Source organism: Leptosomus discolor, chromosome 2 (assembly GCF_034619465.1).
Source record: "Leptosomus discolor isolate bLepDis1 chromosome 2, bLepDis1.hap2, whole genome shotgun sequence".
NCBI classification, from domain to species: domain Eukaryota; kingdom Metazoa; phylum Chordata; class Aves; order Leptosomiformes; family Leptosomidae; genus Leptosomus; species Leptosomus discolor.
Window position 1 is genome coordinate 70,258,930 of NC_141392.1, and position 71,816 is coordinate 70,330,745.

Consider the following 71,816-nt stretch of genomic DNA (forward strand, 5'->3'; position numbering starts at 1 on the left):
TTGATCGTTACTACCAAAAATTACAGAAACACTTGTAACAAATATGATTGTACATAAATCTCTGGCATAGCCCGCTGGGTGAAAAGTTCAGTAAAAGTCACATTCAATTAACAAATGACTGTCACTGCCAGATGTGTATATCCTGAGGTACAGTTTAATATCTGCCAGACACAGCCAAAATGACAGGATAAATTATGATTAATGCTTAGCTGACTGTTTCACAAAGCATCACACTAAGTAAAGGAATACCTCTTAAATAAACACCCTAACTCTCATAACTTAAGCTAGCTGAGGTGAAAATATGAAATAAGGGAAAAAAGATGAGGTCCAAAAATACAGAGAATTGGCATGTGTTCACAGTCATTCCCCAGGATATGTTTCCGTATTTCACCCAGCTGAGGAGGAGACATCTGCTTTTCAGTTCAATAAACAGACAACTTTTTTGTTCAGAAGTGACAAAATAGAGCTCCAGGTCCATTCCCAAAAAGACAGCAAGGGCAAGGTAGAATCATAAAACAATTTCAGTTGGAAGAGACCTTCAAGATCATCAAGTCCAACCTTTGTCCTAGCTCTATCAACACCACTAAACCACGTCCTTAAGTACAACATCTACCCATCTCTTAAACACCTCCAGGGTTGGTGACTCCATCACGTCCCTGGGCAGGCTGTTCCAGTGCCTGACAACCCTTTCAGTAAAGAAATTCTTCCTAATATCCAGCCTGAACCTCTGCAGTGCAGCTCAAACATGACTCAAACATGATTTCCTGGACTTCTGAAGAAAAGCAGCACCGTGTACAGGCTCAGAAGACCCTCTGTGGTGGTGCTCACAAGCCTTTCCAGAGCTTTGTGGAACGTCTTCCAGGCATAACACATATCACTGCGATGTTACAACTGAAAAACAGGCGGCTGAGACTGTGTTTTCATTATGTGAGCACACTAACAGCAACGTCAAGTTAGGGAGTTGTTCTGCCGTCCACGTCTACTTCACAGACAGTCAGTTTTAGCTTGATGAAATGGTGCGTCATCTCCTCAGTTGTTCTGTACAACTGACTGTGGGGTCATGCTGTAAACTAGAGCAGCAAATGGGGGGTAGGTGGGCCACAGGCACTAATGAGTATTGCCAGAGTGGTATCATGAAAGCTTGGTCTCCGCTCAAGCTCTGCTATTCTGCAGCCATCTGCATGTGCTTAATTGTCAGGTGGGTCCTTGAGAACTGGGGCTGACTATGCGGAGCTATGCATTAGCAGATGGACTGTGCTCAAACATTGCCCTTTGCTGGGGTGAAATGTCCGGTTCATGCGTTAGCATTTAAAGAGAAGACACTGATTCCTTTCATCATACAACTCTTAAGTTCCTAGTGCAACAGAAGCAGTGCAGAAAAGATGCCAGGCCACTACCTGTCTCCTAATAGTTGAGTTTTGCAGCAGGAGGCACAGGAAAGGTACCATGCAGGCACCAGCAAATTGCCACCTGCTGCTTTAGAACAGTGAGAAAAACAGTGCAAATTGCTTTTGTGTTGTGAAAGAGTTTCTTAACACTCTTTGGTCTTCATGATTTCATCTTGTCTACTCGGCTACCCCAGGCCCTCTGTTGATAGAAATTACTTAGCAAGCTAGCTCAGTTGGAAGATTTGCACTGTTCCTGATTTCTGTGGAATCAGATTTTGGTCCAAATGCACCTTCAACGCATTCGTTCCTTTTAAATGTATCTTTTTATTCATTTTCCCTCATTCTATTGGAAAGGCACAAGGAGGTTGGATGATATTTACTTGTAGGGCTGTCTGCAAGGTTTTTCTTTGTGACTGAAGTCAGTTCATTCTTCCAGAGCTATAACACTGGCTGCTGCAGTAACGTCACATCCTGCATGAACTCCTGGGCTGAACTTTTTTACTTTTTCTGAGCTAGCTGTCCTCTGCACGCCATAGCAGTTAGACAAAATGATCATATGGGATGAGGATAACAACCAGTCCCAGCTGGAAATGTTGGGAAATTGTCCTACCAGGAGCAACATTGTCAGATGTCCAGAATAATAAGCTGTAATTACTGAGGAAAGGTGCTAAAAAGGCAGAGACCGGGGGAGTGTGTGTGTGTGTGTGTGCGTGTTGGAATACGAAGAATAATCTCCAGTATTCTCACTCCAAAAGGGACAGGCTAACAGCATCCCCCTTGTCCCCTTCCACATTTCCCTCTTCCAAGGGTGTTTGACCTGTCCCTCAAACCTGGCATATACCTGTCACAAGCACACATTGCTCAAACCACAGAAAGGCAAGTAGCGGCGGGACATGCCTTCTGCCGGCACAGGAAGCACAGAAGTGATACAGCGCAAGATACAGCATATGCAGTCTAACAGCAACCACAGCCGGCCAGTGCTCCTGGCGTCGGGTTAACTCCACCAGCAGTAAGGACCACTTGTATAGCATCCTACGGAGAGCCACTTGCAAGAAACAAGGCTGTAAGAGTTATGGCACCTGATTCTCTCCTATAATCTCAAAATAACCCATTTCTTTATTTCCTCATCAAATGACTGGACAGTGTGGTCATTCGTTTATGTTACAGCTACACAGGTTACAGTGACATCTCTGTTTGGTCTTACTTCTCATGCAATTTATAATGTATGTGATACTTCTGTAACTGCTTTACAACATTATTCTCTCCATTTTCCTTTTTTTTTTTTTTTTAAACCAAAGCAACTTCTCTTTCAGCTATAAATTCCCAGGACTTTGGAGAACTGCTCTTTTCAGAGTGCCAGTCCCAGATAAATGAATGCCACATTAAGGTTCCCACCTTACCTTTGTCATCTCCAAAAATCCAGGTTCCTTCTCAGACTTTTGTTAACTGGGGAGCACTTAACTTTAGTTATAGCTGTACAAAAGATCTTATAAAAGGATATAAACTGGCCTCTCAGTGGCTGCAACAGCCAGAAGAGCAAACAAACCCTGAGATGCATTAATGAGGAATGAAACAGAAGTCAGTAGAAAGGCAAAAGACAAGAGAAATAACATTGTGGGGAATTATCTGCAAGTCATCTCAAGGTGATCAGAGAACTAAAATTATTACAGGCATCCAAGCACATCACTATATATTAATTTAGCCTTAGTTGTCATTTTCATTTGCTATCTGAGTAACGTGGACTAAAAAGTTCCAAATAGAGGTGACACAATGCAAGGCATTTGGAATAAAAAAATCAGAGAATAGAATGGACTTGAATCTGAGTTCCCACTTCAGATGTAGAGATCATTAAGTCAGGGATGATGTAAGCAGTAATAAACTTGAACTGTGTGTTTCTGGGGGGTACTCATTTCATGGCTGGCGCAGAGAAGTCTCCAGGGAGAGAGCACATGGATACTGAAAAGCAGCAAAAAACAGTTCTGAAGAGGGGTGAAAGGATATTTTGTCTTAAAAAAAAAAAAGACAAGAGAAGATATTTCATGAAAGAACCTCTCAGAATGAATCAGCTCTTTGGAGTGCGTCAAGTTTGGTTTACAAAACAGACTGTTTCTATGTATTCACCATTCAAAAACTTTCAGTGAATCAGTGAATTAATTTCTTTTGGGAAGTTTCTCAAAAGCGCCTCGCCAATATTACTGGAGAATTAATCTTTATCATTGAGCTGTCAAGCAGTGTGACTGATCACCTATAGTCTTATTCTCGCTCCCTCATTAAATGGCCTCTGCTTTAAAAAGACTTTTTCCCCTAAAAAAAGAATCCTCACCCAGTCACAAAATCAATCTCAAATTTAAGCAGCCTTGAAGATCTAAGTTCTTAACTTCGTGTTTATTAGTCTCAGCCAGAATTATAATTGTCTGAAAATACTAGGAAAGCAAAAGGTTTTGTTCCTTAGAAAGCTCGGGGGGAGAACAAAACTAGGGCATAGACAATGGATTTAAAGATACAGGATGATCCTCTTAAATAACCTTGTACAAGACTCTCTTTGCTTCTGTAAAATGGGAATATTAATAATTCAGAAAAGCATTAAGAGAACGATCACTGTGGATTTGGAGGTCCAAAACATTATACCAGGTAATGAGACTGTAGGGGAAGAGATTAAGGACGGACATATCTGAGTTGATCAGTTCTAAGGCAGGCATTTTGAGCAAGAATCTAGCCGACAGAAAGACCGTCGGTGAAGGGTTGGGAAGAGAGACAACCTTTTAGGAAGGAGAACTGTAATATTTCTCCCTCAATGGTAATTAAAATGTGGAACGTCCAACCAAAACTACCAAAACAGTTGCTACAAAAATCATATTCATATATGTATGTAGTTCATGAATGTAGTCAGATGGTACCAATTAGAAATCGTATCTTCATACAGAACCAATGAATGGGTGTATCTACAATTTATTGATACGTGATTAGGATGACATGGCAGCGCCTCTGTTCGCAGACTTGCCATGAACATGAAAATAGCTGTAATGATTCACACAAAAGTTCGATGACTACAGAAATGGTGCATGTGATCTTGCCATAATTCAAACTTACTGTGAAGTTCCTGCCATGACAATTAAGCAACAGTTAAGAGCTCGGTTATTGTAGAATGCAAAATTTTCAAATCATCACTATGTAGAAGACGCACAGCCTGAGTTTTTTTCCATTCTTATAATCACTGAAAGATAATGTTTCCTCTAACTGTCCACTAGAAAACATTATTTCCTCTTCAGAGTTCTAGACATATCACAGGACACTTCACAATATGCAGAGATGGCTGATCTAAATTCATAACCAAATGATTCGGGAGTTGTCACTGGAAAGTTTGTTTGCTATGCTATTTAGAGTTTATGCAATGTTTACTCACTTGAATGTGCTTCTGAATTTAATAAGGCTGCTCCTGTAAGTAAATCTCCACCTAGAGGACAGACAAAGTAGTCCTTGTTATATAGGAAGTGCCAAACATTGACTTACGCTGTTTTGGTTTTGTGCAACACAACAGAATGTGAGTTTCCTCTACTACGCTACAGATGTGAAATACAGAAATATACAGCAAAAATATGTTTGCCAATCAGAAAACCTGATTTTTTGAATTATTATTATTTTAGTTTCTTTAAGTCAATTCAACTTGATCATGAGGGAATAATATTTGGAACCAGAAAGTGACAAGAGCAAAACCCATGAGCCTGGTACTGTATTGCTGAAATATGGTTTTGGGTGTTAACTAATGCTAGCGCACCACTCACAGAATCGCAGAACAGCCCAGATTCTCAAAAGATGATCTGGTCCAGCCTTTTGTGGAAAAGGCAATTCATCCATTACAACCAGTTGCATGATGAATCCTTTTCTAATTTTCCATGAATATAAATTTAGTGAGTCCCGCGGAGTATAAATGGTAATGCTGGCAATATTAAATACATAAACAAAGCACACAAAAGCAGAGATTTCAACCATCGCATCTTATGCTTTTTGTCTTTTCAGCTTTCATGAGCTAAACAATACGACACCCTTCGCCCACACCTTTACTTCCATTGAAAATGTAGTTTCATTGAAAAATTGCAAATGATGCAAAAAATGTAAGTTTTGGGATATTCTGTTGGTTTTTTTTTTTTTTTTTTTTAATAGTAGCCGAAAGGCAAAAAAAGTCTGGTAGAAAGAAAAAAAATACTTTTTTTGGAGACACTAAAACATAGGGGAAAAATATTTTCCAAACTTTTTAGTTTTGGTTAGCACCCTTTACAATACAGCTTCATAACTAAGGCAAAAGTATGACAGTATCTTATTCAGGAAAAAAAATATGCAAATGGCAAGATATAGCTTTCACAGGGTTTTCCTCCATTTTAAAGAACTTCTAAGGATGCTTAAGTGTGTATGAACCTTTTAATTATTTTGCTTTTAAGCATTAACTGGTTACCCAGGTAATGCTACAAATATCAGAAACCAAAAATAAAACATATGGTACCAAACACTAAAAACTAGGTGAAACTAGCTTAGGCTGGGTTGTTCCAATACACATTTTTGTTGTAGGCGGTTCTCCTCCATATTATACGTTCTTATTTCATCTAGGTTTTCTTTCCCTCCTAGATCACACAATGCAAATTAAGGAGGCATTGGTGCCCTAAGACTCCCTTCCACAAAATCCCCATGAGATGGTCATTGATGTGCCAGTGTAGGAGTACAAAGGATTCATAGTTTGCCCCCTTCTTTTCATTCAGCAGGGCATGAAAGTTTCCGGGACTGACCTTTTTCCTTTCCTGCAGTCAGCTTTAAAAAGTCTGTTTCTGCTAAGGGCATATCAAGTCTTCACATGACGATGCCAGAGTGATCTATAAAATGGTTCCCAGTCTCCTAAGCAGGACTTACCTGTGGCCCTGTCTTTGTAATGCTGTGTGTGAACACTTGTATAAACATGAGTTTCAGAAAGAATCAGCATTTATAGTGCTTGGCTATGAAAATACCTGCTACTAAACGGAATGCTAGGGATGTAACCTGGGGTCCAGAATGGCATCTGTCACTAGCTAAGCCAGTAAGTCTAAAAACATAACACTGTAAATTCAATTTATAAGCATGGTACAAAAATATTCACCACAGGCTTAATGTATTTCTTTTGCACTAATGTCTATGTTTCATATATAAAGATATGCTGCACATTTATAGACCCAAACCACGTCACACATGCTGGGACACCAGAATGCTCCTGCTTGGATGCGCAAGTCCGGATTCACCCCAACTGATCGCGCTCTCGCAGGCTGTTCTCCACTTTCATTCTCCATCACCTGGGTTAGGATATACATGCAGGAAGGAGCTTGTTCACCTCCTGAAACACGTCTCCAGTCCTGAGGCTTGCAGTCCTGTCACCGATATGCCAGAGGCCAAAGCCCTCTTCCCCCAGACTCCATGCTTAAATCAGTGAGAAAAATACCAGCGGGTTAACTATCATCTGCTTGCTGACTATGTAGGGGAGCTCGGGGAACCAGATGTTTATCTAGGGCACATAATTTAAGACAGCATTAAGAAAGCTTTAGAGTGGCCTTCAATTGGGCATGTTGCAAGAGATAGATGAGGGCATTTTTGGGCCTCTAATTTACCCGGTATGACGGACACTGGATAGTGAACTTTAATCCACCCCCTGCACCACTTGGACCAGCATCACTTCAATCTTTCTCTTTCACCATCCACATCGCCCTGAAACCACCACTGACCTCCTTCAGACCTGTTATATCGCCTCACTTGACACACTGCTGTCACAGATTTTACTACCCCGGAAAGAAGACATACTACATTTAATTCTTTTTCTTGGAGCATTGAAATTGAAATCTGCCTCTGTTGTTGAGTAGCCTGGAGCTGGCTCTTCTTACCTGGATATCAGGTGGGTAGCCAAGAACAACATTTTTGTCCCCAAGCTCTGATTCACTGCTCAGAGCTGGCAGAAAATCTCATTGCCTTTTTTTTATGAGACCTTGCATGCCCACCTGAAATAGATGTGTCACATGGAGACAGGCAAATGGTATTTGCAACTTGGTCATATTTTGCCAAATTACTTTGCCCACAAACAAAGCTGGTCTGGGGGCCTTACAGAAATGGTGGGAGGCTGCTGAAAACCGTAGTGCCAACCCCCACCAGGAGACAGCACAACCCAGGCATGACTTAGCTTTAGCCCTAGAGACAAAATAGCAGTTGATCCAGTTCAGCACTGAAAGGTTCGTGCCAGGGTAGGTGTGAAACAGTATGGCTGCTTGGGACAAGCTGTGGTAAGATGTAAGGTGGGAGTGCAATAAGGAACTGTCAGAAGCTGCCCTGATCATGCTGCTGACTACTGCAGGTTCTGGAGAGCCAGAGGAGCTGGGGGTTGCCACAGGCTAGAACCCTGGCAGCCCAGAGAAGGAGGGAGGTCAGGTGGTATTTCCTTTCGGTGAAGACTTTTTCTCTACGGTTGCCACACATTGCCACTGGCACGTGTTGTCATTGAAGACAGATGCTTTCTAGGATAAAAGTTAAGCTGCAATGAAAGTCAAGAGGCAAGATAAGAAAAACACTTTTCAGTCTGGATCTGAAAGGATATCCATCTAAAATAAGTTATTTATATAAAATATAGAGAACATATCAAGCAAATTTGCCATAATGATATGGTGGGAAAGCCTGGAAAAACTAAGAAAGCAAATCTAGACCAGATATTATTTCTATAATAGATCATCAATGACTTATAAAATCAATGTTTGTAATCCACTTATGTGAGACAGATGAAACAGCAAAAATCCTGTTGCACTAGTATGAAAAAAGTAAAAAATCTTGCACTGATAGAGAAACAATAGTTACAGTGATTCATTTTCCTGCCTTAGGTTAAAATAAACCAATCTGCAACTGGGATCAGGAAGAAATCAAGAAGCTGCTAGCAATGAATACGATGTACTGCCACATTCGTGGTAGTACACTCAGCAGACCCGTCCTAAACTCTTGCATGATTAAATAACCCCCTCTCTTGTTTTCAGACATCGGAATTTTTATACACAGGAAATGGATCCTACAGGGGACATGTTGAATTCGCAGCAGACTACGTAAGCATTTCCTGCTACCATTATCATTGGTATCCCTCCTTGTCATAAAGGCTTCAAGAAAAAAAATAACTATTTGTCATAGTTAGAGAAACAAATACAGGTAAAATGCAGCCTAAAGACAGAACAGTTAAAATAAATGGGAAAGAGAAGTGTTGGTACCCCCAGACAAAAGCCTCCTTGTTGCTAAGCTGTATCTGCGAAGCCATGTAGATTGGCCAGAATATTATCCAGTAGACCTCAGCCAAGAAATAGTTTATTTGTATCGAAGTAAATACCTCAAATACCTTTACTTTTAATACTGCTAGTACTTACATCTTTCTTGATAATCTCTTGTGGGTCAGTGCTTGACCATCAAAGGTGGTTATAGGTCATGACTCAGTACCTGAGACACCATCACCTTGTGAGCTTGCTTGTTGGATGAGTGGGAGCCAGGCATGCCATCCAGATCCAGGCTGCACAGAGCAGTCAGGTTCTCTGCCAGTCCCACCCACCCATCAACTGGGCTTTTGTTATCTGCAAACTAAAAAGGGTTCTGCTCTGGTCCCTCAACAGCACTTAAAGACTTTGAAGTTGTGACTCTGTTGACAGAAAGTGTCTATTAAATCAATAAAGAAAATTACTGAGATTCCCGTGTTCCACATGCAGTGTACTGAACCGGATGTATGCAACAAAACCTTGCTGTGCTTGGGTAATTTCATACGCCTAAAGAGGAAATCAGTGCTGAACATATTCCAAAGCAGTCACAGAAATACCAGTGCTTCTGAACGCTTCCTCTAGCCCATGGCTCTTCCATCATTACTACAAAGTGCCTGTTCCAGTACCATTACTCCAGTGCAGAATACCAAGAGTGATAAAACTCAGATTTAGCAGTGAAAAAACCACCGTTCTTCAAACCAACCTGGCAAGCCAGAGAAGAAAAATGGCAGAAGGATGTTCTTGTTGTTCAGTGTAGTTTTTTTCTTTCATGGTATCAAATCAGTTTAACTTTGGTTTCTCCAAAGTAAGTTGCCCATCATCACAACTAAGCAATCATTAAAAATTACTTCTGGCTCTCAGCATTCTCTCAAGGGTTTTTTTTTTGTAAATAGGGACCTAAAATGAGGCATGATTTCTGGGTGGCCTGAACGGTCTGCTAACTGGAGGTCCAGAGAATCAGCAAGTTTAGCTGAAGTTAATGGGGCTTATTTATGTATCAATTTAGGCATTAATCTCTGAAAACATTGATTCTTTTTCTCTCTGTTTAAAAAATGGTTCCATATGAAGTCAAAGGATTCTGAAAATAAACATTGATTTAGTTCCTTATGCATTGATCGGTATATCCGTGGTGTCTTTTACTATTAGGCTATACTTGCACACAGGCAATTTGTTCCACTCTGAAAAATAGCAGCGAACTGTTCTAGCTTGCCAAGAGATCATACTGACAGCTTAACAGACTGAGAGAGCAATTTGTCCGTTTAGTACACAGACATAAATCTTTTCTCCTAACAGCTTTGATTTGAGGGACTGGACTGCTTGCTTCTACACCTGAACCTGCCACTAACATATATATGGTCGCCCTGGGAAAGAAGCTGTAGTGAGGGAGAATGTTTACATTTAAAAAGTTGACCTGAACAGTGTTGCTCTCTCTTACGGGAGTTTATACAGATGCAGAGTTCATGTTGCAGTTTGAACTATTCCTCGTGTTCAGTACTTCAGTGCAAGTTACTAAGGCACACGCGTACACGCTGCTTTCCCTGCACAAATGCAGCTCTTGGGTAGAAGGATTTCGGCTGCCTTGTGTCCCTGCTGGTCTCCCAGGGCTTTGCAGAGGAGGTCTCTCGTTACAAGTTCTCAAACTGAAGGAACCGTGTTCCCTTCTCCAAAATCTTCTAAAACCGAGAGGAATGATAGATTTCTGCATTGCCCGCTACACTGTACTGCAGCATTTAAAAAAACCCACGACAACAAGGGCTCAAATTTTGGAAGTTTGGTATCCTCCATATAAGAAGCTATTGATGTGGAAATTTTGCTCTATTTTTAAACAAAATTATTAAGTTATGTAAGGAAGAGTCCTTTTTATCATTAAAAAGAGGAAAATAGTTGTTATTACTCAGTGCATAATATGACACTCAGACAAGAATATCGGAAAGGATGCAGTAGGTCACGGTAAAAGTCTTCTTGCCCAGCATTATGTCCTTGACAGAGGCCAATTGCAAATACTTCAGGAAAGGGTGCAAGTCAAGGACAAGCAGGTGGTGATAGCTTTGCCATCCCGGTTCCAGCAATTACCATTTTAAGGATTTCCTGAATTGAGGTTGCAACTGGACAATTATGTTTAATAGCCCTTGATGGATCTTGCTAGTAGCTATTTATCGAAAAGGGAGCCTCTTTTGTCATTTCATGACTGATTAGTTGCTTTGAAAGCTCTTAGTGAGGAGATTTTGTAAGGCTTTTTAGAAATCCAGGTACACCGCAGAAGCCAAATCACCCTTATTCATACACTCACTAACTTTTTGAAAGAATGCTATTAGGTTTGTGAAGCGTGTGTTCCTGGGAGGCTAAGCTGTGCAGGTGCCTCCGGAGGGTTTGGAAAAATTGGCATCACATTTGTTGCCCTCTGGCTTCTGGGACCACTGCCAGAGCCAGTTAAATAACAGCTAGTGGTTCAGCAATTTTATATTTTAATTTGTTTAAAATAGCCAGTGAACAGCATCTGATCCCACCAATGTTATTAATTTCTTCAAAATAATATCAGCCCTAACAGCCCTAGCTGTTGCTTTCTTGTTGCTGCAACAGGTACGTGCTTTCATGGAGCAAACACTAAAATCCTACAGCTTTACCTCCTCATGATTACATTTTAAGAAGGTTAGAACACCTGTATCGCCACTCCTGACTGGCAAACTTTATGTTTAGACAAAACTCATAATTGAGGGAAATACGTCCTCATTGCCTTTGAAAATGAAAGGAAGGTCATTAAAAATACAGAGCAGTAACAGCTGATGTATGTCAGCACAGCTCAAATAACATCCCTGCAGATATAAAAAATAATAATAATAAAAAATTAAATTGTCTTCTCTAAAAATGTATCAACTTTCTGTAACAGTTTTGCTTTTTGTGTGTATGTATGGTAAGAGTTATTCTAAAAATCTTATTTCAATGATCAACTGGCTCCAGATACTGCTATCTAGAAGAGATTGAGCAGATACCAGCTAGAACACTATCTTCTAATCTAGGCCTTAACTATGAGGAGCAAACTCTGAGGCCACTTAGAATTAAGCTGTCTAATTTAAAACTTGCTTACTAATCCTGAGAGAAAAATGTCTACGTTTCTTGGTCTATTTTTAGATGAGACAGTAGTTACACGTATTTGTCAAAAGAAATGCAATTAACAAAAATGTTACAGCTCAAATAATTATATGTGCTGCCTACTATATATATGAAAATCACCACCTTTTTAGTTAATGTTGGAGCACATGCACCTCAACCAAATTCAGTGGAGAGAGGTGATTGATGCTGTGCCAGTTCAGGTTCTGTCCCAGAGGTACATTTCACCTAGAAGTTAAGAAGCATTTATAAAAATTCAGGAAAAGGATTTGACTCCCAATTAGCCATTACTAATAAAAAGAAATTGGTAAAAGCCAAATGTCTGTGTATCTGTAGTGTTGAAAAGAAGAGTGAAGTGCCAGCAAATTCACTGGAAGTGCTGTTACAGCATGAAGATCCATGGCAGTTCGTTTCAAGTAACATATTAACGCATACGAGTACATATGTGAAGGTGTTTGTGTGCACAGATACGTACATCAGTGTGCAACATGCAGGTAGGTAGTTACACACATACATATTTATCTATATACACACATCTACATGAAACATGAGGAACCACAAATAGTCTGTGTGCATCTGTACCTATGAGGATAACTTATACATATATAATGAGATGGTGATAGCATGGCTTTCAGTTCTGAACTGTTTTTTGCTAAATCTGCTCTGAGTAAAAGCCAAGGAAACCAGGCCTGTCTGCAAAAGATTAAAAAAAAAACCAACCCCAGTGAAGAGAGGCAGGTTATCCTTTAACACTGAACAGGAGTGAGGGATGTGCAGGGGCAGCTTTCACAGCATTTTCTCTCTCTGTTCTCGTTAGGCTGTTGATCGGTGTTCACTCACGGGCAGGGCAACAGCCGGCCAGCGTGCACCCAGGGAACCCTCAGCACAAGCTTCCTTCCAAACCTGTGCTGAAAAGCTGCCTTTCGCAAAGCCACTGCCACCAGGGCACTGAGGCTGGAGGCAGCCTCACACAATGCCGGCCGTTATGTGCCCTCGGGTCCTCTCGGACACCAGGGTGAGCCCTCCAGTACACAAGAGAGGATGGTTTTGAGGAACACAGATGGACCCAGGTCTTCTAAAATCTCACTGGCTGACAAATGGGCCCAGGTCTTCGAAAATCTTACTGGCTGATGAAAATAAGGGGGGGGGAATAATTCCTTGATGAATTCCACAAGTTTCTTATCCCCAGGATGAATAATACAAACACAAAGCTTCTGATGGTTGGACCGCTAGGCAAGATGGGAATAGACTGAACGTTGTCAGTATTGGGTTTTAGAGGCATCCATCACACACTGGTACGAGGCTAGCAGCAGTCTCCAAAATGCCAATTATTTAGAAACACTGAACAATACTATGCTATACAAATTGAAGGGATTTGATTTTATTACAAATATTTCTATCTTTTCCTGTTAAAAACATAGAGCATTATGTAGAGATGTGGAACTGTCTTGTTAATTTATCGTTGGAGAGCATTTTTTTCCAAGCAAAAAATAACAGAAACAGAGGTAGAAATTAGTTTTCCTTTCTCACTTGCAATGACTGTGATGGAGCTTAATAGGAACATTAATTACAATCCTGACCCAATCTGCATTTAATCTTCTGTTTCCATGAATGGAGTGACAGCAATTTGTACAATCTAATGATTTTTTGTTCTTTGCTTCATGACTGTAGCTGTATGAAAGTTTCAGATTATTCACTCTGTTCTAAAGAAGGATTAAAGCCATACCTATTTACAATAAGTATGTATGTTGTTAATCAGTTTCTACTCAGTAATGTATTTTTCGAGATGACAAAACACAATATAATAACAATAACAATAATAATGCTTTACCATTTAAACGCATTTCATCATTTTATTTTGATCTACATAAACGGGTATTGTTAGAACAAAAAAAAAAAACTTGCAAAAGGGAGATAAAGAGAAGCATTTATTCTGTAGTCCTATCTATTTATTTGAATCAGTATTAGATTTACATCTAGGTCAGTCCTTTAAAAATATGGCCTCTGAATTCCATTTAGTTTCAGATATCTCTATTACGAGTCTTTGCATAGTCCATCAGAAACAAGAATTTTATTCTTTCATGCTCTGCTTCTCTCTCACAATAGAGACATAACCCTGGATATCATAACCTGTTATCACAGACATTATTTCAATATTACTTTTCATTTAGAGGATCAAGGGGGGAAAAAAAAAGGGGGAATTTTTGTAGTTTCACTTAAATGAGACTTAAAGTGAGTGAAATGTAGAGTCGTACTGTGTACACAGATTTATTCCAGAAAATACATCCCTGTAGGCTATTTTTCTGTTAACATTGTTGAGATAAAAAACCACATCTTCAAATTGCCGATTTCCATTTAAAAGCTGCCAGGGCGACATTTCCATTCTTTAAGTTGTACTGCCCTCTGGGGGAGATGTTCTTCAGATATATCTCCACATCCATGTCGAGAGAACAAAAGCCTTCCTGGGTTTTCTCCTTCAGTTTTAAAGGCTGAACATTTTGCTTCCTCCAATTTTTATGCTGATGCTTGGTATGATTTTGGCATCATAGCACTAAGATAAGAGAGGCCCCATTACAGCCACCTTCTGTTTGCTCTTTTATTCCCTTACATGCTCTCTTTTTTTTTTTTTTCTGTGTGTGCTTGGAAATCTTGTCTGGGAAGGCCTGGAGGTGCTTTCATATTTTTCTGAGATGTGTGGGTGTCAGGTAGCCTATCCATGGTGAAAGCTCTGATGCTGCTGTGCCGTCGCGCTGAATGCTTCACGAAGCAATGCCCTCGGTCCCAGAGAAACGTGCTCACAGCTTCTGCACCACTGGAAGTGGACAGAAAACACACCAGTTCTCACAAATGTTTTAACTTCTTTTCACAAAGTTTTCACAAAACGTTTGACGTTTTCACAAAAAAAAACTTCTGCTTAGGCAGTGCACATTCCTAACACACACGTGGGCACTGCCTAACGCTATGGAGAGCTGCTGGGCTTATGGTGCAGAGGCTACATGCACGGTCATCGTACGTATAGCTGGTGTTTCCTGCAGGCCGTAGGGTTTATTCTGTGTACGCCAGGCAGTACAGCATTTGCATTGTGTTCCCAGCCTCCTACTTGCTTGTTTCTTCAAACAACAAATGCAACGAATGGTAACTCAAATACTGAGGGCAGGAATTCAGGGCAAGAGGTGCAGCCTCCCTCAGCGCGAGGCAGGCAGGCAAGTTGTCCACGTCCCATCCAGAGCGATTTTCAGGATTCTCCCTCTCATGCTGTTTACCGGGGTGTTGAACCACTAACAGAAAACTGTGGATTTGGAAAAGCCTTGCCTAAAGCGTAAGCCTGTTTAGTGTAGCTTGTTCTGTCTCACTTGCCTTTGCTCTCAGTGGTCTGAGGACACGAACTCAAGAGACAAAATGGTCAGCAGCCTGCAAAATGGGCTTTTCTGCTGCAGGTTAAAGTGTGTGCGGCTGTGTTTGGGATCCCCCACAATGCAGCTCTGGGCTCTCTGCAGACCTGGTGTTCACTGAAGGAGCTGATGGAAGTTGCTTGTGCAGACCATGGAACCAGCAGGTGGTCTCTAGTCTGGAAAAAGCCTCCAATAAGCATCTGACAAAAGGGCAGGTTTTAGCAAGAAGCTCCTTAACACAAAGGAGAAAAAAACCCAAAAAATTACTTCAGCTGTTTGAGTCCTGTCATTTTCTAAAAATTCAGAGCGCTACTCGAACAACGGACAAGTACGATTTTCATATCCATACGAACTCAAGAGGCTCACAGGGAAGCCCAAGAGGATCACACTGGGGAAGCCATCCGAGACAGATTATCTGGGTATGAAGGATTCCACTCCCCTTCAAATTGAATAAAACTGAAGCACTGCAATGAAAATAAAATTAAAAAAAAGGACTCAAACCTAGCAATGCTGCAAGAGGCTTTTCCAGTGGCAAGTGGACTGGTGGCAACTAGTTAAAAGAAACTCCAGTACAAAGGAAAGTATTTGCCACCACTGATGAAGGCAAGCAAAGTCCTAAGCATTTCTGTAGCCGTCTATGAACAGCCAAAATAGACCTCCAAATTCCTGAAGAACAATTTTGAGAAACTGCTAGTTTCTAGACGACCGAGACTTCACAATATGATTTGAAGCTGTCAGGCAAGCTGTATGACTTGAAAGTGAAATAAGGCTTAAGGAGAGAAACTCCTGTAGGAGATTATCTCTTACAAATTCTTAGAAAAGATGTGTGATGAAGGAGGAGAAGGGCTTGGTTCAGTAAAGTGTGCGTAATGCTTCAGTACCTTTCCACAGTAGGTGCTCCAAATAAGAGAGCAGGGAGAATGAAAGAATCAGAGAACAAGGATGCGATTTAATATTTTGGAAGAAAAGAGATCAGGCTGGTCTGGACAGAAATAGTCTGCCTTGGCTATCAGAGGCTTTTGCAAGGAAAAAAAGAGCTCACTGTGAAGATCACAGGAATACTGAAGCAGAAAAAATCAGTAACTGATGAAAACTTGTCTTTGGAAAAGATGAAGGGCTTCATAAAGGAGAGGGAATGGACTCCTGGTTTAAGAGATTATGAATTCTCACACAAAGCAAGCCATGGTGTTAGCCGTGAGCTGATGTTGAGCCTGCAGGACCTATCATGGTGATGCTACGTAGAAGATGAACACAACACACCTTGCTGGCTCAAATTAGTGCACAAACAAAAGTGATCGTTACTGTTGTGGATCTACCGGCTGAAATTTCCCCAATCCCTGCCCTCCCGTTGCCCTTCTGAGGAGATGCGGGACAGGTACCAAATCCTCATTCACTGCCAGCCCCAGCCTTGTGCCCCAGGGATAGGGAGCGGGAGAGAGGAGCACTCCCCACCTTCCTCTCTCCGTGTCTTTTCTCCTCCTTGCTGCAGCGGCAAATCCACCTCCATGACCCTGCTAAGACGGGTGGGACACACATCCCACATCCCGTTACACTACAGCGAGTCTTGTGGGGGAAGGTGGCTCAGGGTCAGGCCCAACCCTCAGCTCAGAGCTCATCCACACCTCGGCTGCTGTCTCAGAGCAGGACTAAGAGGTGCTTACCAGCACCAGACCACGGAGAGCCTGGTGGCCCCGGGGGAGCAGGCTGCACCCTCACTAACTGTTGCTCTCATCTCCCACTCCCACATACTTCCACTTTAGCAACATTTTTACTTTATTTATAGAGACTTTCCAAAGCTTTTTTAACCTTTTGGTAAGGACAGGTGTGCTGCATTTTATTTCTGTTCCATGTCCACTAATTCTGTGTACGTACCTTTCAAACTAATACCTATAACCATTTTGTTAATTATTGCCATTCCCTCTTTTATCACTGGGCAACAATCGCAGCCTTAAACCTCCAGCCGGTAAAGGTTCCTTCTTAGCTTTTTCAAGTTTGATTTTGGAAACAGATTGACTTTAAACTAAATTATAAATTATAGATCTAGAAGCACTTGTACACAAGTCCAATCTGAGCACTAGCTCAGTATGTAGTACCATAATCACTGTGTATGTTGGTAAAAAGATAAACTTGTGAGAGTCAAAATGTTTCTTAATTTCTAAAATTATATAGAACTCTGTATGAAATGTTTTGCCTCATGCTGCTATTTTACTTAAAAATTCAATTTAATTATCCTTCTTAAGTGCCTACTTTTGTCTATTAAAACACATTTGGCAAATTAAATAGCTGTATTTTTCAGCTGTGACAGTATCCTCGGTATTATTATGCTTATATTATTAAAATGTATTTTCTGTTCCTTGATTGTCCAATTATTTTATATAGATTTTTGAGGAATACTTTTTCTTTTTGGACTATTTTGTGTTTTGGACTATGCTCATCTTCTACATAGCACAACCTCAACAGCCAGAAGGTCCCGCAGGCTCAACACTCTCATTAGTACTTGTAAGAAATGTGTTCCCTAATGTGATTTGGTGAAAATTTTATATGGTTTTATACGGTTTTTATGGGATGAAGCCTACCCCTTAGTATTGCTCAGGTAAGGGAGACTACAGCCACCCAGCTCCAACCCGCTGGCAAATTTCGGGAGGTGTTGGGAAGCAGCACAGCGAGCACCGGCAGCCGCTGCGGGGAGGCCGGCCTGCGGCTCCGGGCGACATCTTCCCCGCTCCCCGGCTTAGGTACGCCTCGGGAGGGAACGAAGAACCACAGGCCAGCCCTTAACCGCCCTGCAGCCTTTCAGCACACCGGGGGAGCTGGCCAAGGCGCGGTGGCAGCCACGCCAGGGCGGCCGCTCTTCCCGGGGCAGCCGCCGCTCGCAGCGCTACGCGGGGGCAGCCAGGCCGCTCCGGGCCGACCAGGCCCTTCCTCAGTCACAGCCTCAGGGACGACGAGCCCGGGCCCGCACTAGCGGGGCGCTGGGAGCCCACACCCCGCAGAGCCGCCACCGACCCCCCCCAGCCGCACGCATCCATCCCTCCGGAAGTGACGCTACCTCTGCCGTCACAGAGGCCGGAAGCGCTGGTGGGAGCAGTAAACAAGCCAGTCGGGAGCCCGCGGTCGCCCCGCGTCCATCTTTGAGGCGCCGGAGCCCGAGCCGGAGCTGCCGCGCACCATGGGCGGCGTCCTGGGCCTCTGCTCCATGGCGAGCTGGGTAAGAGAAGGGGGGCGGGAGGCGCGGTGGGTCCCTGCCCCTCCTTGTCCCTCGCAGGCCCGGAGCCGGAGGCCCGTGCCTCTACACCCACCCCCACCCGGGCCTCGCCGGGCGACTCCCCGGGCCTTTGTCTCCTAGGGTCGAGGGCGTCTGTGGCGCTGCCTTCCCGCCTCCTCAAGCGCAGGGAGGCGGCGGCGGGCCCCCTCCCCGCTCCCACCCGAGCTTCCTCCGCCCCGAGCGGCCGCGGCTCCGCGGCAGGGCTTTCTCCCCGGCAGGCTGGAGGAGGCGGGCCCTGGGGCGCACCCCCGCGGCCGTCCCCCCGCTCGGGCTTCTCCGGGGATCCGCAGGGATCCGGCGCTGGGGAGCTTCGTACTTACAGGCCGGCCTGTCGCGCTGCTGGTCGCTGCTTCATCGGTGTTACTGTGTGGGAGGTGTTGCTGTGTCCTCTGAAATTCCCCCTCCCCAAATCTGTAAAGGAGTCGAAATCTAGTTAAATGCTCTGAAGTTAGGCATTTCTTTCGGAAAAAGTGAAACTCGCCTGTTTCCCTGGTCATAATGATTGTGTTTAGTTTCTCTTTCTTACGGCTTTGTCTTGAGCAGCTCCACCCTCTGTAGCATCTTTGTCTTATCGAGCCATCGTTTTCTCACTGCACAGCGGTTTGTGGTGAAGTGTCACCACCATGCTGAGCGTCGTCAAGAGATTTTTCTTAATGGGAAACAGTAGTTTGCGATGGCTTTAAAACTATTGGCACTGTGCAGAAAAACAGAGAAGTTGGTAGAGGTCCTGCATGGCAGCCCTCTTCTCGGTTGAGGGGTTGCTGTCTTACCTGTAAGTGATGATAGATCTTTCTAAGTCTAGTCCCTATCAAATAGAGACAATCAGGTGAATTGTGAATCTTCAGATATTTGGGTTAAAAATGTCAGTGGGATTGTGAAAACCTGAACTCTCCATATGAAAAATACTGTACCATGCTGGCATTAAATGGAATTATGTGTATTTGAACAGTTCATACACACAACTTAGTGGTCTAACAAAACCTCATATTGATTCAAGCTCCTGGTTTTTGTGCTGTCAAAATACATGGACTTTGGTTCCCCTAGTACATAGGGATACTTCATTAGAGAGATGATACTTAACTCCTTAGTCTCCTGTACAAATTGTATGAAACGATCCTAGAATTGGTAAATTTTTATGAGCTAAGTTTCCAGGCTGATAGGCATGTAAATACACAACTAGAACACTGATAATAGTCTGTTGACAGACTGCTGTTAGTGTTCATTTTGATTTAATTAACAGTTTAAAAACTACTTAATGGATTAGCCGTTTAGGCTTTAATTAGTAGCTGAATATAGTTAATGTTGATATTTTAAAATATTGTCAAATACTAAGTGACTGTATAACTATGGGTTTTAATTCAAATACTTAGTATATACTGCATTTTCAAGTGCATAAACAGCCTTTCTGATAACTAGCTGGTGTTTGTAGCACATGAAGAATCCCTGCATACTTGGTCTTGGTTTCGAGTGTTTTTTTCTGTATAGAGAAATTCAGCTAATGTTCTTTTCGATAAAATTATTTATAAAATTATTTATATGAGCATGTAATCTTGATTAAGACAGATTTACTGTGGGTAACTAGCCCCATCCCTTCCTTTAAAGCCCCCGAACAAATCAGGGGGTTTTGGTGGGGTTTGTGTGGTTTTGGTTTTTTTTTTCCATCGTGTCCCGTCCCGTCCCCCCCGCCTTGTTGGCTTTAAAGTGTTCATTTTCTTTCCCTATTAAAGCCACAGCTAATCAGCCCTTACAGCCTATACGATAGTTTTCAGGAGAAATCTGTCTGTGCTGGTATCTAAGAATATGTCAGTATAAACACCGTTTGTGGCTCTGAAAGAGAAACAAACTGTGAGGGTGAGGTAGCAGATGTGCTAGTGCAGACCGTGCCGCCGCCGGGAAAACTGCTTCTCTTTCATTTGGGAAGGTGGTGCTGCCGGCGTTGCTTCAGCTGAGTAGCTTCTCTGCAAGGCCGCGTGTTGCACCGTGCAGAGCGGCTCTGCGTAACTGACCTCGGCGTCTGGCCTCACACTTCCATTTCTTTTGGAATTTCTGTGTGGTGTTACTGCTGGTTGTAGCTCTGCCCTACTGTGCGCTGATCAGGCAGCGTTTCAGTTTAGCGTTTTTTAAGAGCAAAGGTGAGCCTGTCAGAGATGGGGGGTGGGATGGGGGGAAGGCCGTAAGAGCATAGTCTTCTCACCGAAAGTCTTCTGATCCTGACGACCTAGATTGGTCAGGCAGTGCTGTTCTCGCTCAGCTGGGTCTTGCCTCTATTGCAGTGTTCTCTGAAATAGCTCAGCTGCTGTTTTGCTCACTTTAATGCTCTCTACCAAGGCAAAGATCTTGATTGAATCGGTTCCTTTAAGCGTATGAGTAGGGATGATGTAGCTAAAACCTGACTAGGCCCAGTGGGGGCCTTAGTGTTTTTGTGAATACTTACTTCAGTATATAATAATTTAGTCATTACCCTAAGAAGAAGATTACGTTTGACATTAAAAACTTGTTCTGTGTGCACCAGGGGCAGTGATGCTTGACTTTCAGTGGTTTTGTGGGGGTTTCTGTCTCTTTTTCTCTCCTGCAATATTCATCTTGTTACATATTCCTCCTTCAATTTCCACCGCCCTGGAGAATGAAGTGGCTGGTTTAGCAGGCATGAATTAACTTGTCTGCCCAGCTGGCTGCTCCCAGAATAGGTGTGTGGGTCATCTTTTCTTGTTTTGCCTCGGTGACCACCACTGAGCTGCTTGTTTTTCTCAAACGCGCAGGGATGCGAGTTGGTTGGTAGATCCAAAAGTTACTGGATGGCAATAGGTTTGTGCAGTTGTGACTTGGTGACTGTTGTCCAAGCTTCCTTAAGGAAGCGAGTTCAAAACTAATTGCAGAGTAACTCTTTGCATCTCTGACTAAGCTGGGCTTCACCTGGGGAGTTAATATTAAGCTTTGATCTGTGTAGTACTGTCGTTCTGTTTGTACCATAGTATTTTGTAGGAGGCGTGCTCTGAATTTAGGAAGAAAGTGGCACAAACTGTGCTTGTCTCCTCTGCTGATAAACCCAATTCCATGGGCCAAATGTTCTTTGCTCTGTTCTTTTTGAAGTTTGTTACTTGTTAGGAGTGGTTTTGCCAGTAGTACCATAATATTTTGTTGGAGTGGTATAGATCTTATTCTGTCTTGCTAAAAGAAAGAGGGACTTGGACTGTGATTCCTTGTAGAAGTGGATAACTTGTATAAATAGTGTCAGTTATCAGTAGGTCTGTTGTTCACATCATGTGCGTGATCACAGCTTGTCGGGGCAAAATGTTTTAAAAGCTGGTGTTGGAGCTCAGCCACTGAAAGGAGGAATATTGCCTGGTCTGAGGCACATTGTTTCCCAGTGAGGGGAAGAGTCATCTTTATTTCCGCTACTGCAAGCCTCCCATGTCTCTAGAAACATGCATTCCTCTCTGTTCCCCTTGATTCACTCAGGAGGAAGTTGCTTGAATTACTTAGCTATTTAACAAGCAATTTAACACTGGGATTCTCCAGAGAAGTGACTTTTATGCCAGGCAGTCCTTGCACCAATGTTTCTGCAGCTGATGAGCCTACACTTATACGCTACTCTGCTAAATTCAACCTTTTGTTCAACAGTGTCTTTAAAAATGTTAATGTAGTCTGAATTAGTTGAAGAAACCAATTTTTTGAACAGAGAATAGAAGTATTCTTCACTAGAAAGGTTATTAGTGTATGTGGGGGAAATAGTGTAATCCTGATGCATCCTAGCCAATATTTGCTGTATGTTTCCTGCTTGCTAAGTGTAGATGCCCCTAATGCAGTGGCTTGCAGTCATAGAACAGCCTCGAAGGATCGTCTGGTCCAACTTTTTGTCAGAAAGGGAGCCTAGATGAGACAATCCAGCACCCTGTCCTGTCGCATCTTGAAAACCTCTGCTGATGGGGACTCTACCGTGTCCTTGGGGAGGTTGTTGCAGTGACTTAGTTGTTCTCACTGTAAAAAAAAATCTTTCTTATATCAAGGTGAAACCTCTTCTGGAAGCAACACCTTCATACTCTTTGTGCTATAATGATACTGAGTGGAGGAGGAAGTAAAAAAGGGCAGTGTAATTCCTTTCGCATACAGAAATAGTTAGAATGAGGATCTACCTAGTTTCACTTTTTTAGCGAGACAAATTTAATAGTGAAGTTTGCTGATTTAAAAATGATTCTGTAGCATAGTGGAGTGAAAATTCTTGGCTCCTCCGTCCTCAGAAAGGAACACAAGTACAAAAGGAATACAAGGAAATTATTTAAAAGATCAAGTTTGTGGGTTGGGTGTGTGGGTCTGGTTCAGCGTGTAAGAACAGGCAATCTGAGCCTTTTCCCAAAGGCTCCTCAGGAGGCTGCTGAGAGTGTTGTGGCAGTCTGTCCGCTCTTCCCTGCGAGCCCTGGAGCCTTCCTGGTGGCAGCAGACTGCTGGCATTTTTGTTTGTCACATGACTAAACTTTTAAGAACTCTGACACGTGCCAGTCATACTGGATGATTGACATGCACCGGTCATGTGGCTGTGTAACTAGTCATGTTCTTGTGCGACTGACTGGGTGTCTTTGATGCCGTGGTTAACACCTGTGGCTTTTTGGCGGAGGTGTCCCTGCCTGTGTGCTGGGGGAGAAGCTGGGTTTTACCGCCCTTCAGCGTCTCTGCCAGAGGCTGCATGGTCTGTTGTAGTAGCTCAGGCAGGGCAGCGCTCCCGTGGTAACTTTACCTTACCTGAAAAATGCCCTAGCTCCAAAACTCAGCGGTTCACTGCTCACGGGGATTTCCCGTGTCTTCTAGGCAAAATAATGTATTTATAAATTTAAAAACCAAAAAAAGAGAAAGCCCAAAAAATTTTGATTGTGCCTTTCTTCTTTTGGCTTATATTTACTTGTGGAACTTTGCCCTTCTTTTGCTTCCTGAATTGTCACTCAGCAAGTGCAAGAAAATGGCAAGGGATGAAGTACGTTTCCTGCTCGCCCCAAGTGAAATAGCACTATCTGCTCCCTTTCCTTCTTCCCACAATTTTCTGTTTAAGAATTAAGTACAGGTAAATTTTGTCCTTTTTTTTTTTTTTTTTTTTTTTTTCCCTTGTAGTATTACAACTGTAGGGCATTCCTGTCCACTTCTGATGTTGATGTTTGGTAGCGATGATAATATGTCTGCTGCGTGTTTGCTTTGTGCTTGGGGTTTGTAACTTTTACCCTGCATAGGTTAGTTCTGCCACCTGACAGAGTTATGTGATGCGTGAGTAGCTGCGAAGCACGCAGTGTTTTGCAGCCTAGGCTTTAGGCTAGTTTACCTGTTTGTTGTGCTCCAGTAATGTTTGTGGCCCCTGTGAGGATTGTGGCGCAACTCTGCCAGGCGCTGAAAGCCTACCTAGATGGCAGTTGTGCTGCAGGGTTTTTTTTTCTGTGGTGTATTTGTTTAATCTCTGCAGCTGTGAAAGGGAGGATGTAGTTGTTAACTAAAAGCAGTCCTTGCATCTCATTTAGCTGAAATGAAATAAAATTCAAGAGAACAAATGAGCCTGAACCCAGTCTTTATTTCCTCTGAACGAATAAATGGTTACTTTTGACGTAGCACCACTTTCACTGTACAGTGGTGCATTAGGAAGCGCTGCTGAGATTGTGAGGGGGCTCTATAAGCCACTGGGGCTACACTAGTGATGAGATGCGTCACATGAGTCATTTTCCCATCCTAACTTCTGGTGATCTCTACAGCCTGATGAAATATTGAAATCTAGCAATGCAAAACACTTTATGTTCTGTCTCTCTCTCTCAGATACCATGCTTATGTGGAAGTGCCCCGTGCCTGCTCTGCCGATGCTGCCCCAGCGGAAACAACTCCACCATAACTCGGCTGATTTATGCTTTCTTTTTGCTTCTTGGTGTGAGCGTTGCCTGTGTGATGTTAATACCAGGCATGGAAGAGCAGCTGAAGAAGGTTGGGTTACTGCTTTGCTGACACACTTGATAGAACAAATGTCACAGATAATTGTAAACAATGTCTTGAATGCAGGGGTTTCATTTGGAAATATGTAAGTGTGCTGCCACCTGTGCTTCACAGTCACCATTGATTTGACTGCAGATCAAATAAAGGAAGAACTTGTGGGACAGTCACTGCATAGATGAAAAGCACTATTTAGAAATAAAGTTGCACCTCTTCTTTAATAGCTCAGCATAAAAAATAAAATCTTCTGTCAAACAAGAAAATGTAATTTATGTATATGGAGTTTTCTGTATTACTGAGATGTTTATATTTGTGGCACTTGATTGATTTTGATTTAAAAGAAATCTGAGATGTCTTCTAGTTTGTGCTGTACTAGTTAAAATTACCTTTTAAAGTCTGCAAATGCATAACATTTTTCGCTAATGATAGTAGCATAGTTTTCGCTAAGGAAATTAGGAAGTGGTTATAGAATTTTACAGTTTATTAGTAATAGAAATAGTGCATGTAAAATTACAGAATGATAATTTGATTTATGGGAGAGCTTATATGTTCACTGAACTTGAATTGTGTGTGCTTTGGTTCTGTTAGTCTTCCTTTTGCTGTCTGTAATTTTTCTCTAGCAGGTAGTAACTTCTGTTAGGCATGCCTTTATTTTCTTCCCCCCAGATGACTGATCTGTAAATGTTTATTTGTGTGATGTAGTAACCACATTAGAGCTACAGTGAGAGGCACGTTAGTCACCTAGCAAAGACAATTGCAGCCTTCTGGGGTATGATTTGGCTTCAAAAAGATGTTGCTCATGTCCTGGTAGTGGCTGGAAAGGATATTCTCAGCTGTTTCATATGGAAGTTACAGATTCTTCTAATTGATAGTGATGTTACTTTTTTGGGGGAGGCTGTTTCTGTTTTAAAGAGATGTAACCAGGCTGCCTGCTCCTGCCTGTGTCATGAACCTGGTAGTAACTGTTAAGTCAAATCCCAGATCTTTTATTTACCTTCCGATTCAGATCAACAAGTGAAAACTGCATTTCTTTGGGAAGTTCTGAAACTGCTAATAACAAAAAAAATCCCACTGTTAATATTTATTTTTTGTTTTGTTTAGAATTTGCCTGTGCAGGATTTTTTTCCTTGAACGTGTTTAATATTCTGGTTGGACTCTAACTAGTAGTACAGCCCTCCAGTATCATATTTTCTAGCAGTGTTAATAGTTGCAGAATGAACGGTATATTAATAAATTGCTAATAGATATTTACTTACAGGATGTCTTTTACACATCACTGAAGTATCTTGTGTTTATCACAGATTCCTGGCTTTTGTGATGGAGGGATGGGAACAACTATTCCTGGTGTGCGTGGCCACGTGAATTGCGATGTACTAGTTGGTTACAAAGCCGTGTACCGTGTGTGCTTTGGTATGGCCATGTTCTTCCTTCTCTTCTCCTTACTGATGATCAAAGTGAAGAGCAGCAACGACCCAAGAGCAGCAGTGCACAATGGGTAAGAGACAGAAGTGAGAACTGAGATGAGCAGTGCGTGCGTACGGGGTACAGCTGCTGTGAAAATGAAGCCTGTGGCTGAGCGTGCTGGTCAACTCTGCTGTTCCACAAACAAAGAATTTCATAGTAGCTTGAGGAGTGTTGTTGCAGTAGAGGGCATTCAGAGTTATTAGAGTTCTTAGACATGGCAGGTTTGTTTTTGTAAGAGGAAATGATACACGTGGCTGTCGCTTCTGAGCGCCTGAACTATGACAATGGATAATCTATCCAGAAGTTGCCCGAGATCAGATTCTGCTTTTGTCCAAAGATGGCAGAATTCAGAGATGAGTAACGGTACTGAGTTTCATTCCACTGAGATTTTTTTCAAAAAATAAAAAGGTTAAAAATCCTCATCAGTCATCTAGGAATTACGTTTCTCTGAACTTTGATGTTTGTAAGGGCTTGCTCTTTTTCTGAACAGTTTTATTTTAAAGATTGTAACAGTTATGTATATGTCTCTGTAGATACGTTACATATCTGTTCTGCCTCTGCTATCTGTTCTTCAGTCTCCTCTCTGCGTAAAGAAGAGTGAATTACACATGTAGTTTCTGAGCTTCCCAGTAAATTTTTGTTTTGTACTTCATTATAGTTAGGGTTGTCAGATGGAAGATAATAGTGCAGTTTCAGCTTGCGGGGTTGACACAAGTGGTAGTTTTCATCCAGGATCAGCCTATGTGTAATGCAGCTTCTTGAACCAAGGAGATGTAAACATTTGTGATAGGGCTTGGTGCTAAAAAGCATAAAACCATTTATGGTGCCTGGTCTCTCTGGTCACAGTGATTGCTTAGACTACTGCTTTTTCAAGATGATTATTTTTAATGGAAGCTGTGAACAGCTAAGCCATAAAAATGAAGAAGTCATTTGCTTTTATATTCCGTATAATAAGGTTAAACGTTTCTAGCATAAACTGAGAAAAAACTTCAAATGATTTCTCTAGGGGAAAAGAAAATAATTAAGACTGAGCAGAATATTGCTTTGTTTACTTTTGTTTGTTTTGGTCTAAAGAAAAAGAGGCCGGGTACAGTATTGAGGTGCGTTAGCAGCAGTGACTCAGTTCAGCTTTTCCCTCCACCCTGCTTTGTTCAGGAGAGCATACTTGTTACAAGCAAGAAGAAAATGGGTCAGGTACATTCTCTATCGACACTTTGTGGGTTGGGGTTTTTTGTTTGTTTACAATAAAAGACACCTTTCACAAGATGTAGAATCTTTTCACCTAAAACCACTTCTGAAGTGTTGGGGATTCTCTTGACACCCGTATGTGCTCTCCAGTACAAGTTTTGCTACTATTTATGCAACCCGTAGCAGTTGACTCTTCTTAGCCAAGCTAGTGTCAGCGCTAGGATAAAAGGAAAAATGATACTCGTCAACTGTTAACTGGTAAAATATTTAATCATGTTACTTCCAACACTTCTGTAATAATGAGTTGCTTCAATAGTATGCAGTACAGGTAGCTTTATGAAAACGGTGGCTTTTGATTTTTTGAAACTATATGTATCTTCAGTAATATTTTGCAGTGTAATCTTTCTGTCAGTGAGTTGAAATATTCAGAATATTAGGTTTTCCCATGTACGTGTCCTAATTTTCCCGTACTTGCATGCAAGTTAAGCCCAGTAGTGTGGTCCGGTGCCAATGGTTACCTTCTTTGCTTTTTAACAGCAGTCAGAATGGTTTCTTGCTTCAGGTTAATAATGATAACAAAAAAATCACTTAAAATATATTCACAGGATTGTTGCTGGCTTGCACAGAATGCATAGCAACTGTAGGTGTTATTTTAGATGAATATTGTTTTCGGCCATTGTAAACATTGTATGGGTAGAGTGTTAAGATCCCTTAAAAAAAGTCTTGAATTGGAGGTGAAATTTATACAAACTTGAACCTGTTCTTACTTCTATAATTGAGAATGACATTGATTTAAAAAAAAAAAAGAAATTCCACATGTATATTCAAAAACTAGTTTTAGTGGGGTGTGTACTACATCGTAAGTGTTTTAAGTTAATTCACCTCTCAAACTGGATTTAGTCCCTTCTCTGTATGCCAGTGAATTGGTCCATTTTTCCCATATTGTGCACTTCTTTCATCTCACACAGTTCCTCTCCACCCAACTGGAATTTATTCCTCTGGTCACTGTGACCTGATTGTAACAGCAAGAAGGAGAGATTAAACTTGTTCAAAGCATGGGAAAAAACAGGAGGGGATAGAAAGCTTGAAAACGGTGCAAGTGTTTGATGTCGCGGGAGTGTGGTGCGTGTCTTTGTGCTATGCTCAGTTTTGAAGTACCTGTAGATGGTACCGTGCCTGTGCTTGGAGCTGCCTGTCACTCTGATCAGAAAAACCAGTCTTCACCTTCTCACAGTTCTGTGGGAATAACTTTTTGATTTGAAGTTCCCTGTGCGGGGTATATTTGTATGCAGCCTGTGTTTGGAGTGAGTTTGGTGAGTCTTTGGTGGAAGATAATTCCTTGTCTGCTTTCTAGGAAACATCTGATCTGTTTTGCTTGTCCATGAGTGCATGTCTTTTACTGGGGGAAAAAACATTCTGATGCTACTGCACTGGAACAGGGACTTAGAAATTGACTGTATTCTTTCTGCGAAGGACGAATCCTTTCCTTTTGTTGTTGCGATAAATCCTCATCAGATCTAGGCCTAAAGAGTCTGAAGTCAGGTGGGAAGAATCCAGGCTTTTGTTCATCTCTCTCTCGTAGAAAATGAATGAAGGCTGGTAGGGAACTCCAGCATAGTGTTTTCTATCATTGTAGGCACCAAGCAGATCTCCTTTTTTGGTCTTGATATTAAAAACAGTAGGAATTTTTTTAACCCATTTTTCTGATATACAGGCAGCTCAGTAATTGTGCTGCTCTAGCTAAAAACATTCTTTAAAAAAAAAAAAAAAAGGCAAAAGCAATACCAGCTCACAATTATTTTCTACCCTGGCTTCATTTGTAATACCTGGGTGAGATCTCTCTGGGAAATGTGTCAAAACTGTGTGTCAGTCTAGCACAGTTTAAGCATAATTTACTGGAGAACAAAAGTCTTGGGCAGATAAAATAGATTTTTATCCTACTTCAAAAGAAGTGAGGTAAGAATGAGTGAATTAGAAAACAACTCTTAAGGATGTGCCCTTTGTGTACTTTCAAGGTTTTGTGAATTAGATCAGACTTCAGCAGTTGCCTGACTTTCTTTTTTATTGTTGTTCCCTCCACCTTTAGATTCTGGTTCTTTAAATTTGCAACAGCGCTTGCAATTAGCGTTGGAGCTTTCTTCATACCGGAGGGACCATTTACAACTGGTAAGGGAATATTGTCTTCCACTGTATCATGGTGCAGTCATAACTGGTTTTAAAACTGGGTGCATACTGATGTCTCATAGTTTTAATTGTGTCTGTGTGACTATAGCACTTTTCTGTGTTTAGGGACATTGAGACAGGGTGATAAATTATCTATGATTCTGACTGGTTTTGTTTTATTTCTCTTTTAGTGTGGTTTTATGTAGGTATGGCTGGAGCATTCTGCTTTATTCTTATTCAGTTGGTCTTGCTTATTGACTTCGCCCACTCCTGGAACGAATCTTGGGTTGAAAAAATGGAGGAAGGAAACTCAAGATGCTGGTATGCAGGTAAAGGACTGTACTACAGTTTTAAATTTCATTGTGTGTTGTGCTAAACAAGTTACTCACTGAGCAGTGCATTTTACCAGAGCGCAGAAGGGCTGCTTTGTGCGTAAGTATCCCTTTCTCAGATGGTGTGGTCGAGCTCCGCTGTCTTACTGTCTTTTCATGTCGGGTTAAATTAGGGTGGGGGCAGGGAGAGGGGCAGCGGCCTCTGAGTACTAAGATCTAATCCCTGGGATCAGGACAGCAGTTTATGGAGGCAGAGAAGTGGCAATTGTAGGTTTTGGGGGGTTTTTTGAGCCACAGGTTTTGTTACACCTTAGCACTGATTAAAAACGAACCAGCCTGTTAATGCTTCTTGTTGAGCATAAGCATATCAAATAATTGTGTTTTCTTCCTGTCATTCTTTGGAGGTATGTGCTGAGTGAAAGGCCAGGATAGTGAAGGAGAGTACAAGTCACCTCACTGGTTAAATGATATGTTAATTTTAATAAAGCGTTTCAGATGTGATAATTCAGGTGTTTCAAAAGACAGCACAGTCTGTCTTCGTGCAGTGGCTGCTTCACTCTTTACTGGTTTTAATCAGATGGAATCCGGAAATGTGATTTTGTTTTTCCATCTATTGGAGAAGTAGTTACTCAGTTTCTTTTTTAAGCTTTTAGTCAAAGTCCATATAGCCTAACTGCAGTCCTTCGTACTTGCTCTGCTTCATCAAGTGTGAATCAAGGTACGAGAATGGAGTATGGCTCCAGGCTTCTCATTTACTGTGTTCTTTCTGAGGCCTCCAAGTATTGAGAAGAACTTACTTCCTTTACGTTTCAGTGCCCAGACCTGCTCTCTGATTGTCATGGCGTACCGTATCCAAAACCTGATAGTCATGCAATATTGCTTCAATTTTAATACTCTCTGTTATTAACCAGTTTAACTCTGTTTTTGTCTCTCTTCACAGCTCTACTGTCGGCTACAGCTGTCAATTACCTGCTGTCCTTAGTAGCTATTGTCTTGTTTTATGTGTATTACACTCATCCAGAAGGTTGTTCTGAAAACAAGACATTCATCAGTGTTAATATGCTGCTCTGTATTGGTGCTTCTATAATGTCAATTCTGCCGAAGATTCAGGTATAGTTTTAATTGTTACCTTTTAGGGTTTCTTTGTGTTATCAGTCCCAGAAACCTATAATATAATTGTGCCCAAGAGTTTTAATTGCCTAACTTTGCTGTTTCATGACTGCTTTGTGTAGGAATCTCAGCCAAGATCTGGTTTGCTGCAGTCTTCTGTGATCACAATTTATACGATGTATTTGACTTGGTCAGCTATGACCAATGAACCAGGTAAGTGCAGTAGCTATTTGTGGCTTTTTGGGTAACAAGCTCAGCAGAATATTGTATCTTCACCTTTTTGCAAGGCAATATTTGAATGGGCTACTATTGTGCATGCAAGGTAGAGGCAGGGCTCGTTAGTGTTCTCTCCCCCCACCCCAACTTTCTGTAATAATACCAAAGAAATAGTTCTTCTAAAGGTGACGTGTTTTTCACTTCCTCTTAAGTTTATCATACGGGAGAATTTCTGCCTGTTATTGGCAGGGTTGCAGTATCCTAAAGCCTAGGTTTTGCAGATTACCACAGCTCTTCCAAGGCGTCTGGAAGGTTCATCTCCCTACCAGGCTTCAAATTTCTTACCTGGTGACCGAGATGCTACGGATGATATTTTTCTGAACTGACAGTTAAAAAAAATGTATTAAGAAATGTTGGCAGTGTTTCTTGTGTCTGAAAACAGGTGAGCATCTCTTAAATAAATAGATAAACAGAGAAATCCTGGTGATTAAACTAAACTGCCAAATACTGATTTTGATGTTTTTAATTGGGTGTCTGGCCCCTTTATCTTCATTATGGACAGTCTGTTGTGCTTCTGTGTAACAGCCTGCATGTGAGTCATCTCTTAATTCCTGCAGTAATTATGGGGGAATAAGGTTGTCTGCCACTTTCAGCTCTTTCATCTGTGTTACCTGTGGATGCTGGGGGTTGGGGAACTGTTGATAATATGAAACTGACTTTGTAGCATCCTTTTCCCACTGTGAGGTGACTCGGGTACCCCATCTATAGAATACGTGTTTGTCAAACTTGTTTTCTAGTGATAGAATTTCTAAAGTGTAATATGCAGAGCATTACTATTTTGTGGTGTCTAATTATATGAGATGGAACAGTAAAGCAGTTGATGCATATCTTACATAAGTTTAAAATCCTTTTATCTGCTCAAAGAGACAGGTTTTTATGCCACATGCTGTCATTTGCCTGCTTTAGAGAGACTCAAAAGGCTAAAATTAGATTCAAGGCTTTTTTACTTCAAGACTGTCACAGTCACAAAGTTCCTTTCTATTACTGTGCATTCGGTGTGGAAATGTACTATTAAATACTTGTTCTTGTTTTTTGTAAGTTCTAATGTAATTTTCCCCACAGATAGGCGCTGTAACCCAAGTTTGCTGAGCATCATTGGTTACAACAGCACCACCATTCCAACCCAAGGTCAGGTAGTTCAGTGGTGGGATGCGCAAGGAATTGTTGGACTGGTTTTGTTTTTGCTGTGTGTTCTCTACTCAAGGTAAGCTTCCTTTCAAAAATTTCCTGTTCGCTCACGTTACTTCTCATCGTCAGGTACTAAACTGTATTTCTTTGGGGAACTGTGCTGTGTCCTTTCCTGTCAAATACAGCATCCGAACGTCCAACAACAGCCAAGTGAACAAGCTGATGCTGACCAGCGATGAATCGACACTGATAGAGGATGGAATGCCCAGGAGTGACGGCTCCCTCGATGATGGAGACGATGTTCACCGAGCCATCGATAACGAGAGGGATGGGGTTACTTACAGTTACTCCTTCTTTCATTTCATGCTTTTCCTGGCATCGCTGTATATCATGATGACGCTTACCAACTGGTACAGGTAGTTACATTCGATAATATGTTGTGCTAATATTGAGCGTACACGGTGCCATCCTTTGCTGGACAAGGAGGCAGAAGTTGGGTTCTGTGAGGAGCGTAGGTGTTGAACGGGGCTTCTCAGGGGAGGTGTACTGTTTGGTCCATATGAAATGAGACGTATGTGAAAATTGGAGTAGCCAAGCCTTGTTCACAAGTGCCTTCTGTGTTTTCTAGGATGACTGTCAACGATTCACTGGACTGCTGAAATAGGTCCTGCTGAACGGGATAGTCAAATTCTGTAACAACTAAAAATAAATGAACACCAGGCCCATTATCTGGTACAGAGAGCTGGAAAAAGGAGAGCTAGGACATGTGATATCAGCAGGTCAAGGGAGAGGTGATCCTTCCCATCTGCTCGGCACTGGTGACACCACACACCTCCCCCAGTATGAGAGACGCAGACATACTGGATCAAGTCCAGCAAAGGGCCACAAAAATGGTGAAGGGACTGGAGTTATATAAGGAGAGGCTGAGCGAGCTGTGACTGGTCAGCCTAGGGAAGGGAAGGCTCAGGGGGATCTTACCAATGTGTATAAATACCTGAAGGGAGGGTGCAGAGAAGATGGAACCAGGGTCTTTTCAGTGGTGCCCAGTGACAGGACCAGAGGCAGTGGGCAAACACTGGAACAGGAGGTTCCCTCTGAACATCAGGAAACCTTTCCCTTTGTAAGGGTGACTAAGCTCTGGCACAGGTTGCCCAGGGAGGCTGTAGAGTCTCCGTCCTTGGAGATGCTTAAAAGCCATCTGGGCGTAGCTCTGGTTACCTGGGTCTGGGTGTCCCTGCTGGAGCAGGGGGGTTGGACCAGATGACCTTAGAGGTCCCTTCCAACCTCAGCTGTTCTGTGACGGGGTCTGGTAGAAGGCAATTAGGTTATCTGCTCCCTGAAAAACCCCTCAGAATAAAGTAGTCATCCTCTGTGTGAATTGTTACTGTGTTAACAGCTTGAGCAGATGTTCTTCAGAATTTAAAAATACAAATTATGGTCTCTAATAATTTATTGAAGGAAAATTTGTATCAGAATAGCAACATCAGAAAGATGTTTCCTTCAAAAGTAATTCTTAATAGGAGGCACTGCTTGGGTCAGTATGACATCAAGGTTATTAACTCTTCTAGGCGATGTCTTTTGCCAAAGTAAAATGCATTAATTGTATCTGTAAGTGCTATCCATTTCCTGCCTTTCCACAGATCTGCTTAGGGATTCCTCCTAAGTATTTCTGCTTCTTGACAGCTTCTCTTACAAAATATTTTTTGGGCTGCTGTTGCTTTCTGCCTACCTGTGACCGCACCTTACAGACGGTGTTCTGGTACGGGTTGGTGTGAACTGCCAGGATGAAGGGTAGAGACGTCCTTTGGGGTGTGGAGCTGGAGTGAAAATGATCTTCTGTGAAAACGGCATTGAAGGCTGGCGTGCTGCAGGAGTATGTCATGCTGAAACAAAAATTGCAAATTGCCTTTTTTTTTTCTTCTTTCACAGTCCGGATTCTTCTTACGAGACAATGACCAGCAAATGGCCGTCTGTCTGGGTGAAGATATCTTCCAGCTGGATTGGCATCGTGCTCTACGTGTGGACTCTGGTTGCTCCACTGGTTCTTACAAACCGTGACTTCGACTGAGCTGTGCTGCTCTCGAGGAAGGCTGTGCTGGCTTCACCGTGCCCTTGAAACACGCAGCGTTCCGGATAGCAGTGCAGTTGTAAATACGTGTGTGTGCGCGCGCGTGCACTATCCATGTAGTGAACACCCTGCTCTGTTCTGCATGATTACCTTGAATCATGTCTTTTGTCATTTCACTAAAGGACAACTTCTAGCTGAGCTCAGTGACAACTGCTATAATGGTGGTTTTCATAGGATTACTCCTAGACTGAGTGCTCCGGGAGCATTAGATGTAAGATCAGGACCTTTTGGAAGTAGGTTTTTTTGTTTCCCCTCAGTAGCATTAAATAGTTGTAGGGAAAAAAAGTGCAAGTGTTTTAATTAGGGTGACAAAACAGTGTTAGATCAGGCTTTGCAAGCAAAGGAGGGGCTGCCTTCGATGATCCCTGTTGCCTTGGTTCCAAAGTAAGTCTGGAGCAAGCATTGTTAGACTCAAAATCGTGCGTGTTGGTTTCCTGGACATCTTGCAGTGTTTTGGCACTAACAGCCCGACCTTTTCCTGCCCGGAGGGCAGCAGTACCTTTGGCGGAGGTGATAAATGGGGGAACTCACACCCGGAGCTGCAGAGGAGCTGCTGTCCTCCTCGGTGCTGCGGGGCCAGTGTCCCACTGCAGACAGCAGGACGGACACCCTGGGGAAAAACATCCTGGTATCAGATGCTCAGAAGCATGTTTTTAAGGCATCTGTTTACAATGTGCATCTATGTATTATTATGACTATTTTTTTAAAGTAGTTTCAGTGGGATAGCTGTGCTGTAATTTATGGTTTGTGTGCCACTTTCTTTCTTGGCTAAGCTACAATCGCAGTTTGCAAGGAGCCGAGCGGTGAGAACTGTGTAAGCCCTTTAGAGGAACTTTCTGAGTATGGTGGTTAACCAGAAGGGGAGGAAAAGGAGCACTGAAATGGCAGTAACTAAAGAGGCTTGCTTTAACCGAGGCTTCAATAAAGGTCTTTCTTAATATATTTGGGGCTCTAAATTTTGAAATCTTTTAATGTATTACGGATTTTGCTTGTCCGTTGCCAGAGATGGACTTGAGCCTAGAAAGTCTAGGCATGAGGTAAGACATTAACCTGTTCGATTAAAATACTGTTGTAGTTCCTGTGCAGTTAGGAAATCTTGAATGCTTTTGTGCTTGCTGCTTTGTAATTGAAGTCGGTAAGCTGCATTATTTATATCTGCTACTTGCTGCTGCTCGAGTCCAGAGCAGCCTGACGGGGCGTGACCCTGGAGCCGTCAGCAGACATCATGCTGATCTGTTACCACAGTGTTTATACTGGTACTTCCTGTTGCTAATTATTCTCTAAGCTTTTATTTTAACTCTGCACCTAAACAATGACACTTACTGCGGAAGTCTGACATGTCGGTCAAACTTGAGATGGCAATGGAAGGATGAGTAAAGGCTTGTAATAATTTGGAATGTTGTTACCTTATTAATAAATAAATAAATTTGGATGAAGATGTCCTGTGACTCTTGATGTCTCGTACTGCTGCCAGAGGCGGGTAGCGTGGGGCTTTCCTGCTGTTCCTGGGCTGCTCTGTGGCACTTGTTGGCTGAGAAGCACCAGCGGCCGGTGCCGCAGAGCACCCCTGCGAGGCAGGGGGTTCCTGGGTCGGGGGGGATCACGTGTGACCCCCTGCGCCAATTTTCCGACAGTTCTCTGTGCCCTTTGCACCCATCTCTGAAAACATGAACATGCTTCGCACTTGCACTCCTGCTTCGTCGACTGCTGGTGCTGTGTGCTGCTGCACCTGGCTCTGCTACGCGTGGGTGACACCTGAGCTGCGTTGTAATGCAGCAGTTCCCGAGTCCTGCGACAAGTAACCAGTCACCGAACAGACAGCTGTGTCTGGATTTGCTCCTTGTACCAGGGGCTAGAGCACTCCTTTAAAAAAAAAACAAACAGACAAACCAAGGAAATTTTGAACACAATGCCAGAGTTGTGGAAGGTTTTTCCTGTTGCATGTGCAAAGTTACTAAAATCCAGTTTTCTCCCTTCAGTGGAGCTTCTCAGAACTCCCTGGCTCCAGCTTTGAGGGCAGAGGGAAGAAAACTTCTGTTTGGTTGTGGTTCAACTGTTCATACTGAATCAGGAGGTCAGGGTGAGACGATGCAGGGAAGTGTCAACTGCCCTGTCACCTCATGTTGCAAAACCCCTCCGGCATTCACCTGTGCAACACCCCTACAGCAAGTTCACTGGAGTGGACACGGATGGTGTCAGTAAAAGCAACGATGGAAACATGTTTTGCATAGGGGTAGGGTGATGCCACGGGAGGGAAAGCTGTGGGGCTCTGCCACCACTTTCAGCAAGAAAACAGGAGAAAACAAGTCCTTTGTGTAATGCTAAAGGAAAACGCAGTTTGCTGCGTTAGCCGCTTGTTTTGGAGGCTTACAAAGCAAGTTTGAGATCACGAGGCTATTTCCCAGTAACTGCAGAGGAGCCGCCACCAGGGCACAGCCGCGGAGTCACCACAAACGCGCTGTCCGCTCCGGCCCCACAGTAAGAGACAGCTCGTGACAAGTATCACACTTAAGTAACATTTATTTTATCAGAGAGTAGATGGTCCAAGTTAAAAGCACTCATGCAGTTGAGGGGCCTGGCGCTGTACAGAGCTCTTCCCCGGTTTGTGCTATGTGTGAGCACTTCCACTCAGGTGAAAGTAAGGCAGAACCAAGAGTTAGCAAGGTACAGGCACTTTGTTCCCAGTCCGAGCAGGGAAAAAAAAAGCCTACATCAGGTTCTGGTCCCCCCCACCCCCAAAAAAGCCTCATGTTTGTTAAACAAAACATTGTAAAAAATAGAAAAAACCCAAGATACAGAAAGTCAGTGCTCCCTAACTGTACGCTACTAGTTTACATCATCATAGGTAAGACCAGAAGTATAAGAAACCATAAATCAAACCCTTGTTACCATTAACAGGGGTTTGGTTACCTGGGCAAGACCAAGCCTGTGGCAGCAGCGCAGTAACAGTCTGACTTGGTGTTGCCAACCGTGCCTAACGGCTCGTCTAACCACGCAGTTCAACAACTGCCTGCAGGAAGTAACACAGGGAAGGTATTTTTTAGATTCCACATTATCTGGTTACATAAAACAGTGATTTACAAAAAACTCATGTACCAAACAATATTCTAAATAAATAGTTCATCTTCGTGGCTATGTACAGAGTCCCCGCTCCATCAGTTATCCAAGAACGGCATGTCCATGTCCATGGGCGCGGGGGCAAGTTCACATAGATAGAACAGCGTGGCTTCGCTCGCTTCGGCCTCGGTCAGCGGCTCCAGCCGCACCAGTTTGCTCTGGGTGGGCTCGGGATCCAGGCTGCTCTCCAGGAGCTCGTCCACTTCCAGGGGTTTGTCAGCAGAGGAAGGAGTTCCAGCCGCCAAGGTCCCGCTCTCCATGTCGGTGCCCGGGTTCCCATCGAAGAACGCAAGGAGTGGGAACGCAGTGTACTGTATGAGCTGCTTATCTAAGGCAAAAGAAATTATCAAGACACTTTCAGTTCACATCTCGTTCTACACGCAGAAGGAAAAAAACAAAATCCAATCCACAGAATTTACTTAAAAGAGTAATTAATAAAAACCAATATAGGTGGGTTTTTTAAAAATGAGTGCTTTAAAGAACTGTTTCACTCATGTGTAACATCATTTGTGCAGATTCTCCTGCAAAAACATCAGTTTCTCTGCACCTGGTGCAGTGCCAAAAACCTAAAAAGCAAATACGTGTTTTGTTTTGGTTATTTGATTATCAGCGTGACACAAAACTAGACAAAGAGCAAATAACTGAGATGGTTTTTAGAACAATGCGTGTTCAACTGTTAAATTTTTTCAACAAAACACTACGACTTACCTAGTTTGGGCTTAGAAACTTGTGTTTCCTGTGAAGCCCCCGGACCACTGTTGTTCTTGGTAGTTTCTATTCCCTTTGTCTCCACCTGGAAACAAAAGCAAAATCGTAAGAACACGCTTAAAGCCTTTTCCAAAGCCACTACAATGCAGCTGACCAGCTATTAAAAAAACCATTTCAGTTTTTATTTGTAAAGGGATGCAGTGCTGTCAGCTACTCACACTGACAGACCGCGGCTGAGAAAACACAAAGTGGAACAGGCTGACTCCAGCACGAACCACGGCTACTGCTCGTACCTGAACAGCACAGTTTCCAAGAGCTCAACCCTGACCCTGACAAAGCGTGTACCGTGCGCCTGCGAGTACTGGAATCTTAGAGGACACAGAAGCCAAGAGACTGGTACAACGTACAGGTACTGGCCTCAAGGTAATACGAGTTTTAAAGGACACTGTTAATGACTGTGCTTTCCCCTTTTCTGTTTAAAAGCTAACAAACAGGGAATTCAGCTGCAGCCTTCCTATTCTTATGGAAGTCTTCAAAGCCAGAGCATGAAAAAAGTGCTTTTATACCAGTAACGAAAACAGCAAAGGATTAATAAAGTTTGCATCTCTCACTACTGTGTACATTGAGCAAGGATTTAAGACTTACTTTGGTATTAGTGATATGATCTGTGGGATTCATCTGCACGGAGCTTGTAAAAAGCTGAATAAGACAAAACACATCAAGTTTTAGGTATCTCAATGTTGCTATTAAGAATTCAAGAACATCACATCTGCACGTGTGAGAATGATCCCCGTAATTGATGTTTTCACCCTCTGTCAGGGTTAGAGTTTATTTACAGGGAGCTACCACTGTTGCAAAGAAAACCTAGCTCCGGGCGCAATGGTTTGGAATTCCATGAACCTCAGTCACAAAGGGAACAACTGTATTACCGCTAACTTTGACTAATACCGTTTGCTGCAGTCGTAAAGAACTGGTTCCTTCTTACGCTGCCGCGCGGAGAGTTCCGTGTACCCTACAGCAGAACACACCCTGATCGAGTCTGCAGGTGACGCCCAACGGAAGGAGTCACCAACACGCGGGAGAGCAGAGCTGCTGCTAAGAGGGGTCTCAAGGAAGCGGGCAAGGGGCCAGCAGGCCCTCCCTCGCGACCAGCGGCCAAACGCATTTAGGGCACAATAAGCTCACGTGCTGGCGCGGGTCAGGGGCCAGAGGGAGAGGGAGCAGCTCCAGAGAGGCACCGGGGCGTCGCGGCAGACAACAGCCCGGCAGGAGGCGGCAGCAGGGCCCTGCTGCAGGAGGGATGCTCTGCCCCAGGCAAGCCAGGCAGTGGGCGCTGGAAGCAGTCATTCCTCCCTGCACAGCACCTGAGGCCACTCGGGGAAGAGTGCCCAGCTCTAGGCCTCCCAGTACAAGAGTCTTCAAACTAGAGGGTGTCCGGAGGGCCACAGATGTTTGGGGGCTAATGACATATGAGAGGCTGAGGGAGCTTGGCCAGTCTTGCCTGGAAAGGGCATACAGGGGAGGATAACTGCACTTTTCCACTGCTTCTAAAGGAGCGTCACAGAGAAGACAAACTCCACGGAGGTGAACAAAGGACAAGAGGCAAGAGCTACAAGCTGCAGCAGGGAAAACTGTGCCTGACATAAGGAAATCCTTCACAAAGACGACTGAAGCACTGGAACAGGCACCTGAGAGGCTGTGGAATCTCCCATCTTTGGAGATTTCAGAGTTGGAGTCAACAAGGTCCTAAGCAACACGACGCAGCTTTCAAGCTGGCCCTGCTTTGGGCAAGGGGACCGGACTAAATGACACGCACAGGTCCCTTCCAACCCAAGCATTCCACTAGACATACAGCCGAAGAGAAACCGACAACATGTATGTACTCCTAACAAATAACCTGCAATGGCAGCAAAGCCTGTAAAATAAGTGCCAAGAGCCTTTTTAACCCCAGTTCATCGAGAAGACCACAGAGGATGTGCTGAGCCACTTGACAGCAGGAGTATTAATCTAATTGGTGTCTGAGTTCATATAGCAACCAATTCAAGCATTATTTCACTGAGAAAGCCCTTCTTCAATCAAAAACCTAAGCATTCACCTGAGCAGTGGTGTAGTGCTGAGAATTATACCAGTGCCCCAGAAACACACGTTCACAGATATTTATAACCTTCCTTTTTTAAAGGGAAGGCAAAACCCCCACATCTGTTGTGTTTTAAATGCTTTGAACAGCAACAACCCACACAAATACTTTCTGTAGTGTATTACCAAAATACTTAAAATAAACAGTGAAAATTACATTGACCAGGAGATCGGGATCTATGCTGAACTGTCGTCCTGATAACATAGCCTGGAAGTCCTCTAAACTGCAGTCAATACTGTCAAGGTAATCCAGAAGTTCAACTCTAGAAGGCAAACAATATTTTATTGCTGTATGCTTTAACAAAAGGAAGAGAAATCCACAATTAAGCTTTACACAGATGTACTACATGCATCTAAAAGTCTTCATCAGAACTAGAATGAACTAAGTCGTTCATCAGAAACAACCTCTGGAAAAAAATGAAAACTTGAGAGAAAGCAACAGGTATCGCATCCACCTAACACTACGACATGACGTGAGCAGAGGCGCGATTCCTGCATCGAGGCAGCCCTAGTGAGTCCCATCTGCCCGCAAGAGCCACACAGACAAACTCCGCCAGTTTAAACAACGGTACCCACAAGATGACGCTGTCAGATCATGCACCCCAACTCACTCACTCCACAATGAATATCAGAGGTTCCGTCTTAAAATACTTCAAATCAAAGGCTCTTTAGAAACTGGCTAGGCTAAAGGTGACCTACGAATCTGAAGTCCTCAACAGAAACTACTGTTCAGTTCTTTTCACTTCAGTCAAACCGTCAGTTCTAATACTTGAAAAAACAGAAGACCAGGCTACTCACTTTCCAAGGAGATTTATATTCTGTGAAATTACTCCGTTCTCATTGAGTATGGAATCCATCATTGAGACCGGATCTTCCGCAGTTAGAGCTGACTGGTTATTCAGCTGTACAGCACTTGACATGAGTGGGCTTGTACTTTCACTGACAGGGCTCAGGGGGCTGTTAGCCGGGACAGCAACCGATTCTGTGCTTTTGTCCCCTTGAATTACAGGGGTGTATTCTTCTTCATTATCATCTTCCACTATCACAATATCAGGAGAATGACTACAGCTGTAATAGGAGACAAACGAATTGAAGCATGTCACACACACATTTAAATTTAAATTGGTACTATCCCACAGGTCTAGTTACTTCTCATTTTTGTCAAGCTACTAGAAGGAAATAAACTTTTCTACTGCTTTTTAATATGAAACATAGCAAGATACTCTGAATATCTATTTTCCATCGATATGGTGCTGTAATGTTCAGTACAGTTAACATAACTCAGCAAGCAGACCCTGTTGCGCTAGACCACAATAACAACTACTAAAAAGACGTAGGAACACTGATATTTTTTGCATTAGAACAACTATAAGCTCGCATATAAATCTAAAGTATGTACAAAGTGGACCACAGCATACTAGGCCACCAAACTAGACAAGATAATACATATTTCGTATCTTTCCTGTTGAACGGAATCGGCTCTGAAGCATCCATAACATAAAGGACCTCGGTCGACAGTGCTGTAGTTAACTCATCTTTTTGTGGTGGTTTGGTGTCTGGCAGGGTTTTGGTAGGAGTTTTGGTAGTGGGGGAGGGGGCTACAGAGGTGGCCAGGCCAATGGGCGCACCTCCACGAATAACTCTATTTAAGAGTGAAAGAACCTGTTGAGCGAGCTCTTTGTTCGTGTTTCTTTGTTGGTGAGCAGAGGAGAGGAGGGGGATGCAAGAGAGACAGCCCTGCGGACACCCAGGAGCAGTGAGGAAGGAGAGGGGGAGGTGTGCCGGTCCCTGCCGCCCGCGGTGAGGTGGCGGCTGAGCCCCCGCAGCCCCTGGAGCCCAGCGGCGGCCCAGAGGTCGCCCTGCAGCCCGCGGAGGGCCCCGGGCCGGACGAGCAGGGACCGGGACCGAGCCCGGAGCAGCCGCGACTGCGGCCGCGCTGGAGCCGCCCGTCGGCGGGAGGGCGGCAGCCCCGGGAGGGACCCGCGCTGGGGGGTTCTGGGGAGCTGCGGCCCCGCGGGAAGGACTCGCGTTGGGGAGATTCATGTCTCCCGTGAGAGGGACCCCACGCTGAGGCTGGGGGGGGAGTGTGACGAGTCCTCCCCCTGAGGGGGAAGGAGCAGCGGAGACATTTTGTGTCAGACTGACCGTGGCCCCCATTCCCTGCCCCCTGCGCTGCTGGGGTGGGGAAAGAGGGAGCAGAGCTGGGGACGGGGAGACCGGAGGGGCGGGGGGAGGTGTGTTGTGTGTAAGACCCGGTTGTATCTCATTCTCCTTGATGGCGGTGCTTGTTTGTATTAATTGTGTGTTGTTATCCCCAAGTTGAGTCTGTCCTTTGCCCATGACCATCACTGGTGAGTGAGGCCTCCCTGTCCTTTGTCTCGATCCTTGAGCCTTTTGATTGTATTTTTTCCTCCCCATCCCTCAGGGGACGGGGTAGGGGTGAGCGAGCGGCTGCGTGGGGCTTTTGGAGCCAGCTAGATAGGCTCAAACCATGATAGTTATGTATACCATAAAACTCAAGAAAGTCTCAAATAATTTGCTTTCATCCTTTCCTTGAGGCATAATACAGGCCCTGTCAATACGATGCAACTCAGGAAGGGAGTTACATCTCAATCCCTGGACCAAGTTTCAGCTGCTCATAGCTGAAAGATGAACTGCTTCTACAGTACAGACAGGAAGGAACATAGTCACAAAACACCTGAGACTGAACCATCACCCCCCTCCCAAATTAACTGGCTTAATAAAATTCAAAGACTACACCTACAGTTGACAATCAGCACATGCAAATTATTCTCCACAAAAATCTGTAAAAACAAGTGACATCACTCCTGTCCGTATTTGTGGCAGGTGCACCTGCCCCCATAAAAGGCTGAAACTTCTCAACAGCTGAAAGGAAAGAGTCAAAACTCAAAGTTGCAGTTTGAGGGTCAATCCACAGTTTGGGAGTTGAGCAGTCTATCATGTGCACACCTCACCACCTCACCTCTGTTGAGGGACAGGAAAGGCGAGGCCCTTTGGCCATCAGCGAATGAAACACCTCATTCAAGAGAAGTTTCTAGACTGCTGACAACATATGACCACAGATCATATTCAACTAGGGTCTAAATGGAGCCCTGTCAGAGGGCAAATGGAGCCGGTCCCCTTCAGAGCAGTGAGTCTGCAGTCAGGGATCAGTCCCTTGGATCAGGACACTGCCCGAGGCAACTCCCTGAGGTTGACGGCCCTCACCTTACTGGGTGGGTGACGGCGCATTTTGGGTCATCATCACTAAAACTTAAGCTTAAGTCAGCTGTGTGGTATTAGTTCCATTTGACAGACATCCGAAACTGTAGTTTACTGACATTTGTCTGAGTGCTAAACAATTTTGATGAGAGACTCCGCCAACGCATTCATAACCAAGACGACATCACTTACTCTGTCTTTGGACAAGCAGCACATTTAAGACGAGTGCAGTAATACTGATTGCTTCTCACTAGTTTCTGTCCTCAGCATATTAAAACTCCAACAACCAATTTACTATTTTGAACAAATCTAGAGGTCAACAAATCAGAACCTGGCATGAATTCACAGATGAAGCTTTTATATGTGCAGGAGTACAGAATAATTCTGGCTACTTAAATTTTTTAATGATCCAAGACATCTGAATTATTGCGTCTTACACAACACTGAAAGACAATTATCTATAGACTACTTACTTGGAAGAATCTGAAGTGGTATCTTCATTTGTTTCTGGTGTAACGGGAAGGTTTTCTTCATCACCCATGGGATTTTCTTCATCACCCACATCCTCAGTGACATCATATATAATGATGTCATCTGAAATCTGTTCCCTTTGTTTTAAGCCCTCATTTCTGTTGAGAGGTACCTGAGAATTATTTTAAAAAGAGTCAGGGAACAGAAGGACAGTGAGCTTCAGCATTCTGACAGTTATCATTGTATCTCACAATTCTGCAATTCTAGAGAGGTGCAAGAGCTTTCCTATGCCTCGGAGATTATAAGATGTTTGTACAGATCTACATTTAATAGAAAAAACATACAAGTAAATGAACAAGCTGGAGAACAGCAGCTACAGAAAGAATGTTTGGCAAATACTACAGGCATAGAAATAAAAATATACTAGCACTGTCAGCAAAAGCAACAAAAAAGCTGCGACAACAGGACTACACGAGAACTAAAAATATTAAAGCAGTGACTGCCATTTAAATAGTACTTTGTTATAAAGCTATTAATTCTAGTACCATGCTACAGTACTCATTCTAATGATTTCCCCACCAACCATTACGTGGACAGCAGAAAATAACTTTCAGTGGCATGACACACTCAAATGGCACAGGAACTTGACATGATTTTGCTGGGTTGGATGCTGCCTTGCAGAGCAACACGCTGGATTCTTGTCCCTGTATGGGGCTAGGGGCACCTAACTCCCAGAAATAACAACACAATATACACATGCTATTTCTAACAGCACTGCTATCAACAGCAAACCGCTTTCAGTAGGATCACATCAAGCTGTATTTAACACAGAGGCAACTGGCTTATGCATGCTTATACTTAACAAGTGAATGGTGATTATCAACACTTGTCTTCTGAAGGAAACACAACATGGCGTATCACTTCTAGAAGCTGGTAGCTCTCAGTGCACAGCTAAGTTTTATTCCCCATATGACAAGCTACTTGATCTGTCTGCCCCCCTCCACTCCTTCCCTTCCTCCTAACAAAGAGTATGCATAAAAGAAAACTTACGTGGTGGTTACTGTCAGCTGATTCTTTCACAATTTGTTGAAATACATTTGACTTTGTAGGTCCATTAGTGTTCAGGAGTAGAGGCCTTAATCAGAAAGAGTAAAGGAAGAAAGCCACTTCGAAACTAATTCTTTGGGTTTAGTCAACAAAACATATCAGCATATTGACCGCACAGCAAGTTTTCAAGATCATGTTTACCTCTTGCGTTTTAGGCTCACTAGTTGGTTATTCCGCACCAAGGTAACAATAAATTGTACAATCTGCAAGGAAAAGAACGCTATTGTTAGTTGCTCTACTCTGCAATTGTTTCTCTCAGAGCACCAAGGTACCTTGTAACAGAAGCCTTCAATAATAAAATCTATATATAAAAAGCAGAACACTTATTTTTGGATAGTAACTCTCATATAGAACTGTTCAGAAAAGTTAAAAATCGTGGCAGAATAGAAAACACTGCTGGTAATACATAAAAAGAATAGAGTTATTCAGTTGTCTGAGAAAGGCTTTCCACACAGCAGGTGACAAAAGCAGACTTACACTACATCATAGAGTACACAGAAAAACACCCAGTAACTCTAACTATTAGAAGAAATCTAATAAGCAATGACAGAAGGCACAGAGGGATGCTGACTGTCTACATAACCCGTATCTGTAAATACTGGTTCTGGTGAAAGGCATTTCTGACAGATTCAGAAAAAATGACACATACACTCAACAGTATTAATCAGCTGCCGTTCCTTTTGAAATATTAGACTTTCTTCCTTTACATTTTAAATTTAAGGATTAAACGTACGTATCTGGCTTGAATAAACTTAAAAAAAAAAATCAGTAAGAGTCTCTGCTACAAGGCTGCTTTCAGCATTGCTATTTCTGATATGTAAAAAAAAATAAACTGTAAACTCTTTGCATTTACATCAGTTTTAGTAGATCACAAATCTAACTGTTAAACTAAGCTAAGCTAACCTATCAGCGGGTTCCACTCAATAATCTATCCTTCTGATAACTTCAGAAATATACAGACAGTGGGTCAGTTAAGTGGGACAGCAGTGAATTTCCAATACAGAACTCCGCAATTCTTGCAGTGAGAGTTTTTCCTGAGATCATCCAACATAGGACATTAGTCATCCAATTCCTGAAGTCATAAAAAACGGATGGGCCACTTTCAGGTACCTTAATGCATGATGTATGATGTTCTTGAACCTCTTTCTTTGAAAATATTTATAAGGGTTTGGCCTTATCTTCTGCTTATGCGGTGAAATACACTGAACGTTTGTTTCACAAAGATTTGTTCACCATACACCACCCTGTTGTTTTTTCTATTAAAAAGACATTTCACACACGAAAAAAAAAAAGCGAGGGCAAAGTAAGGTTAACACGTGGGACAGCATTCCCAGTTCAAAGCACGCACTCATTCACACACAACACCTGAACAAAGCCTTACCTTCCGAATAACTTGCTGCTGTTGCAAGTGTTTTGCTCTCAGTTCTGCCACTTCCCTCCAAAGGGATTCATTCTCCCTGTTTGAAAAGGATGATTTAAAAGTCAAACTAACCAAAGTTTTAAAATATTTATATCAATCATTTCTGTTAAAGATTAGTTGGCTTCATTAAAGCTCTTTGAAATGTTTCTAGATTGGGGGGGGGTGGAGAGTCACAGAGTCAGCAGCCTTGGCAAATAATTACAAAATGGAGACCCAAACACAACAAATAGCCTGCAGAGAATTTCCAGCTCCCTTAAAAAACCAAACCAAACCAAAACAACAACAACAAAAAAAAAAAACCAATTTGGCAATACTTATTACTTTTACACTCAACATTTAAAAATAAACTATTTTGTTTCTTTTCCCATAATAAAGTTACCTTCTCCACTCCCTTCTAAGAACTAAATCCTAAGGAATTAAGTAAAAAAACCAACCAAACAAACAAAAAACAACCCCACAACACAAAAAAACCCACAAGCATACAACTGGTTTCTGGCAGCAGCAAAGGAACAAAGAATACAAGAATGCAGTCTCCTCTCACCACTAAAAACCAAGAGTTCATCATCTATACCAAGCCTGTTTATTGTCCCTCACGCACCTCTCGCTAAGTGTGAGCCACCTGTCAGCAACAGCACATCCACCTTGAAAGCGTCTTTAAGAACAAGCTCTCAAGTCACACACGCAGCTGTGGGACACCCTAACAGTTCCCTCTACGAGCTCCAGTAAAGGTGCTCAAAAACAACAGCAGCACGGGAGAGATGGCACTTTTCACAAAACACCGCCGTTTTACAAACCCTGGTTCCCTCACAGGGGTCCAGCTACTGGGACAGTACAAAAACCGCTGTATAGTGGCCCCTGCTATCGTAGCTATGACCCTCCTTGTTTCCAACATCATAAAGCATATTAAGAGGTAGATAATGAATACCGAAAGCTTCAATGAATAAGGGAAGACAACATACCACCCTCCTCTCTTTCGCAGTTTAGTTTTCAACATAGATGTATGCCAAAAAAGGAGGAAAACCTCTCCACCTGTATTTGGGTTTCTAGGAAACCTTAAGCCAAGTTTTCAGAAACAGCTGTTTATTTTCAGTGTGATGAAGCTTACTACTCACTCCTCAAACTGCTCCTATGTCTAACATATAATTTATGTACAGTTAAATTGTACAGTTCCGTCACAAATTTAACAACTGAGGTCAGGGATTCTGAACTTTCTCAATTTCTCACCAGCTTTATTAATATATTTTGTAGGACTTGGTCTTCTGATTTAGCTTGTTTCTACCTCAATCATTTTAAACTCATAGGACAACAATACGGATGTCAAAACCCAACCATTCTACCTCCTCATCTCTACAAACTGTCACGTCGTTAGCAACTGGATGTCACTTCAGACAAATTCAGCTCTGCTCTGGACCTGATGGCCTTCTGAGTTTCCTTCCAACCCAAATTCATCTGTGATTTGAAAAGGGTGAATATGAACATTTTTACTCTAGACTGTGGCCAGATTCTAATAAAGACTCTTCCTAGACAAAGTAAGTTTGCCTCCGAATATTCTACCACTCAAGTAATTAGAACTCAAGACTAGAAATGACAGCATTTACTTCTAATCTGTGACCTTTGCCACAGAGGTACACAATCATTTACATTCTTAAGTTAACATAAGCTAAGGAATCCTGAGATAGAGTTACTGTTGAGGTGCTGTAACTTACAGTGCAAGAGCTTATGCTCATATATCCTGTCTGGTATCTACATACTCTAAAAGATTAACTAATTTGTGACACACATATCTCTCATAGTTGAGAACAGATAGTAGTTACTAAATAGGTAATAATGTGATTCTAAAAATACTCTATTTACATTTGGGTTTTAGATTATGTACTGCTGTCACTGAGGTAACTAATGAATTTCCAAATTAGATTTCTAAACAGATTTTCATAGGCATTAACTCTTCTGCAATTTTTAGCAGTAGGGGAATGAAGAAAACAACAGGAAAATAAAAAGTAATCAGCAAAGACTTTAACTGTAGCAAGAAAGTATAAGTAATTTGCACAAATTAAACTGCCTCAAACTAAACACAGTAACTACTTCAAAGTTGAAGATGTACAGCAGCATACTGTATGCTAAGAGCCAAGCTGAATATTCGGCTTCAGCAGCATTATGGAACTATTATTAAAGGTGTTGTTTAATTGTCCACTACTAGACAGTTCTCCAAACACCAACATTGCCTACACTTTTAGCCATATCAGAATATTGAATTTTTAATGCAATTATTTTACTGAAATCTATTTTCCTAAAGCAGCATTTAAAGTTAGGCAACAAGTAATCAAGAGACGCCTAAAATTAGGTCTTCATTCATTATCTGTTATCAGAATTACTCAAGTTTTAGGGATCAGTTGCTGATGGAGCAACTTACCTCTTCAAAGCAGACAATCGAGATTCAATAGTGTCTTGTTTAATTTGCACCTTTTGAGCACTACTTATTATTTTGGAGAGATCTTCCTGACTTATCTTGTTTTCTTCAAGTCTCGAAGAAGGAACCTTTAAAAGATTAGAATGCAGAAGCAACACATTCCTTTACTCGTCATTAACTATTATTTTCTTTTGGTGATTGAGTATGTTTTCTTCTAGTGTTGATAAACTATGCATTTAAGTTAACTATAGACCAAGCATTGACTAAAAAAAAAATAAAAAATACAGAAACACACAGAAATGTCCTCTTACAGCTGTCGCTAGGTTAGCTTTAGTTGTCACAATCATTTGTGTATATTCAGATTCTTCAGGCATTCTCCCAAGAGGTCTGCTTCACCAGAACCGCTTCACAATAACCCAACGTTACTAAGTACATCCCTCTCACCACAATTTAACTTCCTGTATTTCTATCCCATATCTATATTCACCTGACTCACAGTAACAGCAGAGCACATTTCAGAATCACATTTAGCAGCATAACAAACATGTTTATAGGTTTGCCCCCTGTTCTCTTTGGTAGAAAGTTTAATGCTTACAGTAGCTTTGCTCTGAAACAAGCCACATAAATAAGCAGATTGTCACATTACTGATGGTAAAGTCAAAGCATGCTCTGCCCTTCTTCTAATGCTCATTTGCAAATGTCCTATTTGCGTAACTCACTCACTTTTGCCACCTGTGAAACTTACTATAATGACAGCAAAGCAGGTTAGATAAAGGACCCTAGTCAAATCCCCTAAAATACATTTAAACAAGTCAAGATACATTACAAGAGCAGCGCAGTTTGCCTCCTCAAACTCCAAGCTTATTTGCCCTCACAATCCTGCAATTAAACTTGACATGAACTTTTCTGTTCATTCATACTCACTAGTAACAGGTTTTCCACATACTAACTTTTCACTAACCTTCCTTTTAATGTGTTCCAACAAGTCCTCCCGGCCCTGCTTAAAATATGGGTGCTGAAACTCTACTGGACCATCTCGCTCCAGTTTGACAATCCCAGAATCGACATGTACAACTTTACGGAAGCCATCTGTAAAAAAAGAAACAGGAAAAAAAAAACCCTCTCATAACCCACATACAGAAATTCAAACTATGCTGCTCCAACTATCCCGATACCAGTTTCAAGGATGAGACATTATCCTAGTTGCAGAGAACACAGGGCCACTGCTCAAAGGTCTATAACTAAACACGTACAGGACCTAGAACTCTGCTAGAAAGCAAAATCCCAAGAACTTACACATGTTTAACTGTCTGACAAAGCTTGCCATGTTGTTGTGCTTGAAGTACTTGGGAAGAATCTCTTTTGCGAACGTCTGTTCGTCCAACACCAAGAAACTCTGGCCATTCTAAAATAAGAGAGACACATTAAGCTACTTAAAGAGCACTGTAGAAAACACGCTGGGCTTTTAGAATTAATCAGCAGACAGGAATGTTTCCTTTGTGCATGCACTACGTAACCGATCTGCTTGCCTACCATTTTCCACAACAAAAAGCGTACAAACACTGCAGTTGCAAAGCAAAAGTGTATTATCAATTTATATTGCTACCCATATCGGAAGGGGAACACCTCTACTGTTACTCGTTGCTTCCTCAAGAAATGAATTAATTGTTTACCGACAGTTACCACAGTTTCACTACAGGGCAACACTACCAATTTTATATGTAGCTTCAAAGTCTTGGCAAGAACATCAAAGAGACTGTGCAAGGGAAAAAAACCCAACAACCACTTGAGTCCCTTCTGCTTCCCAGTATAAAAGCATGGTTAGGTTGGCAAGACTTGTAGACCAGATGGAGCTGTCAAAGAGCTGAGGGTGTCCACTGGGTTTTTGAGTTACCAAAAAGGTCACCACCCAAGGCAATACCTCCCCCCTCCTCGGGTGTCAACTGCGAGGGATGACTGATCTTTTATTTCATCCACAGGCTTTGACTAAAATAGAAGGCTCAGCTCTTTGTTCTTTGGTGAGTGTGCTCCATTAACTAAAGGACAAATAATTGCCAGAATTCAAATTAGCTACTTCAAAACGGTTTAGGTTTTGTCCATACATCCACAGTACTCTTGCTCTGTATTTAATGAGAAGCCCATCATCTTTGACAAACATCAACAATGATACTGCAGCTCCTTAGAAGCCCTTTAGTTCAACGAGTCACACATGTTTCTCACCCACAAATGCCAGCAGTTCCATGATCCAAAGAAGCTTGAAGAACCAACTATGAGACCATGTGAAGGTCCTTGCCCAAGAGCTTGTTTCTGACAAACCAGCAAGGATTGTCAGAAGCAGGATTGATAAATGGCTCACCACTGGATAAGTTAGAAGCTTAAGACTGAGAGGAGGTGAAGAAGATGAAAACTTTCCAGCAATGCCTACCCACCTCCTGCTGAGAGCCAGTCAGGGGAAGCAAAGGGCAGGAACAGACCATTTTAGCCAAGGTGTTAATGAAACTCACCAACTGAAGGTACTCCAACAAGCAGCACTACACCGCCCCGTGATGCCAACAGATAGCTCTCACGCAGAGCCTCACTTTATTTACTGTCACTTTGACACTGTTAGGCCTAGCGCAGAAAAATCTGGGAAACATATCTGCTAGTTCTTGTTGCCCCGACAGCTGCTCACAGCAAAGCCGTACAGGCGTTTTCTCCTAGTGATACTGACTGCAGCACGCAGCAATCTTCCAAGCACTTCACTTGGTACTCTTTGTACGTGTCTCCATGGACAACACGTAACCGTGGCTTCACTGAGATATGTACACAGTGAGACAAAACTTGGCTGCTTAGTTTCAGATGGTGTTTGTCCTTACAGCGTAAGGATACGGATTTGTACATGAGGAAAGTGAAATAATATAGTAACTGTACTCATCTTTCCCTGTTACCCCTGGTAGGCTTTCTGTACCCCACAATACTGACACAGCGTATTTTCAAAAGATGTCACTTGTGCACCAAGTGATCCAAATACCTTCCCCCACACAAGAACTGCTGAATGCCAGTAATATTAACTGTGACTACTGGATACGCCTTCCACAGCCTCGCAGAAGCTCAAACAATTAGTCTTTAACTATGGAAGTAATACAAGGATACCTAATAGCTTTGGTGTGCTTACTTGAGATAAACATAAGCAACGAACCTGGAAAGCCTCCATTAAAAGCGTGGCAGTTCTTAAGCTAGACAACATCTGAATCTTCACACAGCCCTTAGCAACTCTTTTCCAGAAAGAAGAAAAAAAAAATTGGAAAAGCTGCCGTAATCTGCTGAGTCTACCTGCTTCCTTCTTCAGGAAGTTTTGGCTGAAGTTACTGGTAACTCATTATCAGCAAAATGTTTAAGAAGTCATTTTATCATTGTTTGAGCATTTCAAATAAATTCAGCTGAGAGCTGCCATCTCAGCACGACTTGAAGATGTCGACACAGTTTGAGAACAGGATTTTTTTAATATAAATTAAAGACATCTAAGATACAGAGAAAAATGAAGTTGTTATTAAAAAAACCTGCTTAGCATTTATCACAAGAATTAATGATGCTTACTGCAGCAAACTTGCCGGCCCTTCATTACATTGTAAGAAGGTGGCTGCTTCCTGCCTTACAATACTTTAAGATACGCATAAACTCTGGGCTCTGATAACGCTTCTTTTTCACTATGACAGCCTGCATTTGGATAAAAAAGACTCAAGATGAAAGGACATCCAACTCAGCTTCCCCTTTTTTAAAAACCCCCACTCAAAACAGATGTGTATCATCAACACGGCCACCGTACCCGTTTAACCTGCAGTTCCCAGGACAGTGACTTCAGTTACTGAAATAAGCAGAGGCAGCTCAGCCCTCGCGTGTCTTTCCCCCCAGCCCCGTCACCGCTGACGGGTGCCCAGCCCGACTTTCTCCGGTGGATCTCCCCTGACCCACCCCCCTCCGCGCCGCTCCCCAGCACACACCGGGGGGGGGCGGAGGTGCCCGCTCCTGCAGGCGGACCCCAAGCCCGGGGCGGCGCCCCCCGCCCCTCCCCAGCTGCCGGCCCCACGTGCCCGCCCGCCAATGAGCGCGGGCCGCTCCCCGCCGGCCCGAGCCCGCCGCCCCCACGGGCAGCACAGCCCGGCCCAGCAGGGCCCAGCGCGGCCCCCCGGCCCCGCCGCGAAGGCCGCTAGGTCCGGATCGGCGTCACCCGGGTGACAGGGGACGCAAACACCCCCTTTTCCCCATGGCCTTTCACCCCGCAGCAGGACGCGGTCACGCAGCCCCCGGCTCCCCGCACTTGAGCCCCCTGGTTTACGAACTCGCCAACCCGCGGCGGAAAACCCCGCCGCAGCTCCGCGTTCCCCGCTCAATAAAAACTGCGTGTCAGCGCGCCGCGAAAGCCGACCGCTCTCAGATCCCCGCCCTCGCCCCGCCAAGCGCCGGGGCGCCCACCGACCGCCTCTCGGTGAAGCCCCCAGCCCTCTCAGTCGGGGCCGGCAAACAGGCCCCCCCCACCGGCAGCGGACGCACTGGGGGGCGCTCCCCCGGGGCCGGCTGAGGGCAGCCCGACCAAGCCAAGCGGGCGTGCCCGCGTTTTCTGCCCGCCCCGACCCCGCGGAAGGCCCGCCGCCGGCCCGGCCAGCCGTCCCTCCACGACCAGGCCCTGGCAGTCCACCGCCACCGGAGGAAGGCGGGCGGGGCGAGGGAACACGGACGGACGGACGGACGGACAACGGGCACCCCCCGCCGCCTCGCGCACGAGGCGGCCAACCGCCGCGGCTGGCGCGCGCCGCACCTGGCTCCATGTGATGAGCTGGTTGTTGGGGGCCTCGCTCACCAGCGCCCACAGCTTGCTGAGGAAGGCCGGGACCGCCGCGCCGGCGGAGGGCGGCGGCTGGGGCTGGGGGGGCTGCGGCTGCTGCTGCTTCATTGTCGCTCGGGAGCCTCCGCCGTCTGGCCGGGGGAGGGGTGCGGGGGGGGGGGGGGGGAAGCAGAACCAGCCCAGCCTTCCCCCGCCCCTCCCAGCCCGCGCCTGCGCATCGGGCGGCCCCCCGCATGCGCAGCGGCCCGCCGCACGTGCGCCTGCGCGCCGGCCAGCTGCCCGCCCGCTCGCCCCTTCCCCCGGCGCTTTACATAACGGCGCCACGTGCGCCCCACTCACGTGTCACAACAGCGCGGGCCCGCCCGCCGGGGGCGGGACGTGGAGAGAGAGAGAGAGAGACCGGCGGCGGGTAGGTCCCTCCCATGCAAATGTGCAAGCGCCGGGGCCAATGGGGGCGCGTCTCTCTCCCCTGGGGGTGGGGCCACGCGGCGGCTCCGCCGCTGCCCCGTCGGCAGCTGCTCCCGCCTGTGAGCGGGGCCCGGGCCTCGGGGCAGCGGGCGAGACCCCGCAGCAGGAACAGCCCAGGGGTGCAGAGAGCGCCCCCTTTTAAAGGCCCCCCAGCCCTGCCTTTTCAGAAGGGCCGAGTAGGTGAAGAAATGGCCAGTCCGCTGAAAAACACGGGCACACAGAGCACGGTAAATCACTACACACGTGCTCTAAGGAAAAGAACATGACGCAAGCACACGCACAACAGAAGCATCCCAGCTAGCTCCCTCAGGGGAAAGAGGCAGGCAGCCCCTCAGGGGACCTCTCGTCAAGGCCAGCCGCGTTTAGACTTCAGACCTATCGGCTACAGAGATCTGAAAAGAAACTGATTTAAGTCAAAAGGATAGCTCTAGGAAAATAGCCCAATGAACGCTAAAATGCAATAAAATTAATTTCTCTCCGTACTCTACCAAGCATTCCACAAAATTACAGATAATTTTTAAGATTTTTTTCTATGGAACTGCAACTACTACTTTGACAACAAATTCTCATGAATTCACAGTGTTACTGACGTTCTATTTTGTTGAGAGTTCTCAAAAAAGTCTCAGAAGAATCAAGGTCAGCTTGATCTGCTTCAGTTTGCAGTGAGGAAAAAAACCTGAGAACCTTTAGACTCACAGATGGCAGGAAAATGATTTAAAATATTTCCATTTCAAGCTGTGTATCACGCAGCTTCTCTTTTCTCATAGCATTAGCAGCGTACAACAGCCGGTAACAAACTTGTTGACTGACATTCACTAGCTCATTCCTGAGAGGAGAAGTCACAGTTACTAAGTTTATGGCTGAGCTTGCCAGGCTCAGTATTTGGAATGATAAAACTTAAAAGAATGCCTTTTAAATTTAAGCACAAGTTTACAGTAACTGTCCAACTAATTTTTCATCCTGACATGCATACAGCAAGCTCTTACCAGGTTCCGTTTATCTAGCCACAAGTGCTAGATAAGCAGAGAGAATATGGTTATGATTTAATCTGGACACAGTATTGCTCTCCATCTTACATTTTTTGTTTTCAATATACATTTGAAAATATGAGTTGATTTGCAGAATTGTTGGACGATATTTCAAATTGTGCTTGTAAATGTTGAATTATTTCAAAAGGTAAAGCGATACATTGTTATCTTTTGCTCAGACAGCAGTGGAACCACGCACTTAATTTTTTTTTGCATTTCACTAGTAGATTGAACATCATCTTGGTGAGAAAGACTACTGTATAACTTTATTTCCAATATCTTCCTTCTTGCTAAACCTCAGTTTAGGAAAAAAAAATTCTTCTGCAGCCTTAAGGCTTAAGAACTGGAAGTTATGAATTTAATACTTATCATAAAAAGTTAGCAATGTACAACTCAAGTAACACTTCAATTAGTTTTTTTATTATCTCACAAGGTCTGAGCAGAAGGTAATTGCTTGCCCATGTTCATAAAGCTTCCTGTTACGTTAATTTACCAGCCAACAATTGTAGAACTCATCAGTCTTTAACCCAGGGCTATTTGACTTTCCAGCATCGTCATGAGCAGTGCTATCAATCATCTTTTTCCACCCTGAAGTAAAATTTTCTTCCATTCAGCTTGCAGAAATCTGGTAATTATCAGTTCTGAGACAGGTCAAGATATTTAAACCTTTCACAATACAGTTCTTGCCCTCCCCTCACCAGAAAAACATGATACTGTAAAACTTCTCGGGTATTGTGAAATGTCGGGAATTCAGAAAGAACAGATCTCTTCCTACATCCTTCAACTAACCCCTCAAGCCTCCGCAGATGCTGTTCCTCCCCAGCCTCGTTCCCCGCCTCCCTAGGGCCCACAGGCCCTGCAAATGCAGGAATTCCAACGAAGACCTAGTACTTGGGGACTAAGAGAGCGCTACCAAGAGCTAACATCTCATTTGCAGTGCTCTTTCTTACAGCTTTTATAGAGGCTATATAGGTAGCAGCAACCGCAAATCTGGGCAGAAAGCCACAGGAATACAGCTAGGTGTCTGTTCATGTCACTACCTGTCTATTTTGACATCACACATGCTTAGAATCACAACCACCACCGGTCTGTTCCCCCGAATGCTAGAGCAGCGGGCAAGCCCCACAGCAGTCCCACACTCTCTTAAAGGAGCTTTGGCCACTGATAGTCCAGTTTCAATGTGGTTTAGGAAAAATAACTTGGGATGGAGATTCTTTGTTCTACAGCATACTTATAAAGGGGGGGTGTGTGTGTCACAAAACAGCCCTCGTGTAACAATACTCTTCTGATAGGAACTTCACCTATCTTCTCTCACTTCCTATTTTTTTCCACTACAGTGGATTATGCAGCAAGGGTCAACAGCCAAGTTTTCCTTACAGCTGTTGCCATGGCTCTTAAGTCTGAAGTGCAATCTGTGTGAATTCCTGTTACATCAGACCCGGAGTAAAGCCTAAGTCAACTCCCCAAGGAATACCAGTCTATAGATTTTCCTTAAGACAAACAGCACAATGCAAAACAAGCAACTGAAAATGGCAACGGACCCAAAGGTAGGGTGACAGATTTCAAGGCAATACTCTCCTCTTCTTGTGACCACTATTTGTCCTGACTGAAATGCGTTCCATTTGAAGGTTCTGGCAATGACAAAGTAGCAAAGAGTGACACCCTCACCCTGTAACTCTCAGGTATGATATAGTTTGTGTTTCAGGTCCAGTTCTCTTTACTGACTGGGCTACACTGATCCCTGCGAAAATGAAAGACAAATCAGTCACTGAGCTTGCACATACATTGCCCCTACAACAAGCACAGAAGGTCACAAGTAAACCATCCTGGAATGTCTGTACTATCCAACACCGTGCGCAGCACTTCACAGACAAATTTGACACAAGCCTTCCATCTTTAAAAAAGGTACTATGTCATTTAAATAACTGAAAGTGTTCCTAGGAGTCCCAACTCTCCAAATATTAAGATCTCCTTGAATTAAAAGTGGCCCTACGAGGCCTAGCTTTAAATTAATCCTCCTTGAACCTGGGACAGCCTTTGAGATTTCTGTGTTCATGATGAAACAGGCTACAGCAGGCAAGGTAGATGACATTTCAGAGACCTTCTGAAGAGATTGTTCTTACAAAGCCAATATCCTTTCAGTTAGTTTTATACTGTCCTTGTGCATACGATTCAAGTACTGTTCAGTTTTTTGGATGGCTAAGTGATTAATTTTCCTTCTCTTCTCCACATGCCCTGCAGGAAAAGCAGATGGCACAGTCAGCACACTGGATATCTGATAGACAGTGATACAATAAAGACTGGCAGTAAGTTTTAAAATTAAGTTATGATAACTGTTCCACGCAATATATTTAAAATTAAGCTATGATAACCGAAACCCACTCCCATTCATGATCAATGGCTTTTTTCCTTGAAAGGAAAATTCAGACCTACACTCTTATTTACTACTAGAGCCTTCACGATAGCTTGCTATGGAAATGGCACAAAGTGGTATCCATTTCTTATTTTCTGATGTATGAGGAATACTGGATTTAGGCTTTTCCCAGTTAGATAAGTTCTTCTATACTCCATGAAAACGCTCAGTGTATCTTAAAAGACTGTTTTCTTGTACTATGAGGAAAAGAGTTACACAACTGGAAAAGGTATCGTTTAAACAAGCTAAGATAGCATTCAATTAAATGCAGTCAGTTTCTTTAAAAAATTCCAATCTTAAAATGCTTGAAGACATAAACTCCCCTCCACCTTTAAAAAAAAAAAAAAAAGGAAAAAAAGTGAGTCTAAACCCATTTCTTAACATTCTTTTGTTCTTAAGAACAAGTTCCAAATTCAGGCCAGATATCTGATATTCAGGGTTTTCTGCAAAGTTTTTTATTGAAGCTTTTGGAAGCAGTAGATTTGGGGGAAAAAAGGGAAGGAGGCTTCATGGGCAGCACGCCTGGCAGAAAACTTTATAGAAGTTTTAGAGCAGTTTGCTGTGGCCATGTGTCAGTAATTGTAGAAAAATTCCTATGGTAAAAAAACCCCTAAGCATATGTGTTCATTTGATCATCTAACGCTGTTTTATTCCAAAATGAAAAGCAGATACAAACAAACTGTTAGCACCATTTTCTCAAGATTTTGTTTCTTCAAGTAGGATTTCATAACATGGAAGTTACGAACATTACAGCAATGATGGGCTCATAAATCAAAGTAAGGCATGAAAAGAAGCTTTTATCTAACCTGAAGCTAGTTTAGCAAGGACATACTACATCCATGATTTAGTTATTCAGAGGCCTCCATTTCATGCTATTTCACATTCCAAACATTAGGACCTCCATAAAATAACTGTTCTGCCAGCTCAATTCCAGAGCATGGGAAAGCTTTCTTCAAAGAACTTCCCTTGCATTAGCTTACTCTTAGCAAAGTCACAAAGCACAGTAGAAATTCTTCACAAAGAAGCAGTGAGCAACTTTAACCATATATTCAACATGTAAAATTAATGGCGTTCTTATTAAGTTTTAAAATTAAGTTTATTTTCAAGAATAAATTACATTAGGTTAGTCTGCTTCTTAAGGCCTTTCAGATACATGATTTGAATGGACAAAACCCACCTGCTCTGTGGTTGTGGGTCTGTCATGTCATATCTCCCCCCATACTAATGGCTGTTTAGTAACTGCCTTCAGCTTGTTTAATCTAGAAAACCCTCAGACTGAAAACAGAACAAACCAAACTGGTTAATCTCAATATGGTTTACCTCAATCTGAACAGGTGGAACTGTAATCTTCCATGTCTGTGTCTAATGCACTGTTGCTCATTGCTTGTTCAGATTCCTGTAAGTTTCTATAAAATTAAAAAATAATAAATTACTTTATTTCCAAAAACCGTGACCCAAATTACTAGTTTTCCTATATTGTGAGAGATACTAGAAAAAGCAATGACTTGCTGTAGTTTTCACAGGATTCTGCTATTTCCTTCCTAGTTTGGTTAAAACTACTGCTGTAGCAGCCACACACCACAGTTCAGTGGATAGCTAGTGACTGAAATGCTATCTATGCTGCAACTGCAATTGCAGCTGTCATCACCTTTCTTTAGTTAGCAAAATGTAATAAAGCTATTTTTGAATTTGCATCAATGACTCCTTGCTGGGCTGCTTATTCTTCCCCTCACAAATTGACCAGTATGTTGAAAGCATATGTTAAAAAAAAAAACCAACAAAAAAACCAACAACAAAAAAAAAAAACCCAAAGCTGCAACTGGTAAACTGGTAGTCTTCTGTATTTTTCAGATGTAAGGACTAAATACAGAGCATCTGGACTTCATAGTTCTGGCAGATTCTGCCTGTGGTTTGCACACGTTAGGCGCCTTATCCTGAAACTTCAGTGTAGTCTCCGCAATGTATCACTTCCTCCTCTAGATAAAAGCTACAATCATATGCCAAGTTCACCTCCTTTAGGGGAATTACAAATAACAAATTAATGTGTCTTTCATTTCCCTACTCGTCATTAAGGTCTGTCACTCAGTGCTGAGGCACAAGTCTCAGGCTATGGTGCTCTGTATTAGTGCCAAGTATTATGAACCAGAATCTGTCCTCTAAAGCTGTATATCAAATTCTTCTACCAAGCCAGCCACGCACAGAGGACCACCAGGACATTCCACCTGCATATTTACTAGTTATATTACTAAAGAAGCCCCACAAACATAATAATCTTTTCCCCCCTTGAAAAAACAAATCTTTTTTCACGATGTTACTGTTCAGAAACTGCTGTCCTCTAGTGCTCTTCAGCTAGGTGCTGCTCCAACAACAGAGAGAAGACTGCAAACAACCTCAGGACACAAAAGGCTCTAGTTTGGTAACATTCTCTCCTCCCTACCTCCCCCCTACAATGCCATGTTATTCAATCCTTTCCACTCCCTGCTGTGCTACCTCCTGCACTATGCTGCAATAACTATTAGATCAAGACAAATTGGATTAAAACACACACACACAAAAATCCTTAAATACCTGGGGGAGAGTATATTTTTAACGTGTATCATTTCTATAATCCAGTTCACATAATTCAGATGCAAAAGCAGTTGCATCATCCCAGCTGAAAGAATGGTCTAGGAGTGGAAGTGAAGAGCTAGGAAGCTTGAGTTATGGCATATTTTATCTCGAGATTCTCTCTTCCCAGTGAAGGATTTATGAAGAGGTGTTCAAGAGCAAGAAAATTCTGTTTTCAAATACTTTAAAACATAGGATGAAACACAAGTTAAACCATATTCCAAGTGCTTGGTATTTTCCTGATCAACACAGACAAGTATCAAAACAAAATTCCTATCAACAAGAAAAAGAAAGTATTAGAAACAATATATATAGCCTTGGGTTATAAGAAATCTCTTTATGTAAATAAACAGCAGGCAGAAGAATACAGCATTTTTTCTTACTAGCTGTTCTTGATTTTCACAGCTTCTGTTCTGATGTCCAATCTGATGTACCAAATCTGTATTGGATGGATATATTCTTGAAAGAGAAGGCAACCCTGGGTGTAAGCTGTGTGTGAAAACACAATGCATAGTTTCAGCCATGGAAAAAACATACTTTTAAGACCAGCTTTCTTCACAGTTTTTAGAACAGTGAAAACAAACATAGAAATTAAATCCAAAACACACAGCAACTCTTCCACTAGTTTTTGAAGATACCTTAAGTCACAGAAAACATCAGGGATACTTTCTATAGCCCAGTCTTAAAACACTACTGGTGTGCTGCATTAGTCTCACTTTCTTATGTGCCTTCCCTACCATTTCCAGGAAAGTTGCATCTGTTCTGAGGCCAGAAGAAAGATTAATTTTTAAGAGATTCATTCAATCCCATGCAGTCTCCTTAGCAAGCCTTTACACTTAAAAGATTTTTCTGCCCTTTTAGCCTGCCAGTTTCCCTAACTTTTCAAAATCTGGGTTTGTCAAGATACTCTTTCCTAGTTGGTGAACTTGAACATTTTTACTGCAGTTTGTTTTATTCTGACCCCGACTAAAGCAGATCTCAGGCTTAGTAGCTTTATTATACAGACTAGTTTATTTTCACAACTGTTCAGCAGAGTACTGCAAATCCATCTGGCTTAAAAATCTTCAAAAAGAGTTAAAAATTTTATAGTTACCAGTGTAAAGGCTGTATTTTTACAATTAAATTGGACATGATAGAGGACAATTAAAATGGCATTATAAAGTTAGGACTACATCTTGTTTCCTGTATGCATTTCTATTGAAGCCTGCAGGAGATATTGTGGAACTAAAATGAAAGCATTGTTTGTGTACTAGTTTTAACACTGTACTAAAAGCAAAACCAAACCAGAAATGTACTCAAAACACGCAGCCAGGGTAGCCATCAGCAAAACACAAAAACCAATGTTTCTCTATGCGTACAGACCTAAAATTACAAGTCTATTGATAATTAATTTAAAATTTACAAAACCTTGCAGTTTCTCTTGAAAAAGGAAAAAAAAAAATCTATAACCTGACAATGGCAGTTTGTAACTATGGCTAAATCAAGATGATGTAACTCAAAAAATAACTCTCTTGTATTGTATATGCAGTTGCCAGGTGACCATGAAGCACAGAGCTCTCCTTTCGAAGGCTCAAAGGCAGAGAAAGCCACAAATGGGACATACGAGCTCTAACCACGGTTTGCACAGAATGACCTTCTGAGAAGTCTTTTTTTATCCTCATTGTGGGGAGGGGTGTTGCTACTTCACATCTGTAGGACAGTGCTACCAAAACCAACATCAGGTGCGTGGCTGGTACCCCCTGCTCCTGAACCCTGGTAACATGTTAGCATCACTAACGCCATTTTATAAGGCAAGCAGCCGTTCTCTGTGACTGACCGGGCCACGTATTTGCTCCTTTTCCCCCATTATCAGGCCCTGGAGCTCCTGCGAACCAAGTAGACAAACCAAACACTTCTTCCCCTCCCTACCAGCCTCAAGGTTCCTGGGCACCAGGCCGATTACTCCCTTCCTTGCTGGCCTTGAAGGTCCCAGGCACCCGGCCAGCCCGGTGCTGTTGACGACCCTGAGGGAGGCGTAACCGCACAAAGCCCTGTCTGTAAAATCAAGCAGTTACAAGTCCTAAGTGGGGAACTTGGACCTGAATTGCTGCTGGACTATGAGACCTGGGACCCCCTGCTGAGCAGGGACACCTCCACTGTTGTCTGCTTCCTCCCAGGACTGAGGGAGCGACTCGTATTCTTCTATATGATTTTTGAGTCTAGATTATGAGTGTTACATTGATACAGCAAACCAGGTATCAAGAGGTGACCTGACCTGCAGATTAGAAACCATAAATTAAGCTGTATTCCAAATGCTACTTATATATTGTACCATATTGATGCTGCTTGGAGAAATTCTGTGCCACTCTAATCATAAATTCTATGCTATACTAATCATAATATTCCATTAAGAAAATAAAGTTTTAATTGTAACTACAGCTTAGTGCCATCAGGATCCCTAAAAAAACCTCTCCATCCTCCTAGTGTCAGGTGACACAGGTGTGGACACATCAGGACTGAACACATGAACTCAGTTTCCATGTACGCCATATATCTCTCTACTAAATAGTAGGGATGCCCAAGTCTTAATGACAGAGACCTTTCTGACCGGGCCAGCCACCTACTTTCTTTCGGGCTCAGGAAGACTGCAGACCAGTCACCTCCTGCATCATGCATGTGCTGCAAGTTCAGCACCTTCCCCCAAAATACCCAACCTGCTGTTTCTGCACAGAAAGTGAACAAAGTGTTCACCATATAACCAGCCTGAGAAGTTCCCATAAACACTGCTTCTACTATCAGCCCACAGTCATCTCAGTTCTCCTGGAAAATACTGTTTTCACCATCAGCGTAGAATAAAACAAAGGACCAAGAGACCTTCCTCTCTTCTCTGAAAGATGCGGCAGCACTCTGGAAAGGCTGCCGTCACCTCAGTAACGCACTAGGCCACATGCTGCCCCATGCTGCCAAATCAGTTCTGCTAACAGTTGAGCCTTCCAGATTTAGTGAGTGTTAGTTGTAGGACTCCAGCTTCTGACTCATCCTCACTGACAGGACAGCTGGAGAGGTTAAAGACATCTGACAAAGGCATTTTGAGTCACCCTACCACCCAAAGTATAGAATCAGTGCAATTTTAATCAGAGCCTAACCCTTTAAATACCCATTTGAGATAACTCACATTAGCTAGGCACTGCTGTACTTATTCACTGGCACGAGGGTTTGAAGAAAAGGCTGCATCATAAACCAAATTAATATAAAAGGGGGCAGACAGACATGCTTTTACAGAAAAGTTTGGTTAACCCACCAAATTTTGGATACTGACATGCCAGAAGTGGCACATTATGCACAGGTATTTAAGCCTCAGTCTCCCAAGCATTCAGCCAAAGATCGAAACCTAGACACAAGGTTGAAGGTTTTAACTTAGCATCTGCCTTGCTGATCCAGATGAAGCAGCAAGAGTTCTGCCTATTCTTCTTTCTTGATGTAAACTAGGCTTGCACCAGTGATATGGTGGTTTCTGCTGATCCCTAAGCAGCTGTCGATCAGAATAACATGTCCATTTACTAGTACAAAGCTGTCTATACCAACTCAAATCACAGCAGAGAATTCTCACCTCAAAACTTTTTCTACCCTGGAGAAAAAAATGCACTGTGTTAGAAAATGCTGATATTAAATACAAAAGTATTACTACATACAAGACTGTGGGTGTATGCTGCTCTATTTAGATACTGATCTGGAACCAGTAAAGAATACAGAGATATCGCTATGAATCAACTGTTTACTCAAGTGTTTTTTTTTTTTTGTAGTTATACATAGGCGTTGACAGACAACACCAATTTAACTACATTGTTACTGAATGAAACATGCCATATACTGACAACAAAAGATTTTTTTTTAATGCAAAGAATAAAATTTTTTGTTGCTGCATAAACAAGTAAAGGACCAACTCTTAAACCCAAGGATTTACACTGCAGATGTGAGGAGTCGGAGGCTGACAGGCCCTGTGTATGCCTAGCCAGTTCTATTTACTATTTTATCTCTTTACTAAAGAGAAAGCTTCTTAGGGCAAGCTGGCAGAGCACTGGTAAAAATTGAAAGAACCATTATATCTAGCCCTACCACCTGTTTTCCATTTTTTCCACTGTGGGATCACAAGATCTGTGACTCTTGCTTAACAGCAGTTTAAGTTCAAGGCTCCACCAGAGCAAGCATTACTCCTAAAGTATGCTCAATAACCCTGAGCAGCCCATTGCAAAAAATGCAACTGGTTAAGTACAGACAACTAAGTTTGTTAGTACTGTTAGATCAATAATGACAGAGGTAAAGTAAGAAGAGGCGGCAACTTCCGCTGCTTTGCAAATATACAGAGTTTTATACCACAACATCCCAAAAGAACAGTTTTGTGTTGGATGAGGATTATCCAGTGAAAAATCACCCACCTCTCAGAAAAGAAAACTTACTGGCTGAATTGTGTCTAACAGGCATGCATCCTCTTTTAGGCTCCTTCATTTCACAATGACTTGGAAAACCCACTCAGATTCTCCCCACGTCTGACAGAACTTGTTTTACACTGCCTGCCCTAATCACAAATAATCTTTTGATCTTTCCTCTCTACAAAACACTCGGCATGCTACAGGAGAAAATTTCAGATTTGCTCCCAAAGATGCTCTCAAGAAATGGGTCAAGTGTTGATTTTAGATTAAAAGCTTCTGAACAAGATTTTAGTTAAAAGGGGCTACTTGATTTTGGGGTGGTAGTGGAAAGTGTTTGGGCCAAATATGCCAGAAAATTTTACGTTTGATTTTTATTGTTAATGACTTAACACATCAGTATCTTAGCATCATCATTTGATGTACTCTAAAAACATTTATAGGCAGATGGACTGCAAGGAATGTGAACAAGGAAAGCCAGCTCATGCTGTAGGGAGGAACACATAGTTCTGGCATACTAAAAATAAAAAGAAAGCATTAACACACCATATGCCGTGCAACAGCAAATAGCGTTATTTAGAAGTATTCCAATAAAAGCTAACGATGGCAAAAGTTCAGACCTACTAAAAAAAACCCAAGGTGACTTAAGTCAGCCACATGTTTCATCACATAAAATAAACACAATTTTTCTCTAACAATTTCGTTTCCTTCATTTTACACAAACCTTAGGAAAACATATACCCAGTTAAAGAATTTTCCTTATTCACAAAGGAAACCAGACGACGCCAGACAGGAGTTGAAATGCAAGTGGTAAAGGAAATTTTGGGTTGTAGGCAGCCATGACTCCTTTTTCTTACATGACTGACTTGTCTTGCACCTCAGTTGTAGTATCCTTCTATGGACTAAGTTCTGTTTTAACCTCTGTATTAGTACTACTATGCAGATGCACATTCTCTCTCAAGCTGTATGATCAAAGCAGTAAAGAAGGGAGAAAGGCTTTACTAAAGCAAAGTATTTTCTTGTAAGTAAAATTATTTGTTATCACAAACCCACGTAATTTCAACTCAAGTAATGTTGATTTTCAGCATTTTTGAAAGCCACAGGCAACATGGTTGCAGGAACATCGGCACCTCTCTGTGCATGCATAGTTATTGGCCAAGAAACAAGCAATTTTTTCCACAGCTTTAAACTGAAGGCAGCAACCAGGACTGGATTATTTCTCAGAATGTGTCAGTTAATGATCTTGCAACTGGGAAGATGCCTAAGACTTAGGAGAGGTAAATCTTCCAAGCAATACAAACACTTCAAACTGCCACACAATAGACAAGGTCTACTGACTAGCACGAAACTGGTGAAAACCTCATCATTTAATGACACCACAGCCTTGTGCAAATCTTAATCCGATTTTCACTTTGTTTATAAAATGGTGGTAGCTTCGCATACCCTGCAGCAGAGATGTGGAATCAGTTAGTAACGCTCTGAATTCTTCAGCACTGGCAGCAAGCGTCTCAATCTCAGCCTTGCTGAAGTGCTCACTCATACTGTTAGGGTAACCAGCTCCAATTACAGGAGTGCACAGATGGCAATCACTACGTTTTCTTAAGTTTTTGTTCTGTTCTCTTGGTGTCAAAACACAACAGAGGTCTTCCTGTTGACTTATTTGGTCTTTGCTTTGTAGCAAAATAGTCAAAGCATGGAATCAAAACAGGATGTCTTTGCTCAACAGCTCTTTATGGCTTTTTTTAACATGGAGTGAAATGCAATAGACTTAATTCATATTAAAAAGCTTCAGGAAATTACCATTCTGCAGTTGAGCCTGTGAGGTAACCTGACATTAGCAAAAACATATGTCAAGGATTAAAACACTCTTAAGCATATTCTAGAAAGGCACATTTAAACCAAAAGATGCATGGTTCGAGTTTGTTAGGTTTTATCTGACAGGTCTCCAGCATTACTGAACTTTCTGAAGGAACTACAGTTAAGTCAAAACAGCAAAAAACTACTTCACATGTCTTTGTTTTGTTCCAGAAAATATATTTAATTACCAGCTCAGATGGACATTTCAGAGTCCACAATGTATGTTCATTCTGGTATACCCGTATGCTGAATACTAGTTAAATTCCCTTTTAAAAACACAACTAGAACATTTGTTCTTAATGCAACAGAGGAGTTGCACTAAGAATTGGCATTTGCATTCTCATCAGAAAGCAACCCAAAATGAAAACAATATTGACACCTCAGACCAGCACTGAACCCAAGCTGTCCTTCTGAAGCCTTTGCTTTTGTACATAGCAGAACTCCATTCACATTCAATACATGTGTCTGTCACAACTCTTTCAGAGCAACTGTTGGATCACAATAGCTTGCATTGATTGAACACTTTCCCCTCACCACTGGCTGCTTCTGCTTTAACTCCACTTCCAACACAAACAGAAAACCCAAACAAACAAAAAACTCCATGACTCACTTTTCAACTCAACCTGCCAAGCGAAAAGGAGTAATACCCCAAAAGCAGGCCTGTAAGGAAGAAGTTTCCACAGAGACGAAAAAACAGTCCCTTTTCTCACCCTTGTTCTGTCAACATCAGGGACTGCTACCAGCCCCGTTGTATGTGAATGGAGCTTTTAGAAGCTCGATTTCTTTTTGTTTAACTCATGAGTAGAGCAGGCCAGACAGGGAAGGGGGTGGCACACTTTTTGAAGCAATCTCATTCCTCTTTTCCCACATTGAAAGATATGTAATACCTACTAACCCTTCCCCAGCATACACTACTACCCCACATAATACTCTTCCTTTCACCTACTACTTTACCCATTTTTTTAGTTCAAAAACAGCTAACACAAACCAGCTATGAACACAAGCTCGAACACGCTGAAACAACTGCCATGAACCAGAACAACTTCAGAGGAAACAAGAAGGAAGGATATTAGTTCGATTTGGTTACAGCAAAGCTGTCCCCTCATTGTTATACAGAGGCCAACAATGCTCAACTCTTTGCTTAGATAGAACTAAGAATTCTGGTACTGTTTTCCCCTTAAAATTAAATGCACTGCTTTTACTTTTCAGCCTTCCTTTTCTATGTTGAGGATCTGTCTGCTCCAAGTCTTCACTGATCAAGGCCACCAACTCCAGCTTCAACTTTGTTTCTGCTTCCTGTCCCATCACATTGATTTTCCAAACTCTGAAAGAAAAAAAAAAAGCAACTCAGTGATTGCTTGCAAAAAAAATCCAAAACTTTGCCCTATATCAAGCTGCAATTTTCTTTGTAATAATTAAATCTTTCTTCAGTGTCAAACAAAATAAAAATAAAATTCAAAATTATATGGTCCTATTTAATTTATTACACAAGGTATTATCCAAGTTAAATTTGGGTTATTTAAAGAATGTGAGGAGGAGACTGCTACGGGCACGAACAGGGAAATGAGGATACCTAACAACAGTACTGAGTAATCTCCAAGATGCCCCTGCTTCAGCATTGCTAAAGGGACAACAGAGTGGATTGATCTCCAGCAGTCTGCTCACCCTACCTGTAGATATTACACAGTATATGAGGGCTTTGAACTTCATGCATTGATAACGTGCATTTGTTGACCAACAACATCAACAAGGATCAAGAATAGGCTTCCTCACACTTCATTTTCAAATTCATAAATCTGATTTATCAAAATTCCTTTTCAAGGGAAAAGTACAATTTCCATGACATTTTGATCATAATCACTATATTTAACTCAATCATTTTTCTCCTCTTAGTTGTTTAGCGTTTTTATGGGAACCTTTGTGGGCAAACGATCAACTTCATTATCCAAACAGCTTGAGCAGCAACATAATATCTGTCATGGATCTGATAACTAGACCTGTGAGGCCACCAAGTTTCTGCTCTTTCAGCAAGGCACACTGTTTTTTTATACAGTCCCTCAAAACCCTGTCATCTCTGAAGTCTCCAAACTCCATTTCAATCAATACTTTAATTGTACCATAAGTTTTCAATAAATAAAGCTTTTCAAACTAATCCAGAAAAGATACCTGGTACTTTAAAATTCATCAGGGAACAGAATGATCCCAGGTAACAATCCCAAGAACATTAAAAAAAGAGGCTTTAATTTAAGTACATTCTATCCTTGCTTACTAAATTACAGCCCCATCAACTAGTATGCAAAAGATTAAACTCATGTTACACAACATTCTTTCTCAGTATTTTAGATAAAGCATTAAGTAGCATAGCAATACTTAATGTAGTATATCTTTCAGTAAGTGAATATTTTCCAAATGAATCTAATAAAAAGCTAACTCCTCAATTTCCACTTATTGAGATTACTGTGCTAACAGTATAGTGCAACTACTAAAATGTTCTTCTACCACTTTGAGGTTCTTCATCTCAAGGCTGAACAATGCCATTTCAATGCTGCACCATATTAACTTGAATGATTAAAAATAAACATATACTCAAGAACAACAATTTAGAATGTCCATACAGGTAATAAGAATTACTGTCATGTAAGGCATAATTCCAGTATGCCTTGAAGAATATTTTCTTTTCAATCAGATGTTTGACCATGAAAAATACACATTAGAACACATTAGAACCGATCCCGCTAAGCTTTTTTTAATTATTATTTTAAAAAACCCCAAAACATTAAGACTACCCAAAACCTGCATTGGTACTATGCAGAATGGGACAAGAGCACTTTTACAGCAAAGTCCCAAAAGTTAGTCCATACCTTTCAGCTGTATACATTCCTTACTGATTTCATAGAAAATTATTTACATCTCACAGTGGTAATAAGAAAAACAAACACACTGTAAAAACTCAATTATCTGCATCAGTGGTGTTTTAAGACCACACAAAGTGATGATGATGATGGTTACCACGCTAAGATACTAGCGAGAGTTAATGCTCAGGGGAAAATGAAAAATCTCTCGGGGAATTCTTTCTCTACACCCATAGGAAGTGCTGAGTAGTACTGACTCTATAGTAATTAACTGCAATGCTCATTGTAATGTCTATCCATAAGCTATGAATTCAAATGTAGACTGAGTGCAGCTCCAGCCATGACAGAGCAAGTATGTGCTGAACACCACCAGTTACCTGGAGAAGAGCTCTAAGTTCTTCGAGTTTGTGGTAGAACAGTTACTGGCTAAGAACACAGGGAAAACAAAATAATAAAAAAAAAAAAGAGAAATTTTATGGGAGTTTGAGACCAGTTGTTTTCAACCACTGTCTCAAGTGTGTGGATCATAAATGACTTTTAAGGGACCTCAAAAGATAGCTGGTGAAAACACACCTAAATCTGCTAATATTGCAAGTGCTGTATGTGTATGTTCTCATCCACCACAGATTTTCCAGGAGTTCCATTCAGAAAGAGGCTTGAAACATAGACATAGACTGCAAACACTACAAGGTTTACTATGTTAAAAAAAAGAAGTACTGAAAAAAGTTTTGCTCATTTACAAGCACTTGAACAGAAGTATAAAATTTAAATCATAAATAGCTATGGAGCGAATCCATGATTTGTAATCAAAAGGCCTTTTTTTTTTTTTTTTAAGTAATCACTTATGTGCGTATTTTGCAAAGGGAAGAAAACCCCACTACTCTCACAGTTAGATTACTTCAATATGAAAAGAGGAAATGTTTTCTGGCCTGGATCTGACAAAAAGACTAAAATTCTAAGAGAAACCTATAGGAGATAATGTTTTAATGACACAGATCAATGCAGAAAGATACCTGGGTCAGTTGTTTTCAGAAAGTTAAATTTTACCATCTGTTTTACTTTCTGCTTTTGTGGCAGGCCTAGAGTTTGACTATAAGACTGTAACACAACATTCGGGGAGGGGGGGAGCATGAAGTGGAGAACAGACCGCTTGCCACTCAATGAAAAATAACCCTTCCTACATCAGCCTAACTCTAGATATTCATTCATAATCAAGACAAGCAACACATCAGAGTTATTGTCTGGAACCATAAGACAAAAAGCTCAGAACCATGATGTGACATTAATTAAATTCCTCTTTCCTAAGATTAAGGATGCTGTAGCTTCCAAAACAAAAAATACCTTGAAGAGGTTGTGAAGTAAAAGAAGAGTCAGAGCACTGGTACCCAGTGAAGGTAAGGATAATCTGGTAACTGACCGAAATTCATTTAATGTATCATCTTTAAGAGCCATAATAAAAGCCTATAGTATTTGGAGAAGACTATTGCTAGAGGGATATCAAATACTTCCTCATTCTTCTATTAATTACTAAAGTATCACAATTTCAATAACATTGAAAGCACACTGAAATCTGGCTTCTTCAGATAATCATTAGAAGACTTGGGGAGCATTTGTACATTTTGCTAGAAAAGTAAATGCACAGAGTTTTTGAAGATTTATACATGTTGAGGCACTACGGCTATGTTTTCTGCTCTTAAAAGAAGAAGCGGTTTTCTCAGTAACTAATTAGATCGCAGTAAAAAAAAGATAATCAGCTTACATACTGGAAAACCATTAGCCATTACATTGCCAGCACGGAAGTTGTTGTTGCTAATGGAACAGATGTGCTACAGGGATTGTTAACAGTATAAAAAGCATCATGGCAAACACCCATGGCAAAGGAGCCTTGCTGGATCCGTCCTCTTGATCATTGTAGCTGCCTAGATAGATGTCATATTGATACTATTTATATATACTCACACCCGTACACACACTTATTTATGAGAAGAGGAAAGACATTAAATATTCCTCCTGAAATACCTCAGAGTAACTAAGTATAAGTAAGGAATTCTGAAGAGTAGTAATATAAACCACAGCTAGATATTCTTATTTATTTAAACCGAAATACATCTTAGAAGCCCATACAGCTGGCAATTTACATGTGGACACTCGTATACTCCTCAGTGTCAGAGGTACATAAGTAAGCTGAACATAATTGCACAATTTGAGACTACCTAAAGTTTTATGTTTTAGCATCACTCAGTAGCTATGGTTACTCACTGCCTCAACAGAGCTGCTAATGCTTCATTTGCTTCTGTTTAAGATCAATAACTTCTTTCCTTCCAAAGGGTTTTTTTCTCCCCCCTGAAAATTCAAGGGAAATATTTCAGTAGATCTTAAAAAAAGCCCCAAATTGACAGAAAAAAGTGAGGGAAATAGAGATTTTCTAAGTAACACTGAACTTCTCAAAACAATCATCAAATGCTTCCTTCATCATGAAGTAAAACCTATTTTAATGAATACAGTGAAGACCTATGAAGATAAAACATGGGAAGTGAAGACATCATTACTGACACATCCTAACACCTTATTAGTTAAACTGCTTTTGAGTTT

General features: G+C 42.3%; 2 protein-coding genes across 3 annotated transcripts; one reads left to right on the top strand and one right to left on the bottom strand.

Moving 5' to 3' along the window:
• The first annotated feature begins 18,288 nt into the window (after nt 1-18,288).
• Nucleotides 18,289-35,619, top strand: SERINC1 (serine incorporator 1). Of its 2 annotated transcripts, none has more exons than XM_086482426.1 (10): nt 18,289-18,382; nt 24,227-24,388; nt 25,696-25,889; nt 29,133-29,212; nt 29,401-29,538; nt 30,482-30,651; nt 30,774-30,864; nt 31,990-32,131; nt 32,241-32,474; nt 33,985-35,619. In XM_086482426.1, the coding sequence occupies exons 1-10, from the start codon at nt 18,344-18,346 to the stop codon at nt 34,121-34,123; spliced, it is 1,389 nt and encodes a 462-aa protein (XP_086338552.1). In that variant the 5' UTR covers nt 18,289-18,343; the 3' UTR covers nt 34,124-35,619. The 2 variants fall into 2 exon arrangements, with proteins under 2 accessions (XP_086338552.1, XP_086338551.1); XM_086482425.1 differs by having other exon boundaries at nt 32,241-32,471.
• Nucleotides 35,620-36,685: 1,066 nt separating this feature from the next.
• HSF2 (heat shock transcription factor 2) lies at nt 36,686-53,701 on the bottom strand. The gene is made up of 13 exons (XM_086461257.1): nt 53,567-53,701; nt 50,068-50,176; nt 49,733-49,860; nt 48,775-48,899; nt 46,326-46,401; nt 45,086-45,147; nt 44,888-44,972; nt 43,840-44,009; nt 40,943-41,212; nt 40,302-40,407; nt 38,654-38,707; nt 38,009-38,093; nt 36,686-37,628 (listed from the first exon to the last, which is right to left on the bottom strand). Exons 1-13 carry the CDS (start codon nt 53,699-53,701, stop codon nt 37,339-37,341), a joined length of 1,695 nt encoding a protein of 564 aa, XP_086317383.1. The 3' UTR covers nt 36,686-37,338.
• Nucleotides 53,702-71,816: the final 18,115 nt, after the last annotated feature.

Coding starts and splice junctions, on each gene's coding strand:
- SERINC1 (XM_086482426.1), top strand. CDS start 18,344: ATGGGCGGCGTCCTGGGCCTCTGCTCCATGGCGAGCTGG. Junction 24,389..25,695: donor TGGAAGAGCAGCTGAAGAAG/GTTGGGTTACTG, acceptor TGTTTATCACAG/ATTCCTGGCTTTTGTGATGG. Junction 29,539..30,481: donor CTCAAGATGCTGGTATGCAG/GTAAAGGACTGT, acceptor CTCTCTTCACAG/CTCTACTGTCGGCTACAGCT.
- HSF2 (XM_086461257.1), bottom strand. CDS start 53,701: ATGAAGCAGCAGCAGCCGCAGCCCCCCCAGCCCCAGCCGCCGCCCTCC. Junction 46,402..48,774: donor CGATTGTCTGCTTTGAAGAG/GTAAGTTGCTCC, acceptor CTTTTCAAACAG/GGAGAATGAATCCCTTTGGA. Junction 44,010..44,887: donor CAGCTGACAGTAACCACCAC/GTAAGTTTTCTT, acceptor AATAATTCTCAG/GTACCTCTCAACAGAAATGA.